Source organism: Myxine glutinosa, chromosome 8 (assembly GCF_964187855.1).
Source record: "Myxine glutinosa chromosome 8, kmMyxGlut1.1, whole genome shotgun sequence".
In the NCBI taxonomy this organism is placed as follows: domain Eukaryota; kingdom Metazoa; phylum Chordata; class Myxini; order Myxiniformes; family Myxinidae; genus Myxine; species Myxine glutinosa.
The window spans coordinates 140,582,886-140,653,019 of record NC_136268.1 but is presented as its reverse complement, the minus strand read 5'-3'; the positions used below and the strand labels follow the sequence as shown (position 1 = coordinate 140,653,019).

Sequence of the window (70,134 nt, the reverse complement as noted above, 5' to 3'; positions counted from 1 at the left end):
CGACATTTGAAGAGGATTTACATATCAGGTCACTGAATTCAACCACCAATTATTTTTTAGGTCAACATAGGACAAAATGTCAAGATAGGCCAAAGGTCAACAACTTAGGCATAATTTCTAAAATCCTCAATTTTCATCCGATTGACTTGAAATTTGAACAGGATTTACATATCAGGTCACTGAATTCAACCACCAATTATTTTTTAGGTCAACATAGGACAAAATGTCAAGATAGGCCAAAGGTCAACAACTTAGGCGTAATTGCTAAAATCCTCAATTTTCATCTGATTGACTTGAAATTTGAACAGGATTTACATATCAGGTCACTGAATTCAACCACCAATTATTTTTGAGGTCAACTTTGGCCAAAGGGTCAGTATAGGCCAAAAGGTCAGTATAGGCAAAAGGGTCAACATAGGCCATAGGTCCACAACTTAGGCGTAATTTCTAAAATCCTCAATTTTCATCTGATTGACTTGAAATTTGAACAGGATTTACATATCAGGTCACTGAATTCAACCACCAATTATTTTTGAGGTCAACTTTGGCCAAAGGCTCAGTATAGGCCAAAAGGTCAGTATAGGCAAAAGGGTCAACATAGGCCATAGGTCCACAACTTAGGCGTAATTTCTAAAATCCTTAATTTTCAGCCGATTGACTTGAAATTTGAACAGGATTTACATATCAGGTCACTGGATTCAACCACCAATTATTTTTGAGGTCAACTTAGGCCAAAGGGTCAGTATAGGCAAAAGGGTCAACATAGGCCATAGGTCAACAACTTAGGCGTAATTTCTAAAATCCTCAATTTTCATCCGATTGACTTGAAATTTGAACAGGATTTACATATCAGGTCACTGAATTCAACCACCAATTATTTTTGAGGTCAACTTAGGCCAAAGGGTCAGTATAGGCCAAAGGGTCAACATAGGCCATAGGTCAACAACTTAGGTGCAATTTCTAAAATCCTCAATTTTCATCTGATTGACTTGAAATTTAAAGAGGATTTGCATATTTGGTCTTTGAATTCAACTGCCAATTATTTTTAAGGTCAATTTTTGGGGGGGATTTCGCAAGTATGCTTTGCACAACATCCTTCATGTTTGACTTATTGATGAGGATCCTCCTTGCCAAAGCACATTTTCTTTTCCGATTGGACCAAACCACTTGATGTTGATTAACATGCGCATACAAGCATCTGCATTGGAAGCTGCATTCTTAGAGGGGCAGCTTAGCCCAAATATTCAAAAGAATTGTGCATTTTGTGATACAAGCACGAAATTTGGCACAAATGTACATTAATATGTTGCGAACATTTTCAGATATTGGGCCACTTGAAATTCCGTAATTTTTTTTTTCAAATTTTTTCAAATTTCGTAATTTCAAATTTTTCGGGTGACACCGTCACAATTTCGGTCTTCGAGGCCGGCCGATAGGCAAAGTGTGACCGGAAGGGACGAGGTTCTCCTGACCACGTGGCCCTCGATCTGGGAAGCGAGAGGCGTTCCATTAGTGGACGCGCCCCTCACGCCCGACTTTCGGGCGGCCCCGGCAGGCCGTTTGTTTTGACGTTCCGTGACAGGCCCCGCACCCCCACCTCCGGGCCGACCGGAAGCTTGTGCTGAGTACATCATACCTGAACAACTCAGTGAGGCAGAACACAGCAGTGCACACCAGGGTGACCCCTTCAGTGCATAAACCAATTAACCTGTCCACTGCAGGGCATATAGAAATGAAGTTATTTTCTGCATATAATAATAATATAAGTTCAGTTCGATATAACAATTTCTGTTATCACCACTACAACTACCACTACTACAAGCTTTGTCTGGAATTTTGTGGACTAACAGACAAACAGACATACAGACAAGCTGGGATCAAAACATTACCTCCTTCCACCATTGAGTGTAGAGGTAAACATCATGGAAATTATATCATGCCCTAGATTTAATTCATGCTTACCCGTGTATTTGCTTCACTGGTTCACAAGGTCTTTTGCATACATGTAATTCAGACTCTCGTCTTCATTGCTGACCACACAATGTTCGCAACATATTAATGTACATTTGTGCCAAATTTGGTGCTTGTATCACAAAATGCACAACAGGTTTGCTATGCTGCTACACTATCTGCTGGATAGCTTTGGTTGAAATCAGTCTACGATTCAGACAGTGGGACTCTTGAAGATTTCCTGTGTTTGTGCGTTTAAATGTTCCTTGATGGATTTTGATCACGATATTGGAGTTAATCTCTGGGGCTTTGTTCTCACCAAGATCAAATTCTATGATTGAACGGCTTTGTGCTATGATGCAAACAACATTCACAATTAAGGGATGATCATGTTGAAGTTTGCCCATCTTCATGAAATAAACTAAGCAGGGATACAGGTATTCAACACAGACTATATACAGTATTCATATTCTGGTGTCCTGCCAGATGCAGGTTCAGTAATGCCGAAGCAGTTTATTGGCGAGGGTTGCACTTGGTGGTTTGCCATTGCCTGCCCAGCAGGAGTGATGGAGGGAATTTGACATTTATTCAGGGTGCCGGCGATAGTTCACCAACACTTGATCACAGCACGCATTTGTAGCTGGGTCGGGATTCAAACCCAGGCGAGATGGCTCAGAGGTGAGTGTGCATACAGGATTACAAATTGACAATCTCCCATTAACAGATCATTGTAAATGCTGAAACATCTGCTGGAAATGGCATGTCATCTTTAGCAATCATTTTGCTCACTCAATACCTGTATATGTTCTTTGTCAAAATGTCGTTATACTGCGGCACGATATCTCAAAAGGTATGGACGGATTTGGACGAAACTTGGTGGACCGGTTGGGTGTGTGTGACATGGACGAATCGATTCAACTTTGGTGAAGATCCAAATCCGGATCCAGATATGAGAAGTTTTACATTTTTAAGTGATTCTTCACCGATGAGTAATGGAGCCAAAAATGTATGTAGCATGATATTTCAAAAAGTTGTGGATGGCATGACAAAACTTGGTGAATGAGTTGGTAAGGCGACAAGAACAAGCCGATTCGATTTGACATCAGGTCTGGATCCAGATCCGTCGGCTAGAAAACGTAAACTGTTCAGCCTGCCGGAGGTATCCTCTCTGACGAGTGCTGTCATCGTTTCTGATGCAGAAAACCACAACAAGGAAAATTTGGGACATTTAATTGTGTGAATTGTTTTCTTCATCAGATGATTTTCCAGAAGACATTGTCTGTGAAAATGTACCTCGATTCATTTCAGAGAAGTTTAGATACCAAGGTACCATCCTGCTTCTACGGGAGCAGCTGAGTGCGCATTACTAGGTGTCAAACGTACCTTCATCAAACAGATGTTGGATCCTAATCCCAAAAAATGACTCATCATTGTACCAAATTTCTTACAATGTCATCACAGCATGACTGGGAGAACACCAGGCCGGTTTTTTCTAAAAACACAGCCACAGACAGTTTATTTGTTGGAGCCTGTTACGTGGTCCCCTCGGTGAATACCTGGTCTCGGTGACCCCCGGACCGTGAGAGGAACTTCGCCAGAAAGCTGTATTAAATATGCGCTTTCGCCACGCAATCCATATGAATTTCACCCCAGAGACAACTGACGTTCAAGGATATATTTCCAATGGGAATGACCATACAATTGCAATGACACAACCACGGAGATTTTCCCCGAGCAATCAACCATATACAACCATCAACAATTCCCAATTCACCAGCACTTTCCTATGAGTAAGATGGCCATCTTATATACGTGTGTCCCGGTGAGTACTCACGACACCCTTTTTGGTCTCGGTCCCGCACAATGTCTCTGGGCCCCTCCTGACCAAGATGATGGTCGCCGTCACCGCACTCGGGCGGTAGAACGAACCCCGGGTGGACGTGTTTCCACCGGGCAGGTATCGTACCAGGCACCGTGGCTGCAGCCCCTCGTGGCCACGCGAGGCGGATACGGTAAAGCAAGCCAAACCCCACGCCGCTTGCAAGGCGGGTTAGGCCCCAACGTGCGACCCGCACGCGTCTGTTTGGACGGTGCCGCGAACGAGGCCAGGCGCGGGGTCGATGCACGGCCCCACGTCAACTTGCCGTCTCCACCGGGCAGGTACAAGTCCCGGTAATTCCTCTCGCCAGACAGGCTTCGGATCGGAACGCCGCTTTTCCACGCAGCGCAAGGTCGATCCCACCTTTTGTCGGAGCCGGGGCGAGGAAGAATAATACTCGTCCTTTTTTCCTCGTGTCTTTTCCTCTTCCGTTTCCGGTCACTTCCGTTTCCGGCCACTCCCTCAGAAGGGCTCCTGACCCTCCAACCACAACAACTACACAACAACTTAATATACTACACACGGATAAGCAAAGACCTGAATGGTAATTCACATACATTCACATAAATATGTAACACTCCCCCCCTTCAAGAAAGAAAGTTTGAACCCAGCGAAACTTTCTTTGCCGGCCAATTTGGGAGAAACAAACCAGATAACTCACCCCCCCCACATTATCCGTTCCCCCCGGGCACAGTTATCACTTAAAAATAAAGCAACCAAAATTTCACCACAACCCCTCCAGATTACTCCCTCTGGACTAAGTACCAACAACGACATTGTCCCTGCCAAATCAAACTCCATCTCATGACCCTCTGACTTTGACCGTCAGTTTCTTGGGAATGAAGGTTAAGGGGTTGATCAAAGATCCAAAGTTAAGCAACTCGATAGCACTTTTTCCGGGAGGCCAAGCCGAGTATTCACTACATGGATGCCTTTAGGAACGCGGAGTTCACGGTTAGTCCGTGCAGGAAAGTTCTCTACATGGGCGCCTTGAGGAACGTGGAGTTCACGGTTAGTCCGTGCATGAAAGTTCACTACATGGACGCCTTTAGGAACGGCGTTCACGGTTAATTCGTGTAGGAATCTTGGCTCGGCGGCTCCGCCGCCTTCAGTGCTTCAACTTCTCAGAACTTCCCTAATAATTAGGGTGGGACCACTGGTCCCTGTAGTCCCATGAATAGCGGTCTCCTTCTCGGCCACTACCAAAACTACCGCCCAGTTGTCCTCTCCTGTAGACCTCTCGACGCCTATGAAATGCCTTCCCTACTGTTATGGTCCGACCCTCCAAATCCTTGCCATTCCAATTCTTCTCTGCCTCTCTGGCGTCTTTTGTGCTGGCAAACGTGACAAAGCCGAACCCTCTTGACTGTTGCGTTTCCCAGTCTCTTACCAACCGCACTTCCACCAGCGGCCCATATCTGTTGAAGACAGCGGTCAGAACTTCTTCCTCTGTTTTGAAGTTCAGTCCCCCTACAAATAACTTGGCACTTTGGTCGCCATCCCGAGCTGGTGTGGTGTTATTTTCCCTGCTGGGCTCTTTACCAACCCTCAGGTTACCATAAACTTGACCCCCGGCCAAATCATTCCCGATAACCACAGATACACCCTCTACAGGAAGCGTGGCTTGTAAACCGACGGTGACCGGTCCTGACACCAAATCGGACTCCAACTGGATGACCTGAAGGGGAGCACTAACACCGCCCCCGATCCCCTGTAAACGAACACTATCCCCCGTTGCCGTCTCCTCGGACCATGGCAAAATGCCTTCAAGCATTAAAGATTGATGGGCCCCTGTGTCCCTCAATATCCTAACCGGTCTCCGGTTAGTCGAGGCTCCATCCAGTGACACAAACCCCTCTGAAATAAATGGTTGGTAACCCTTTTGATGGCGATTTCTTACGCTAGCCATCGCATTCGGAGTTGTAATAGTCGGACTCCGCTCTGGGTTGTCCCTTTTCATGAGGTAACAACTGGACATCAAGTGTCCAGGTTTCTTGCAAAACGCGCAAGTAGGCCCGGAGGAAAAACTCGGGGTCTGCCTCGGGCCCCCCGAACTATAAGTTTGTCTTGGGCCCGCATCCCTCTGATTTCGAACTGGTGGGGTATCATAGTTGTCCCCATAATCATCTCGAGGCCGTCGCCATGTATGGTCGTTCTCCGCACCTGCTGTTCCCCACCTCCCCTGCGGAGATCTAGGCGAGGAGTTAGGTTCGTGGACCCCTATTCGGTGGGTTAAGGCATAATCATCTGCCATGGTGGCTGCGTCCCACAACTTTAGTACCTTCTTTTCCTGCAGGTACACTTTGATGTCCTCGTGGACACACTGCTGGAATTCCTCCACCAGGATCAAGTCCCGCAATGTCTCGAAGTCTTTCCCGACTCCTTTTGACTCACACCACCGATCAAACATGTTTTCTTTCACTCTGGCAAACTCCACATGGGTCTCACTCTCCCTCTTCCTGGCATTCCTGAATTTTTGCCTGTAAGCTTCCGGAACCAACTCATAGGCCTTGAGGATGTGCTTCTTCAGTACCTCATAATCTGCACATTGGTCCATTGGTAGCGCCGAATAAATTTCCTGAGCTTTCCCCACCAGCACACTTTGCACGAGTATGGTCCAGGCCTCCTCCGGCCAGTTTAATTGTCGAGCCACTTTCTCAAAGTGTGGAAAAAATTTCGCGACTTCTTTTTCACTGAACGGTGGAACCAGCCTCACATGTCTGCCCACATCCCAGGTTTTCTGGTTAGGTGTCGACCCCGTCAGCAAGGGTGGTGCCTCTCCCCGTTCTCTCATTAACTCCAGCTCCTTGAATTTGATTTCTTGCTGAAGCTCCATGTCACGTTCCTTTAATTCCCTTTCCGCTTTTCTCTCCTCTGCTTCGAGGTCCCTTGCAGCTCTCCTCTCCTCTGCTTTTCTCCCTTCTAACCTTTCCTGGAGTTCTCGTTCCACTCTCCTTTCCTCTGCTTGTTTCTCTTCTCTCCTCGCTTCTGCTTTCCTTTCTTCTTCTGCTCTTTCCTTTTCTGCTTTCCTTTCTTCTTCTTTTAACCTTTCCTGGAGTTCTCGTTCCACTCTCCTTTCCTCTGCTCTTTCCTTTTCTGCTTTCCTTTCTTCTTCTGCTCTTTCCTTTTCTGCTTTCCTTTCTTCTTCTGCTCTTTCCTTTTCTGCTTTCCTTTCTTCTTCTGCTCTTTCCTTTTCTGCTTTCCTTTCTTCTTCTTTAATCCGTTCCTGGCTCCGTAATGGCAACTCCAGTTTCCGGAGCTCAACATCTTCTGGTTCTTCGGGTAGCCACTCCCAGGCTAACTCGTCCCATGTTCCTAATCCCACCATAGATTGTATCACCGTGGCCTGCAACTCTGCCTTCCTCAAATTAGTTCGGACCTCCAAGTTAAAATGTTTGGCCAATTTCAAGAGGTCCGACTTTAGCAACGCTCGGAACTGTGCCTCACTCAGGGTTACCCCAAAGTTCTGTGCCACAAACGCCATGGTGCCTATCGTTAACACCTGTTAACCTCCACCCAAGACTTTACCCCAATTTCTCAAAAAAAAAAATTTACCAATTAATAATTAATTAATAAATTTTAATTAATAAAAAAATTATTATTTTATTATTTTATACAATTTTAAATCCCGGACGTAGACCCAATTGCGAAACCGCAAATCGTAATTTGGACGAGCCCCCAATTCTGTTACGTGGTCCCCTCGGTGAATACCTGGTCTCGGTGACCCCCGGACCGTGAGAGGAACTTCGCCAGAAAGCTGTATTAAATATGCGCTTTCGCCACGCAATCCATATGAATTTCACCCCAGAGACAACTGACGTTCAAGGATATATTTCCAATGGAAATGACCATACAATTGCAATGACACAACCACGGAGATTTTCCCCGAGCAATCAACCATATACAACCATCAACAATTCCCAATTCACCAGCACTTTCCTATGAGTAAGATGGCCATCTTATATACGTGTGTCCCGGTGAGTACTCACGACACCCTTTTTGGTCTCGGTCCCGCACAATGTCTCTGGGCCCCTCCTGACCAAGATGATGGTCGCCGTCACCGCACTCGGGCGGTAGAACGAACCCCGGGTGGACGTGTTTCCACCGGGCAGGTATCGTACCAGGCACCGTGGCTGCAGCCCCTCGTGGCCACGCGAGGCGGATACGGTAAAGCAAGCCAAACCCCACGCCGCTTGCAAGGCGGGTTAGGCCCCAACGTGCGACCCGCACGCGTCTGTTTGGATGGTGCCGCGAACGAGGCCAGGCGCGGGGTCGATGCACGGCCCCACGTCAACTTGCCGTCTCCACCGGGCAGGTACAAGTCCCGGTAATTCCTCTCGCCAGACAGGCTTCGGATCGGAACGCCGCTTTTCCACGCAGCGCAAGGTCGATCCCACCTTTTGTCGGAGCCGGGGCGAGGAAGAATAATACTCGTCCTTTTTTCCTCGTGTCTTTTCCTCTTCCGTTTCCGGTCACTTCCGTTTCCGGCCACTCCCTCAGAAGGGCTCCTGACCCTCCAACCACAACAACTACACAACAACTTAATATACTACACACGGATAAGCAAAGACCTGAATGGTAATTCACATACATTCACATAAATATGTAACAGAGCCTAATTTGGCACAGTTGGTAGCAGGCTTGTCAATTCGTTAAGGTTACAAAAAAAAAATTGTCACTTGGTGGTGCCATGCCACATACACGGCATCTAGCGTATGGACCACTGATCTCTATACTAACTGGATTGGGGGTCATGCAACAGTAAACGAAGTCAATGAGCCGCCATCTTGGGACCATCAACAAAACATCACTTTGTAGTGTGTGCTGTGTTATAATCAGAGTATTGATATATTGAGACTGCAACATACTACTACAACAACATACTACGACTACTACCACTACAACATACTACGACTACTATCACTACAACTACAACTACAACATACTACAACTACTACAACTACCACTACAACATACTACTACTACAACAACATACTACCACTACAACATACTACCATTACCACTACAACATACTACGACGACTACAACATACAACAACTACAACATACTAATACTACCACAACATACTATTACTACAACAAACTACTACTACAACATACTACATACTACTACAACTAGCTACTACCGCAACATACTACTACTACAACATGCTACTACTACTACAACTACAACATAATACTACTACTACTACATACTACGATGACAACTTGGCACTACAACTACTACTACTACTACCACTACATACTACTACTACCACTTCATACTACCACAACATACTACTACTACCGACATACATACTACCTACATACTTGCTACCTAAAAACACACTACCTACAAACATACTACCTACAAACATAGTACCTACACACATACCACCTACATACACAATACCTACATACATACCACGAATACTAATACCACTACATAATACTACTTACATACTTGCTACATAATACTTACTACATACATACTTACTACCTACATACATACTACCTACATACATAAATACTACCGACATACATACTTCTTACATTCTTACTACCTACATACTTACTACCTACATACTTATTGCCTACATAATACCGACATACATACTACCTACATATTACTACTACCACTACATGCATACTACCTACATACATACTACCTCCATACTACTACTACTACTACATACATACCTCCATACTACTACTACCATGACATACATACTACCTACAGACGTACTACCTACATACATATTAGCTGCATACAACTACTCTAACTACATACTTACACCTAAAATACTACCACGACATACTTACTATCTACATACTTACTATCTACATACTTACTACCTTCATACTACATACTACCTTCATACTTACTACCTTAATACTTACTATCTACATACTTACTACTTTCATACTACATGTTGTAAGAATCAGTTACAACATTGGCTCAGATCATGAGTTTAATATCATTCGATCCCTAACAATACCTGTAAAGAGAACCAGCAAACATCATATCAATATTGAGCATACATCTGAACTGGTAATGAGTTTACATATGAGCACAAGCAAGCCGTAACAAAGTGGCGGTATGTACCATCTAGTTATGCACCAGCATAGCATACAGTTAATGTCTCAGGTATGATCATAGCGCTGAATGACCGAGTTCTTATAAGCGGCCGCATAGCGGGCAAAAGACGTATGACACCTGGGTTCAGATGTTAGACAGAATTTCATGACACTACATACTGCATACTACCTTCATACTACATACTACCTTCATACTACATACTAATTTAATGACCTCAATTATTTCCACATTGTGTGTCAGTCTGCGATTATTTCAGGCCACAGTCTTTCACGAACTGGTTGGCTACGCCTGATGTTCCACTGACCGTGATTTGGGAAGGAATCTGTAATTTGTTCAGGGTCCCTGTTTTAACTCACTTGCTCTTCGAGAAAGATGACGTGGGGTTTTTACGGTCGACTGGCTGCCAGAGCTTGCAGACAAGACACCTGACGGAACGTGCAACTGAGGGACGGTGAACACATTGAGGTCTAGGAATGCATGCGAAATGCGTTTTATTAGCTTTTTTATGGTCCCAAGATGGCCGCCGCTTCGCATCGGCAGCTTCACACTAGATTGTACAAATAGTGCACAGCACCCAATCCAATAAGTATAGAGATCAGTGGTATGGACGCAAGCCGAGCCTCAACGGGTGCGGTGCTAGATGTTGAGGGTTTTAGGTATTCTCAGTGCATTATCAGCTGTTTTAAGGCACTGTTTACAATACAAGTCCAGTCTGTTTTTTTTTTTTCAATAAAATGTTTCTGTTCTTTAAAATTGTAAATATTATTGATATTCCATGTATAAAAGAATATGCCAAATATCATGGTGTTTTTTCACATTTGTTTAACCAGAAAATGATCCATCAGGCTGAATAAAGAACCAAGGAAATGCAGTACGGTGTTATGGAACCAGGTGCAAGTCCACCTATGATAGCATCCAATGTAACAAACTTACGAAGCAGGATTTTTTTTTTTTAAGAATAAGACTCAAAAAACATGTTATGTACATCTTGCACTTCCCATGTTACTCTTAATTAAGGAATGGAGCAAAGTATAACAAATGGATGATAGGTAGATGACTTGCAGGTAACACTCGACGTGTCTGGCCAAGTGTCGTAAAGATACCACAGAAGCAAGGAAAAATCAGTTCAAACTATTAACTCAGTTTATTAACACATTCTTTCAAAATATTAATCATATTTAACAAGTCGATACATACAGTTTTGGTTGCATTCATTTTTTCAATAAATCAAAAAATATGTAATGTGCCCACACCACAGTTAAAAGCCCTTCATATAACCCATATGCTTACAAACACGTCCAAAAAAAAGATGGTTCGGCCGCCATATTTGTTTTAACACAAAAGCCTTAAAAACCACTGAAAATAAATCCTGGTGAGGGTTTGCAATCTCCGATTGCTCTTTTTCTTGTTTCTGCTTTGTAATAAACGACATTTTGCTTCTCTACAAAGCAGAAGGCACCAACATTAACATGTAAAAATATCTGGGGAGTCACACGGAATCAAAATATCTGGGGAATCACACCGAATCAAAATATCTGGGGAATCAGATGGAATCAAAATATTTGGGGAAATCACACGGAATCAAAATATCTGGGGAATCACATGGAATTAAAATATCAGGGAAATCAGAAGGAATCAAAATATCTCGGGAAATCACACGGAATCAGAATATCAGGGGAATTACATGGAATCAGATAGAATCAAAATATCTGGGGAGTCAAAAGGAATAAAAAAATATCTGGGGAATCACACCGAATCAAAATATCTGGGGAATCAGATGGAATCAAAATATTTGGGGAAATCACACGGAATCAAAATATCTGGGGAATCACATGGAATCAGATAGAATCAAAATATCTGGGGAAATCACACAGAATCAAAATATTTGGGGAATCACATGGAATCAGATAGAATCAAAATATCTGGGGAAATCACACGGAATCAAAATATTTGGGGAATCACATGGAATCAGATAGAATCAAAATATCTGGGGAGTCAAAAGGAATAAAATATATATCTGGGGAATCACACCGAATCAAAATATCTGGGGAATCAGATGGAATCAAATATCTGGGGAATCAGATGGAATCAAAATATCTGGGAAATTGCCCAGAATCAAAATATTTGGGGAATCAAATGGAATAAAAATATCTGGAGAGTCAAACGGAATCAAAATATTTGGGGAATCACATGGATTCAAAATATCTGGGGAAATCACATGGAATCAAAATATTTGGGGGAATCACATGAAATCAGATAGAATCAAAATATCTGGGGAGTCAAATGGAATCAGATGGAATAAAAATATCTGGGGAGTCAAACGGAATCAAAATATTTGGGGAATCACATGGAATCAAAATATCTGGGGAAATCACATGGAATCAAAATATTTGGGGAATCACATGGAATCAGATAGAATCAAAATATCTGGGGAGTCAAAAGGAATAAAAATATCTGGGGAATCACACCGAATTAAAATATCTGGGGAATCAGATGGAATCAAATATCTGGGGAATCAGATGGAATCAAAATATCTGGGAAATTGCACAGAATCAAAATATTTGGGGAATCACATGGAATCAGATGGAATAAAAATATCTGGGGAATCACACTGAATCAAAATATCTGGGGAGTCAGATGGAATCAAATATCTGGGGAATCAGATGGAATCAAAATATCTGGGGAATTGAACAGAATCAAAATATTTGGGGAATCACATGGAATCAGATGGAATCAAAATATCTGGGGAGTCAAACAGAATCAAAATATCTGGGGAGTCAAAAGGAATCAAAACATCTCGGGAATCACACGGAATCAAAATATCTGGGGAGTCAAATGGAATCAAAATATTTGGGGAATCGCATGTAATCAAAATATCTGGGGAATCAGATGGAATCAAAATATCTGGGGAAATCGCTCAGAATCAAAATATTTGGGGAATCACACAGAATCAAAGTATCTGGAGAATCACAGAATCAAAATATCTGGGGAATCACACAGAATCAAAATATCTGGGGAATCACACAGAATCAAAATATCTGGGGAATTGCACAGAATCAAAATATCTGCGGAATCACACAGAATCAAAATATCTGTGGAAATCACATGGAATAAAAATATCTGAGGTTATGAAAATAATTACCCTCGCCAGAGGAGAGGGTATTGCATTTGAGTCCGTTTGTTTGTCTGTTTGTCTGTCTATCTGTCTTTGTCCGCACAGAATAAATATGATTTTCTCTGCAACCATTAGTCAGATTGACAGGAAATTTTCACCATAGGTGCATCTCCACCTGTAGAATTTTTTAATGATAATTATGTCGTCATAGGTCACGTGGTTCGGCCGCCATCTTGGAAAAATCGAAAAAAATTGCACCTCTATATCTCGGAAAGCGCTGAATAGAAAAAATTGAGACATGGATCATTGTAAAGAACTCTCCATGGGGAATAAAATATTTTAATGATGACGTCATAGGTGCCTCCATTATGACGTCATAATTCGACAAGTACAAAACTTCATCCGATGAAGATGAAACTTTTTGAGCATAATCTAGGAATAAATTAGTTTAGAAAAAAATAATGATGACGTCATCGGTCACGTGGTTTGGCCGCCATATTTGTTTTAACACAAAAGCCTTAAAAACCACTGAAAATACATCCTGGCGAGGGTTTGCAATCTCTGATTGCTGTTTTTCTTGTTGTAACTTGCAACTGAGTTTGTTCACTAGCTATATCTATAAAATATAAACTCGCTGAAACAGATACTTTTACCTTTCCAAAGGGGTGGAAAAAAAAATCAGACAAATGACAAAGAAATTTAACTGAGACAGGTCGACAAAAAGTTCAGTGTTATAAGTACAACAAAACCATTATCTCATAAATAATGTGCCTCATAAATACATTATGACAAACAATAAAGAGCAATCAAATTGCAGACCCTCGCCAGGACGTGTTTGTGTGGATTATTGATGACGTAGATTTATGTTCAATCTAATATAGCTGCCAAACCAAACCACCGATGACGTCATCAGTACAATTCTCCCATACAACTTTTGCTTTTTAGTTAAAAACAAAACAAAATTCATGCTCAAGAAATTTCAAACTGATCGGATGGAGCGTTCTACTTGTCCAATTATGATGTCATAATGAAGGCACCGATGACATCATAAAGAATATATGTTGTTCCCCATGGGAAGTACTTGACATTGAGCCATGTTTCAATTTTTTTACTTGGAGTGGTTTTGGAGATATAGAGGTGGAAAGTTTTTCCTAGATGGTGCCTGTACTTGGTGACCTATGACGTCATAATTAACATGAAAAAAATTCTGCAGGAGGAGGACCTCCTATGGTAAAAATTTCTTGCCAGTCGAACCAACGGTTGCAGAGAAAAGCATACTCACGTTCTGTGTGGACAAACAAACAAACAGACAGACAGACAAATGAAAAATCACTCAGAGCAACACTTGGCAAAATAAAACAAAGTAGAATTGCACTCAGTAGATCATCCTTTTGACCTCAAAAATAATTGGTGGTTCAATTCAGTGACCTGATATGCAAATCGTCTTTAAATTTTTAATTAATCGGATGAAAATTGAGGATTTTAGAAATTTGAAAAAAGTGGTTGATCTTTGGCCCATGTTGACCTTTTGGCTGATGTTGACCTCAGAAATAGTTGATGGTTGATTTCAGCTGATGATATGCAAATACTATTCAAATTTCATGTCAATCGGATGAAAACTGAGGATTTTAGAAATTTAAAAAGGTTGTTGACCTTTTGGCCAATGTTGATCTCAAAAATAGTTGGTGGTTGAATTCAGTTAGCCGATATGTAAATCCTATCCAAATTTCAAGTCAATCGAATGAAAATTGAGGGTTTTAGAATTTTGAAGAAAAGTGGCTGACCTTTGGCCTATGTTGACCTTTTGACCTCAAAAATAAATAGGATTCTGTCGGACGACCAACTCTACCATTTGGTGTGAAGTTTCGTGAAGATCGGTTTAAAATTGTGACCTGTCGGCAAATACAAGTGAGCGGACAGACAAACACACACACACACACACACACACACACACACACACCAAAAATAAAAACAATAAAAACAGTTTGCCAAGTAAGAAACTGCAAACGGGCCCAAATGCAATATCCTCTCCTCTGGTGAGGGTAATAATGAACATTCCTATTCTAAGTTTCCTTAACCCTAGGCCCAGTTACAGTAGTGGTTAACGTCGTCAAACACCAGAGTTGCTGGACAGGACATGATGTAGCCGACACCGTGAGCGCACGAGATGAACTTGTGTTTGTTATAAGGATGAGCGACCAGGTAGAATGGAGGGTTGACACACACGCTGTTGGGATTGAAAACAGTGACTTTTGTCATTGCAGGAGTAGTTGTTGGAATAGCCCCCCAGGTGCAAACGCTCAGTTTGTCGTCGAAAATCAGAAAGCCGGGACAGGTGAATTCAAACGCGATGCCATGCGCACATTTGTAGAACTTGTGCGGATCGTCGGGATGTGGAACGTGCATCCGCCCATCACACAAGCTGCTGTTGCCAAAGGGAACGCACAAATGTGCGTTAATGTCGAAGCTGTGCTGCTTGGGACAATGTTGGCGAGTGCCCGATCCCGACAGGCATCGCCAGAACATGTATAGTGTCTTTGTGTACTCGTAATCACCATCAGACTTCCCCTGGCATGCAATCACTAGGGGACACAGGTAGGAGGAGGATGACGTGAATCAAAGACAAACAAGGGAGCATTTGTAATGTGAACTAGAACATAAGACTCGTCGCTTCGCTGACGAACATACCAATCTTTGCTGCGATGGCGAAACTATGGAGCAAGAACAAAAAAGGATGTCATAATCATCATAATTCATTGGGAATGTAATGTACCCAATGTTTTCACGTACCCATTTTTTCATTGACTAACATTTTTGTGCGATATAGTCACTTTCTCCCTCCAACCCCCCCCCCCCCCCCACCCCCCCTTGTCCTCGCGCCACCCTCTTTCCCTTCTCTATCCCCTCCCTGCTCCTCTCCCTCCCTCCTTTCTCCCCCTTACCCCCTCCTCTCCCTTATTCTCTCCTCCCTCATTTCTATCTCTCCCCTCCACCCTACCTCCTCTCTCTCCCCATCCCACTCCACTCCCTTTTCTTCCCCCTCTCCTCCCTCCCCCTTCCCTCTCCTCCTCCTCCCTTCTCTACCCCTCACCCTCCCTCCTCTCCCCATCACCCCCCTCCTCTAATTTGGTCTAATTTGGTCTCATCTGCCCACAGGACATTCTCCCAGAAGGATTTTGCCTTGTTCAGGTGTTTTGGCAAACTCCAGTCGGGCTTTCTTATGTCTGTCTCTCAGCAGTAGGGTCCTCCTGGGTCTCTTACCATAGAACCCCCTTTCATCGAGTTGGCGATGGATGGTGCGAGTTGAAACTGTCGTACCTTGTGTCTGAAGGTCAGCTTGAATCTGTTTGGCAGTTGTTCGAGGTGCTTTCTCCACCATTCGGACAATCCTACGCTGCAATCTTTGATCAAGTTTTCTCTTGCGGCCAGGTCCAGCGAGGTTGGCTACAGTTGCATGGGCCTTAAACTTCCTGATAACATTGCGTACAGGAACGCATGGTGGACACAGGAACATCAAAGTCTCTGGAGATGGACTTGTAGCCATGAGATTGTCCATGCTTGGCTACAATCTTGTGTCTGACCTCCTCAGACAATTCTGTGGTTTTCTTTCTTTTCTACATGCTCATTTCTACACACAGTGATACAAAACAGCAGAATGACTCCTTTTCTCCATTCAAACTGTTTGAATGAGTGAATTTTATATTGTAGGCACCTATAACTCACCACAGGTGAGTTCAATTCCAAAGTAAAGGAGAATCACCTGCTTGAAATCTAATTATTTCGAACTTCTAAAAGGTGCCAATAATATTGTCCGGGCCATTTTAGGATTTCTGTGTGGAATAAGCTAAGATTTAGTGATTGTTTCAGGTTTTTTTTGTTTTGTTCCACTGCAAACCAAAGAAATACAAATGTGGATACCAAATTATTATTTTTTTAAAACAATTTTCTGGAAGAAATGGTGCATTATTTGAAAAAAAGTGCAAGGGTGCCAATATTTTGGCCACGACAGTATTATTCAATACATTGTGTGTGTATGTATATATATATATATAATTATATATATACATACATATATAAAATTATATATATACATACATATAAAAAATTATATATATACATACATATATAAAATTATATATATACATACATATATAAAATTATATATATATACATATATATAAAATTATATATATATGTCAAGTTGTAGATTTGTTATTGCCTAAAGTTCAGTTATAGACGTTGGTTGCTAATGTGTTATGATTTAAATGTTGTTTAAAAATGCTATTTTCATAAAGTTAATAAAGGGTTTTTGCTTCGTTTTAGTTTTGGATGAGGAAAGGCTCGCTTCGGTCGTGTTGGGCAAATGGTTTTTCGTATACGTGTGCCCTTTTCACCTAGATGGTCTTATCTGGCTGGCCAAGCATGGTCTTATCTGGCCAAGCATGCACTCTTCTCTCTGTGAGTTACATCTTTCGTCACCTCGGAGCTTTGAAACTATATCTGGTCCGAATGATAAGGAAGGGCTGACTCCCCCGAATGACAGAGCGGATAACGGTGGGGGCTAGGGATAACGGTGGGAGGGACTCTCGCCAGTCGCTTTGTTCTCTCGGAGATTTTCTGATAATCGTATTCATATATAAGTGAATGAGAATCAACGCGTTTCCAGGAAGGCTGGACGTGGCATGAAGCTGGTTCTTGCTGTAGATGTCTGGCTTCTTCCGGATCTGTATAAGTTGGTTTTTAATAAAGCTGCGTCATTTCAGGCTATTTGTGGACTTCTTTTGCAAACGAAGAGCCGCTTCTTCACAGATGGTACCAGGAGTGGGGTCAGCACCGGACGACGGGAAACGGAGCCCGAGGGACAGGAGGAAGGCTGCCTGAGGCCGGCGCCGGCACGCGGATTTGATTAAAGGTGGGAGTTGTTTTATATCAGAGGGCTATTATTCCAAATTCGTACCTTCCTCCCTCGAGCGGTTTCAGTCTCCCTGTCTCCGCGCTGCCTGCACTCGAACAGAAATTGTAAGTAAAGGCTCATTTTAGGCCTCAGAATGACGTGGCTTTGTTAAAGCCAGGATAAACAAGTAAGGATACCAGTAAGGACTTAACAGTAAGCTTAAAGTTACAGTTAGCACCAGGAGGGGAAAATGAGGTCGGACAGCCATATAGGTTGAAACCAGGTGGCCAAGATTTTTCCAGGAAGGAACAGCCCAGAGACAAGATGGGGTATGCCATTGCATGCCAGGGAACGAAGGGCTGTGGCTAACTTAGAAGGGCCATAAAAACATGGCCAGTAAAAGGATTTGCGCAGGATATCGGTAAAGATAACGTTCGGTAAGGGTAACGTTATAACTTAACAAGGGAAAGGGGAAAAGTGAGGTCGGACAGCCGTAAAGGTTGAGCCAGGCCGAGAACTTTCCAGGAAGGATCAGCCCAGAGCAATAAGATGGGAAGCAAGCTAAGGAAAGAAGGGGAACCCCTTAAGGGAACCCCGGCATCTTTCATGTTTAAGAGGCATCATTTTGCCGCGGTAAGACCAGTAAAGGACTGGGCTGTGTTAACTAAAGATTTAAATAATCCCTGGCCAGAGGACAAGTAAGTAAGCAGTTAAACAAGTAAATCAGCGAGTGATGCCGCTGGACCAGATGCCAGACCAAGACCCCCCACCCCCCCAAGCCCTGAGCCCTGTCCCAGGGCCACAGGCGCCACCTCTCCCACCCCCGCCCCTGTTCCCCCAGGGGTTAGACCCCCAGAAAACTAGACCAGCCGCCCCCCAGGTTCACCTTAGCCCGGGCAACCCTTTTAGAGGACAAGAAATTAGTGGGGCGGACAGCGGGTTCGCGGCCCCAGAAGGGCTAGGAGTATTGTATTGTACCCCTCAGTGGAAGGGCTCACGGAATCGGAGAACTCACAGCCTACAATCGAGATGTGTCCCTTTAAAAAACCATTTGAAAGAACCAGATTTGGCGGCTATGCAGGAGCGGGTGAGAACCTTGCTGGCTGAACAGCCCGGTCACGTACCGGAACTTATGCGTTTGTGGATACAAAATACAGGCGCAGATTGGCGGGACGTCTGCCACATGGGAGAGGCTGTATTGCCAGCGCGGGTGTGGGACCAGGCCAAAGTACACGCACGCTGGCCGAATGTAGCACCAACCCCGGCCCAGACCCTCGACGATTGGGGGGCCCTGGTCGACCTGTTGTTGGCCGGGGTACACATCGCACTAAGGCTAACCGACCAATTAGATGAAGCGGCCGAGCAGTGGGACATGGGCGACGATAAGAAGGCCGATGTAAAGGACGACATGTTGCAAATGCTTGCCCAGGAATCCATAAGGGCCCCCTCCCCAAAATTTGGAACCCACAAGGGCCCCCTCCCCAAAACTGGAACATACAAGGGCCCCCTCCACAGCCGCAGAATTGGGCCGTGCAAAAGGACCCCCCACCCCCCCCAAGACCTGAGCTCAGTCCCGGGGCTCTAGGCAACACCCCAACACCCCGCCCTGCCTTCCCTCTTTCACCTCAACCCACCCCGTCCAACCCGTCCCAAAAATCCTTTTCCTTGAATGAGAGACGTAACATGAATGAGCAAAGATTGTTTGGGAGTGGCTGGAGAAAGGCATGATTTGAGTCGATCTGAGTTTCGCGCGAAGAATGGGAGACTCACTCGTATATGAATGAGGAATGAATGTATATTGGGATGTTAATTGACGTGTGTATCTAGTCAATGTATTTGTCTGTATGACATATGCAAAGCAGAGGGTTTCGGTGTGAAGCTTTGTAAGTGGTCTACTTGACATTCCCTAGCGACTATCCGAGGGAACAGGCGAGGTCCTGAACTGAGTCCGGATTTTCATCTGTTTGGGAGTTGTTTGGGAAGCGAATTGATATAAATCGGGTCAGGAAAGCACTCGGAGTGCCCTTGTCGACCTACTGTTGATATGAAGCGGTTTCTTGGAGATGGTTGCAGGATGGGCTGTTTTTTTCTTTCGAGCGGCAGTCGGACGGAGATTTGGAACTTGTTGAACTAAATTCAGAATTCGAATCAATATGTGTGTTTTACTTGAATTGAAGAGTTCATTCAATGGCAGATATTGTGGATTGTATGTGTGGGATGTATCGCTGAGGCAGCTCACCTTTGGAATTGGTGTCGTGTGGTGCATTTGGGGTCGGGGAGGTGGAGCGTCGGAGATCCTGTTTTTTGCGATGTTTACGAGCTAGGGATGAGTTCTGACAGCTCACTGTTATGACGGCCCTCATTCGAGAGCGGCGCGCAGTTTTGGTTGCCACGGCTACGAGCCTCGCAGGAAACCGCGAGGCGGGAGCGTTGGGATTCGTGTGGAGGCACGAGGGTGCGCGCCAGGACGGAGGGCGGCGTGGCGTCGTCGCGTTGAGATGGTTGTGCCAGGTCGATCGGCGATCTCTGAATTTAAATCGGATTTTTGTCATGTGTGTTGTGAAATTAACGTCTATCCGAGAATCCTGGCGATGTTCGTTTAATTAAAGTGTGGTACAAACCTGTGTTTCCGCCGTGCGGCTCCGTGGAAGTTTGGGTAGAGGGATATTGTGCGTTCGGGCAGGAGCCGAGCGAACCGCGAGTCACGTGTGCGCTGAATGGGGGCTCTCGGTTTTGGGCAGTTGTCGTTGTAATTGTTGTTGTCAGGATGGGAAATAAGAGCAGTTGTTGTTGAGTTTGTTGAATTGGGTTCAGAGGATGAGATTTGCTCAGAGTGCCGGCGATAACTCGCCCACTCTCAGAGGAGGATGTGTGCCCAAATGCATTGTGGGTCATTTCGACTTTGCTGGATGTCGGACGTTCATGTCAGTATCTTGTCAGAATCTTCTTCTTCATGTCATGTCCTTCATCCTTCATCTTCTTGTCCTTCATCTTCATGTCAGAATTAGACATGAGTCATGAGCCATGTCGGAATAGTGAGCCTGCGACATACATGCCATGCAATGTCACAGAAGGAATACGTTATTTAAGATGGATTTATATAAGGGGAAGAAACGATTTCTAAACTAAAATTCGATTTCTAAAAATGATTTTCTAAACGCTAAAATAAACGATTTCAAGACAGAGTAATTAATTTCCGGTGACAAGTTCCAACAGGAAGTCTTGTTCATACAGTAAGTGAGGTACAGTGCGGAGTGGCGGCTGGAAGATGCCTCGATGCATTTGTGTTGATCGATGCGCCGGACAAAGGGTTTGCTGGCGAGCGATGCTGGTAAGGTTGTTATTAAAACGCATATGGGTCTGGGGGCAGATAATGTGGGACAAGCTGCCTCACGGGCGCTGCAGGGAGAGTATTTGGAAATTCAATAATTTGAGCAGAAATGTCACGTTTTCAACAGAACGCTTATCCGAGGAAAGAGGAATATCGAGGTTTCAACTGTCGGTATGTGGTGTGGCTTGTGCCAAGGTGTGGGCGCGAGGAGGTGTGTTGATGAAGCGTTGTGCGAACGAGGAGGGATGTGCGAAAGGTGTGCACCAGGTAGAGAGGTGCTGCATTGTAGAGCACGCCTGGAAGTTCCTGGGCGGATTGTGACGGTTGTTGGATTCGTAGAAGCTAGCATTTTGCGATGTGGAGCTGTGAGTCACAAAATGTAAATGTAACACAGAGAGATGGACAGGACAACAATGGAGTTTATATGGACGGGTTTGGGGCAGGTTCAATCTGACGATTACAGAGGGCTTTGTTCTGTTCACGAAACATGTAAAATTCATGGAGTTGAAGTGGTTTGCAAGAAGGCAGCAGAGTCAGTACTGGGATGCAACCTCGTCCAGGGGTTTTGGTCCAGCCTGCAAGGAGTCCAGGGGCTTGTTTCAGGGCTGGGTCGCCAAAAATGGGATGCTGTGCCCATCTGGATGTAAAATTATCCATCAAGGACGGGGAATGATGTGCAGTGTGATTGATTGGAGGTAATAAGGATTTGTGTTGATTTCCTGATTTGAGTTCATCTGGAAACAAAGACAGATGGGATTAATGTGTATATCAGGAACATTTTGGAAAAGAAATATGGATATATGACATTACTAAAATATAACCAAGCAATTGAGAGTTCTTGGGTTAATGGGATATAAATAAATGCATCTACAAGTTGATGGTTTATAAAAAAAATTTAGTTCTGGATGATACTTAAACGATGAACAATGTTGGCAATATACAAAGAATGTGACTTGTTTTTTGGGGGGAAAACATGTGGTTTAAAAATGGTTGGCTAAGTTTTAAAGATGGAGATGTTTTGCAGAACTCTTATGATTATTTATATGAGTGGTGGACTATTCCATGGCGAAGCATTTTTCAGTTTATTGAAAGTTGGATTTTGTAAAATAATGGTTTAATATAACCACAGTAGAAAATAATATACAGATTTGGGACATTTTGTAAACTTTCGAATAATGAGAAGATTCATAAAATTCATAAAAGGTGGATACTGGGAAACCATCGATGTTGGGGGCAAAGTTATGGGTGGATTTGGTGAGTGGTTTTAGGCAAACGAAAATTAATTTAGATTTATCATAGTTAAGTTCGAGGAAGTTGATTTGAAGCCAGAATTTTATTTGGATGCCAGAAAGGAGAAAGGAGATGCTGAAAGCCAGAAAGGAGATGCTGTTGTCTACTCTGAATGACAGGTGGTGGTATCCAGGGCGCTGAGGAGTTTGTTCACGTTGTAAAGTTTGTTTATTTATTTGTTTATTTAGTTTGTTTATTGTAGAGAAGAGTGCTTTTGGGATTCCGGAGCCAGAGTGGATAATTTGAGGGTAGTAGGTGGAGTAGAGGACATCTTTGCAGTGCTGTAGGTGGTCCTTGTAGGCTTGGGAGTGAACTGATTTGGGTTTAATAGGCACAAGCTGGTCTAAACAGGGTGAGGAGGATGGTGTGATTGATGATGTCAAAGGAGGCGTTGAGGTGAGGAGGATGAAAATGTTGAGGTTGCCGGCATCAGAGGAGAGAAAAGGTCGCTGGTGATTTTGAGGAGAGCAGTTTCAGTACTGTGGCTGGAGCAGAATCCGGATTGGGATGTTTCATACAGGTTATTGGCAGAGTGGTGATGTTTGAGTTGAGTGGCCACAGCACGTTCCAAAACTTTTGACAGAAAGGGTAGGTTGGAGATGGGTCTGAAGTTATTTAGGGTGTCAGGGTTTAGTCCAGGGTTTTTCCAGAATGGGGGTGAAGTTTCACGAGTTTTTGGGGAAATCGGTATGTGAAGCTGGATTAAGTTGGAACTGCTTGATGAGCCATGGAGATGGATTGGGTTTTGTTGTTGGTTGTCTGGGAGTTCGGTTGTTGCATTGCCAAAGGTTTCTGTGTGGTGGACACACTCGTTGGCTGTTGTCTTGTGTGACGTGGAGGGAGATGTATGTGGCTGCGTGTGGCTGCCTGGAATCGGGAAGGCGGCTACAGTGGTTGATATTGGTTGTGGATTGTCCGGGGTGCTTCGATTTGCATAGGGGGTGAAGATTGGGATATTACATTATTTTAAGTAAGTATCGGCATGAGTAATTACATAAGTAATTATGAATTATTATGAGTATTAGTTATGAGTAAGTGATTATTACCTTCGCAAAAGCGGAAGGTTATGTTTGATCGCTGTGTATTTATTTGTATGTCTGTGTGTGTATGTGTATGTTATTCGCATAACTCAAAAAGTATTCAACCGATTCGCATGAAATTTGGTGGGATGATAGGTTATTATCCGGGAACCATTTGATTAGATTTTGGAATCGATCAGGTCAAAGGTCAAGGTCAAGGTCATGAAAAGGTCATGGATGTGATTACAATATCAAACTTTTGGCGGGATAGAATGGTCTAATTTGAAACAAATCTTCCCGCATGACAACGTAGGTGTGGCTTTGCTACACAGATCTTGTAGTCTTTTATTTTGGCAACAAAAGTAGCTGCGGCGAAGGTATGCGCTCTACCGAGTGCCCGTTCTAGTTTTAGTAAAGTTACATGTTTCGCTGTGTTGTGGATCTGGGGACAAGCTAGTTTGATGGGTACCCTGGGGTCTTCGGCGTGTCTATGTGTTTGGCTGTCTGTTACACCGGACTCTTGAATGGGTTTTCATGAGACGAATTTCAGACATAACAGTGAGAATCTATTTTGAGCGAATCACAGTGGGTGAGGAAAACATTGTGTGTGACCAGACACCAGAACTGACCAGAATTGAAATTGGAAGTTGACCAGGTTATTTCTATTATTTGTTTATTCGTGAAAATAAATAAATAATAGGGGGAGGTTAATGGAGGTTAATGGTGGTTTGTTTGTGTTAATGGAGGTTAATGGTGGTTTGTTTGTGTTAATGGAGGTTAATGGTGGTTTGTTTGTGTTAATTCTAGTTGAAACTCTCGCTGAAGTAATTTTCGTTTATTTTTATTATTTTATTGATTTTTTTATGATTTTGATTGATTTTTTGATTTGATTTGAGAGTTGAGATGATTGATTTTTATTAATTTTATAATTTTATTTTTATTGATGTTGGAAACAGGTAATGGGATGCTGAGAGAAGGATTGAATTTATTTTGAATTGGACTGGATTAAATGGGATTGAATTTAAAAATTGAATATTGGATAAAATTGGATCCACTTGAAAAAAGTGGATTAGGAAATTGGAGAAAAGGTGTTCTATGAAACTATGAATTGAATGAATTGAATCTATGAATTAGAGACCTGTAGACCAGGCGTTCCCAGGAGACTTGTGGACCAGGTGTTCCACCAGAGGAAAAAGACCAGGTGTTCGTGGAGCACTTCACCTGCAAGAACGCCTTGGAACCAAGGTGGAAGGGACCAGTCCAGGTGTTGCTGACTACACCAACGGCAGTCTTTTGCGAGGGCAAGACCTCGTGGATCCACGCCACGCACTGTAAGTTGGCCATACAAGCACCAGACACTACACCACAGCAACCACAGAAAGGGAGGGTCTGCCTCCAGGGTTCCGGCCACTTGCGTATGGGAGAATCAGAATGCGCCTACACTCTCCCCGGGAAGCTGGGACAAGGGAGCTCGGGGATTACATTACGAATAGTACTGCAAGATAAACACAACCACAACATAACGGCTATAACATTCTCTAGGGGGGTTAGTAGGATTAATGGGGTGGTAAAGGGACTCCAGTGCTTATCCACCCACCTGGTCCCACCCCATGGGACAATGTTTATATGCGGCGACAAGGCTTACCCCTATTTACCAAATAATTGGGGGGGCACATGTTATCTGGGTTCAGTTCTTCCTGACGTTGAGATACTGGATGAGCTAGACCCAAAGTCCTTGGACAGGCGTTATAAGAGGTCAGTCATGAACGAAGATGGAACCACTAAACTACACGGGAGCCTATGGGAAAAGGTGTTTGGTTTCTTCTTCCCAGGAGCGGGCACAGTCATGGATAGTTTCCGGATAGACAAATTGGCTTTGGCCCTAGAAAAGGTGGCAAACGACACCGCTACGGCTCATGACATACTATTGGACACGGTAATTCACATGCGTACAATGGTGATGCAGAAGTGAGACTAAGGGAAACTAGCCACGCCCTGACGATCGATCGGATCGCGCGCGAGAACTCTTATAAATTTAGCTGGCTCACTGACTGGTTCCAGGGATGGACGGGCACCATAGTGAAGTGGTTATTGACCGCACTGGCCGTGATAATCGGGGTAGTAATTTGGGGGGCACTAATGAAATCTCTAGTCCTCCTCTGTATGAGAAAGTATTTTACAGGATGGAAAGTGAAGAAGCCGCCGACAACAACAATGGCTCTGACCACAGAGGCCGTCGACCTGAACGGGTCCTTCAACAAGGCAGTTGCGACCAGCGCTCCAGAAAATTGTATTGAATTTTGTGACGACTGTGATACTTGTGCGGATCCCATGTGGGAACTGGCTGCTGCCTGTAACGGTGTCTGTGATGACTGTGATACTTGTGCTATAAACCCCTTGCGTGTACTGGCTAACGCTGCTTATGTATTACAAGCTGACAGCTGCACGCCCCCTTCCGACCCAACTATGGATCTGATTGCGACGCTGGGTCTGGCGATCGAGGGACCCGACGTGGATATCCTAGACCCGCAAGCCGACCAGGCGCCCAAGGGAGACTTTGACATAAAGGAAGTTCCTCTCTTTGCTCCATATGTATTAAGTTCAAATGCTTCAAGTGAATCGGATTTTTACGCTCTGTACCCTGACCAGGAAATTGAGACACAAGATACTGACAATATTATGTATTCCCCAGAACAGCAGCACGTGAGGGACCTCATGGGCATGATCGTTGATTAACTTCGAAGATCTGCAAGGACTGAGTCTGCAAAGGGTGGGGGGAGCAAGTTCCGCAGGGGAGGTGGTGGCCCTCTGGCGGAGCAGAACCTCATCTGGACCAGACACCTTCGTTGTGGATCCGAAACGTTAATGGACTTTCATGTTCTGAGCCCTCAGGCTCCGAGCACGCACCACACGACACGTTCGCCAAATGCACGGGCGAGGCGCTTTGGGCGCACGATATGCCCTTGGGAGATACCCGCATTACACAATTATTTTTCAATAAAGCCCGATGTGGCACGTTGTCTCTTAAGATACTTTGTCTCGACGAGACAAGAGGAAGGAATGTCAAGTTGTAGATTTGTTATTGCCTAAAGTTCAGTTATAGACGTTGGTTGCTAATGTGTTATGATTTAAATGTTGTTTAAAAATGCTATTTTCATAAAGTTAATAAAGGGTTTTTGCTTCGTTTTAGTTTTGGATGAGGAAAGGCTCGCTTCGGTCGTGTTGGGCAAATGGTTTTTCGTATACGTGTGCCCTTTTCACCTAGATGGTCTTATCTGGCTGGCCAAGCATGGTCTTATCTGGCCAAGCATGCACTCTTCTCTCTGTGAGTTACATCTTTCGTCACCTCGGAGCTTTGAAACTATATCTGGTCCGAATGATAAGGAAGGGCTGACTCCCCCGAATGACAGAGCGGATAACGGTGGGGGCTAGGGATAACGGTGGGAGGGACTCTCGCCAGTCGCTTTGTTCTCTCGGAGATTTTCTGATAATCGTATTCATATATAAGTGAATGAGAATCAACGCGTTTCCAGGAAGGCTGGACGTGGCATGAAGCTGGTTCTTGCTGTAGATGTCTGGCTTCTTCCGGATCTGTATAAGTTGGTTTTTAATAAAGCTGCGTCATTTCAGGCTATTTGTGGACTTCTTTTGCAAACGAAGAGCCGCTTCTTCACAGATGGTACCAGGAGTGGGGTCAGCACCGGACGACGGGAAACGGAGCCCGAGGGACAGGAGGAAGGCTGCCTGAGGCCGGCGCCGGCACGCGGATTTGATTAAAGGTGGGAGTTGTTTTATATCAGAGGGCTATTATTCCAAATTCGTACCTTCCTCCCTCGAGCGGTTTCAGTCTCCCTGTCTCCGCGCTGCCTGCACTCGAACAGAAATTGTAAGTAAAGGCTCATTTTAGGCCTCAGAATGACGTGGCTTTGTTAAAGCCAGGATAAACAAGTAAGGATACCAGTAAGGACTTAACAGTAAGCTTAAAGTTACAGTTAGCACCAGGAGGGGAAAATGAGGTCGGACAGCCATATAGGTTGAAACCAGGTGGCCAAGATTTTTCCAGGAAGGAACAGCCCAGAGACAAGATGGGGTATGCCATTGCATGCCAGGGAACGAAGGGCTGTGGCTAACTTAGAAGGGCCATAAAAACATGGCCAGTAAAAGGATTTGCGCAGGATATCGGTAAAGATAACGTTCGGTAAGGGTAACGTTATAACTTAACAAGGGAAAGGGGAAAAGTGAGGTCGGACAGCCGTAAAGGTTGAGCCAGGCCGAGAACTTTCCAGGAAGGATCAGCCCAGAGCAATAAGATGGGAAGCAAGCTAAGGAAAGAAGGGGAACCCCTTAAGGGAACCCCGGCATCTTTCATGTTTAAGAGGCATCATTTTGCCGCGGTAAGACCAGTAAAGGACTGGGCTGTGTTAACTAAAGATTTAAATAATCCCTGGCCAGAGGACAAGTAAGTAAGCAGTTAAACAAGTAAATCAGCGAGTGATGCCGCTGGACCAGATGCCAGACCAAGACCCCCCACCCCCCCAAGCCCTGAGCCCTGTCCCAGGGCCACAGGCGCCACCTCTCCCACCCCCGCCCCTGTTCCCCCAGGGGTTAGACCCCCAGAAAACTAGACCAGCCGCCCCCCAGGTTCACCTTAGCCCGGGCAACCCTTTTAGAGGACAAGAAATTAGTGGGGCGGACAGCGGGTTCGCGGCCCCAGAAGGGCTAGGAGTATTGTATTGTACCCCTCAGTGGAAGGGCTCACGGAATCGGAGAACTCACAGCCTACAATCGAGATGTGTCCCTTTAAAAAACCATTTGAAAGAACCAGATTTGGCGGCTATGCAGGAGCGGGTGAGAACCTTGCTGGCTGAACAGCCCGGTCACGTACCGGAACTTATGCGTTTGTGGATACAAAATACAGGCGCAGATTGGCGGGACGTCTGCCACATGGGAGAGGCTGTATTGCCAGCGCGGGTGTGGGACCAGGCCAAAGTACACGCACGCTGGCCGAATGTAGCACCAACCCCGGCCCAGACCCTCGACGATTGGGGGGCCCTGGTCGACCTGTTGTTGGCCGGGGTACACATCGCACTAAGGCTAACCGACCAATTAGATGAAGCGGCCGAGCAGTGGGACATGGGCGACGATAAGAAGGCCGATGTAAAGGACGACATGTTGCAAATGCTTGCCCAGGAATCCATAAGGGCCCCCTCCCCAAAATTTGGAACCCACAAGGGCCCCCTCCCCAAAACTGGAACATACAAGGGCCCCCTCCACAGCCGCAGAATTGGGCCGTGCAAAAGGACCCCCCACCCCCCCCCCAAGACCTGAGCTCAGTCCCGGGGCTCTAGGCAACACCCCAACACCCCGCCCTGCCTTCCCTCTTTCACCTCAACCCACCCCGTCCAACCCGTCCCAAAAATCCTTTTCCTTGAATGAGAGACGTAACATGAATGAGCAAAGATTGTTTGGGAGTGGCTGGAGAAAGGCATGATTTGAGTCGATCTGAGTTTCGCGCGAAGAATGGGAGACTCACTCGTATATGAATGAGGAATGAATGTATATTGGGATGTTAATTGACGTGTGTATCTAGTCAATGTATTTGTCTGTATGACATATGCAAAGCAGAGGGTTTCGGTGTGAAGCTTTGTAAGTGGTCTACTTGACATTCCCTAGCGACTATCCGAGGGAACAGGCGAGGTCCTGAACTGAGTCCGGATTTTCATCTGTTTGGGAGTTGTTTGGGAAGCGAATTGATATAAATCGGGTCAGGAAAGCACTCGGAGTGCCCTTGTCGACCTACTGTTGATATGAAGCGGTTTCTTGGAGATGGTTGCAGGATGGGCTGTTTTTTTCTTTCGAGCGGCAGTCGGACGGAGATTTGGAATTTGTTGAACTAAATTCAGAATTCGAATCAATATGTGTGTTTTACTTGAATTGAAGAGTTCATTCAATGGCAGATATTGTGGATTGTATGTGTGGGATGTATCGCTGAGGCAGCTCACCTTTGGAATTGGTGTCGTGTGGTGCATTTGGGGTCGGGGAGGTGGAGCGTCGGAGATCCTGTTTTTTGCGATGTTTACGAGCTAGGGATGAGTTCTGACAGCTCACTGTTATGACGGCCCTCATTCGAGAGCGGCGCGCAGTTTTGGTTGCCACGGCTACGAGCCTCGCAGGAAACCGCGAGGCGGGAGCGTTGGGATTCGTGTGGAGGCACGAGGGTGCGCGCCAGGACGGAGGGCGGCGTGGCGTCGTCGCGTTGAGATGGTTGTGCCAGGTCGATCGGCGATCTCTGAATTTAAATCGGATTTTTGTCATGTGTGTTGTGAAATTAACGTCTATCCGAGAATCCTGGCGATGTTCGTTTAATTAAAGTGTGGTACAAACCTGTGTTTCCGCCGTGCGGCTCCGTGGAAGTTTGGGTAGAGGGATATTGTGCGTTCGGGCAGGAGCCGAGCGAACCGCGAGTCACGTGTGCGCTGAATGGGGGCTCTCGGTTTTGGGCAGTTGTCGTTGTAATTGTTGTTGTCAGGATGGGAAATAAGAGCAGTTGTTGTTGAGTTTGTTGAATTGGGTTCAGAGGATGAGATTTGCTCAGAGTGCCGGCGATAACTCGCCCACTCTCAGAGGAGGATGTGTGCCCAAATGCATTGTGGGTCATTTCGACTTTGCTGGATGTCGGACGTTCATGTCAGTATCTTGTCAGAATCTTCTTCTTCATGTCATGTCCTTCATCCTTCATCTTCTTGTCCTTCATCTTCATGTCAGAATTAGACATGAGTCATGAGCCATGTCGGAATAGTGAGCCTGCGACATACATGCCATGCAATGTCACAGAAGGAATACGTTATTTAAGATGGATTTATATAAGGGGAAGAAACGATTTCTAAACTAAAATTCGATTTCTAAAAATGATTTTCTAAACGCTAAAATAAACGATTTCAAGACAGAGTAATTAATTTCCGGTGACAAGTTCCAACAGGAAGTCTTGTTCATACAGTAAGTGAGGTACAGTGCGGAGTGGCGGCTGGAAGATGCCTCGATGCATTTGTGTTGATCGATGCGCCGGACAAAGGGTTTGCTGGCGAGCGATGCTGGTAAGGTTGTTATTAAAACGCATATGGGTCTGGGGGCAGATAATGTGGGACAAGCTGCCTCACGGGCGCTGCAGGGAGAGTATTTGGAAATTCAATAATTTGAGCAGAAATGTCACGTTTTCAACAGAACGCTTATCCGAGGAAAGAGGAATATCGAGGTTTCAACTGTCGGTATGTGGTGTGGCTTGTGCCAAGGTGTGGGCGCGAGGAGGTGTGTTGATGAAGCGTTGTGCGAACGAGGAGGGATGTGCGAAAGGTGTGCACCAGGTAGAGAGGTGCTGCATTGTAGAGCACGCCTGGAAGTTCCTGGGCGGATTGTGACGGTTGTTGGATTCGTAGAAGCTAGCATTTTGCGATGTGGAGCTGTGAGTCACAAAATGTAAATGTAACACAGAGAGATGGACAGGACAACAATGGAGTTTATATGGACGGGTTTGGGGCAGGTTCAATCTGACGATTACAGAGGGCTTTGTTCTGTTCACGAAACATGTAAAATTCATGGAGTTGAAGTGGTTTGCAAGAAGGCAGCAGAGTCAGTACTGGGATGCAACCTCGTCCAGGGGTTTTGGTCCAGCCTGCAAGGAGTCCAGGGGCTTGTTTCAGGGCTGGGTCGCCAAAAATGGGATGCTGTGCCCATCTGGATGTAAAATTATCCATCAAGGACGGGGAATGATGTGCAGTGTGATTGATTGGAGGTAATAAGGATTTGTGTTGATTTCCTGATTTGAGTTCATCTGGAAACAAAGACAGATGGGATTAATGTGTATATCAGGAACATTTTGGAAAAGAAATATGGATATATGACATTACTAAAATATAACCAAGCAATTGAGAGTTCTTGGGTTAATGGGATATAAATAAATGCATCTACAAGTTGATGGTTTATAAAAAAAATTTAGTTCTGGATGATACTTAAACGATGAACAATGTTGGCAATATACAAAGAATGTGACTTGTTTTTTGGGGGGAAAACATGTGGTTTAAAAATGGTTGGCTAAGTTTTAAAGATGGAGATGTTTTGCAGAACTCTTATGATTATTTATATGAGTGGTGGACTATTCCATGGCGAAGCATTTTTCAGTTTATTGAAAGTTGGATTTTGTAAAATAATGGTTTAATATAACCACAGTAGAAAATAATATACAGATTTGGGACATTTTGTAAACTTTCGAATAATGAGAAGATTCATAAAATTCATAAAAGGTGGATACTGGGAAACCATCGATGTTGGGGGCAAAGTTATGGGTGGATTTGGTGAGTGGTTTTAGGCAAACGAAAATTAATTTAGATTTATCATAGTTAAGTTCGAGGAAGTTGATTTGAAGCCAGAATTTTATTTGGATGCCAGAAAGGAGAAAGGAGATGCTGAAAGCCAGAAAGGAGATGCTGTTGTCTACTCTGAATGACAGGTGGTGGTATCCAGGGCGCTGAGGAGTTTGTTCACGTTGTAAAGTTTGTTTATTTATTTGTTTATTTAGTTTGTTTATTGTAGAGAAGAGTGCTTTTGGGATTCCGGAGCCAGAGTGGATAATTTGAGGGTAGTAGGTGGAGTAGAGGACATCTTTGCAGTGCTGTAGGTGGTCCTTGTAGGCTTGGGAGTGAACTGATTTGGGTTTAATAGGCACAAGCTGGTCTAAACAGGGTGAGGAGGATGGTGTGATTGATGATGTCAAAGGAGGCGTTGAGGTGAGGAGGATGAAAATGTTGAGGTTGCCGGCATCAGAGGAGAGAAAAGGTCGCTGGTGATTTTGAGGAGAGCAGTTTCAGTACTGTGGCTGGAGCAGAATCCGGATTGGGATGTTTCATACAGGTTATTGGCAGAGTGGTGATGTTTGAGTTGAGTGGCCACAGCACGTTCCAAAACTTTTGACAGAAAGGGTAGGTTGGAGATGGGTCTGAAGTTATTTAGGGTGTCAGGGTTTAGTCCAGGGTTTTTCCAGAATGGGGGTGAAGTTTCACGAGTTTTTGGGGAAATCGGTATGTGAAGCTGGATTAAGTTGGAACTGCTTGATGAGCCATGGAGATGGATTGGGTTTTGTTGTTGGTTGTCTGGGAGTTCGGTTGTTGCATTGCCAAAGGTTTCTGTGTGGTGGACACACTCGTTGGCTGTTGTCTTGTGTGACGTGGAGGGAGATGTATGTGGCTGCGTGTGGCTGCCTGGAATCGGGAAGGCGGCTACAGTGGTTGATATTGGTTGTGGATTGTCCGGGGTGCTTCGATTTGCATAGGGGGTGAAGATTGGGATATTACATTATTTTAAGTAAGTATCGGCATGAGTAATTACATAAGTAATTATGAATTATTATGAGTATTAGTTATGAGTAAGTGATTATTACCTTCGCAAAAGCGGAAGGTTATGTTTGATCGCTGTGTATTTATTTGTATGTCTGTGTGTGTATGTGTATGTTATTCGCATAACTCAAAAAGTATTCAACCGATTCGCATGAAATTTGGTGGGATGATAGGTTATTATCCGGGAACCATTTGATTAGATTTTGGAATCGATCAGGTCAAAGGTCAAGGTCAAGGTCATGAAAAGGTCATGGATGTGATTACAATATCAAACTTTTGGCGGGATAGAATGGTCTAATTTGAAACAAATCTTCCCGCATGACAACGTAGGTGTGGCTTTGCTACACAGATCTTGTAGTCTTTTATTTTGGCAACAAAAGTAGCTGCGGCGAAGGTATGCGCTCTACCGAGTGCCCGTTCTAGTTTTAGTAAAGTTACATGTTTCGCTGTGTTGTGGATCTGGGGACAAGCTAGTTTGATGGGTACCCTGGGGTCTTCGGCGTGTCTATGTGTTTGGCTGTCTGTTACACCGGACTCTTGAATGGGTTTTCATGAGACGAATTTCAGACATAACAGTGAGAATCTATTTTGAGCGAATCACAGTGGGTGAGGAAAACATTGTGTGTGACCAGACACCAGAACTGACCAGAATTGAAATTGGAAGTAGACCAGGTTATTTCTATTATTTGTTTATTCGTGAAAATAAATAAATAATAGGGGGAGGTTAATGGAGGTTAATGGTGGTTTGTTTGTGTTAATGGAGGTTAATGGTGGTTTGTTTGTGTTAATGGAGGTTAATGGTGGTTTGTTTGTGTTAATTCTAGTTGAAACTCTCGCTGAAGTAATTTTCGTTTATTTTTATTATTTTATTGATTTTTTTATGATTTTGATTGATTTTTTGATTTGATTTGAGAGTTGAGATGATTGATTTTTATTAATTTTATAATTTTATTTTTATTGATGTTGGAAACAGGTAATGGGATGCTGAGAGAAGGATTGAATTTATTTTGAATTGGACTGGATTAAATGGGATTGAATTTAAAAATTGAATATTGGATAAAATTGGATCCACTTGAAAAAAGTGGATTAGGAAATTGGAGAAAAGGTGTTCTATGAAACTATGAATTGAATGAATTGAATCTATGAATTAGAGACCTGTAGACCAGGCGTTCCCAGGAGACTTGTGGACCAGGTGTTCCACCAGAGGAAAAAGACCAGGTGTTCGTGGAGCACTTCACCTGCAAGAACGCCTTGGAACCAAGGTGGAAGGGACCAGTCCAGGTGTTGCTGACTACACCAACGGCAGTCTTTTGCGAGGGCAAGACCTCGTGGATCCACGCCACGCACTGTAAGTTGGCCATACAAGCACCAGACACTACACCACAGCAACCACAGAAAGGGAGGGTCTGCCTCCAGGGTTCCGGCCACTTGCGTATGGGAGAATCAGAATGCGCCTACACTCTCCCCGGGAAGCTGGGACAAGGGAGTTCGGGGATTACATTACGAATAGTACTGCAAGATAAACACAACCACAACATAACGGCTATAACATTCTCTAGGGGGGTTAGTAGGATTAATGGGGTGGTAAAGGGACTCCAGTGCTTATCCACCCACCTGGTCCCACCCCATGGGACAATGTTTATATGCGGCGACAAGGCTTACCCCTATTTACCAAATAATTGGGGGGGCACATGTTATCTGGGTTCAGTTCTTCCTGACGTTGAGATACTGGATGAGCTAGACCCAAAGTCCTTGGACAGGCGTTATAAGAGGTCAGTCATGAACGAAGATGGAACCACTAAACTACACGGGAGCCTATGGGAAAAGGTGTTTGGTTTCTTCTTCCCAGGAGCGGGCACAGTCATGGATAGTTTCCGGATAGACAAATTGGCTTTGGCCCTAGAAAAGGTGGCAAACGACACCGCTACGGCTCATGACATACTATTGGACACGGTAATTCACATGCGTACAATGGTGATGCAGAAGTGAGACTAAGGGAAACTAGCCACGCCCTGACGATCGATCGGATCGCGCGCGAGAACTCTTATAAATTTAGCTGGCTCACTGACTGGTTCCAGGGATGGACGGGCACCATAGTGAAGTGGTTATTGACCGCACTGGCCGTGATAATCGGGGTAGTAATTTGGGGGGCACTAATGAAATCTCTAGTCCTCCTCTGTATGAGAAAGTATTTTACAGGATGGAAAGTGAAGAAGCCGCCGACAACAACAATGGCTCTGACCACAGAGGCCGTCGACCTGAACGGGTCCTTCAACAAGGCAGTTGCGACCAGCGCTCCAGAAAATTGTATTGAATTTTGTGACGACTGTGATACTTGTGCGGATCCCATGTGGGAACTGGCTGCTGCCTGTAACGGTGTCTGTGATGACTGTGATACTTGTGCTATAAACCCCTTGCGTGTACTGGCTAACGCTGCTTATGTATTACAAGCTGACAGCTGCACGCCCCCTTCCGACCCAACTATGGATCTGATTGCGACGCTGGGTCTGGCGATCGAGGGACCCGACGTGGATATCCTAGACCCGCAAGCCGACCAGGCGCCCAAGGGAGACTTTGACATAAAGGAAGTTCCTCTCTTTGCTCCATATGTATTAAGTTCAAATGCTTCAAGTGAATCGGATTTTTACGCTCTGTACCCTGACCAGGAAATTGAGACACAAGATACTGACAATATTATGTATTCCCCAGAACAGCAGCACGTGAGGGACCTCATGGGCATGATCGTTGATTAACTTCGAAGATCTGCAAGGACTGAGTCTGCAAAGGGTGGGGGGAGCAAGTTCCGCAGGGGAGGTGGTGGCCCTCTGGCGGAGCAGAACCTCATCTGGACCAGACACCTTCGTTGTGGATCCGAAACGTTAATGGACTTTCATGTTCTGAGCCCTCAGGCTCCGAGCACGCACCACACGACACGTTCGCCAAATGCACGGGCGAGGCGCTTTGGGCGCACGATATGCCCTTGGGAGATACCCGCATTACACAATTATTTTTCAATAAAGCCCGATGTGGCACGTTGTCTCTTAAGATACTTTGTCTCGACGAGACAAGAGGAAGGAATGTCAAGTTGTAGATTTGTTATTGCCTAAAGTTCAGTTATAGACGTTGGTTGCTAATGTGTTATGATTTAAATGTTGTTTAAAAATGCTATTTTCATAAAGTTAATAAAGGGTTTTTGCTTCGTTTTAGTTTTGGATGAGGAAAGGCTCGCTTCGGTCGTGTTGGGCAAATGGTTTTTCGTATACGTGTGCCCTTTTCACCTAGATGGTCTTATCTGGCTGGCCAAGCATGGTCTTATCTGGCCAAGCATGCACTCTTCTCTCTGTGAGTTACATCTTTCGTCACCTCGGAGCTTTGAAACTATATCTGGTCCGAATGATAAGGAAGGGCTGACTCCCCCGAATGACAGAGCGGATAACGGTGGGGGCTAGGGATAACGGTGGGAGGGACTCTCGCCAGTCGCTTTGTTCTCTCGGAGATTTTCTGATAATCGTATTCATATATAAGTGAATGAGAATCAACGCGTTTCCAGGAAGGCTGGACGTGGCATGAAGCTGGTTCTTGCTGTAGATGTCTGGCTTCTTCCGGATCTGTATAAGTTGGTTTTTAATAAAGCTGCGTCATTTCAGGCTATTTGTGGACTTCTTTTGCAAACGAAGAGCCGCTTCTTCACATATATACATACATATATAAAATTATATATATACATACATATATAAAATTATATATATACATACATATATAAAATTATATATATAAAATTATATATATACATACATATATATATAAAATTATATATATACATACATATAGATATATATATATATATATATATATATATATATATCTATATCTATATATATATATATATATATATATATATATATATATATATATATATATATATATATTGTTACGGTTTTTAGAACCTTCACTTGTAAATAATAATAAGCCTTGTAAATATCCCCCTTTGTAAAGGTTGCACCCTAGTTAGGCCATGTACAACACATAGGACACCGTAGAAACCTCTCTAGTTATTTCATTAGTCTATGTTTCAGTTAAGGATCTGTTTCCAATAGTTGAATCTGTGTTGTATTAATTAAATAAGAGTAGGCCCCAAAGTTCCTTTCAAAAGCAGAGCGAGTGGTTTTCAATCCCGCAAGCCACCATAAGCCACGTGGCCGAGTTGGAGAAGAAGGGGGAGGAGCGCCAGGAACGAAGGCATGGCCCATCAACGCACCATCAATGGGCGGAGTCCGGGAGCCCTCGCGACCAATCAGGGCCGAGGCGAGCTCACCGGTGGGTGTGTCCTAAAAAGCGGCGGCTTGATACGTAAAAGCCCGATATAAGCGCCGCCGCGGACTACTTCGAGAGATGAGCCAGGGAGAGAGAAGGAGTCGAACATCAAAAGATGTGCCCGGGAGAATGAGAGAGCCAGATGAGCCCAGTGGATGGTAAGAGCAGATGAGCAAGAGCAAAGAGAGAGAGAGAGGATCGGTCCGCTACCACGACGATAATAATCGCGCTGCTTGCCGGGTTTCACCGCAAACCCAAGACGTGGACTGGAGTGGAGCGTGCGCCTGGAGCGGGACCCCGACGCCTGTGCCATCTGCCGGACCTTCCTTCCCCGCCATCTGCATGAACGTTCTCTTCCTTCCCACCACTACCCTTTCGTGTAAGTCTGTTCGTATTGTCTTGGGAGCGTTATATAAGAGTGTCTAAGCTTGCCCTGTGTCCTTTTATTTCCTCTACTTGTATATTCTTGCCCCTTTCGTTTCCTCTTTAATCATTACTGTATAAATAAACCATATTTGTTCTTTCTTTACCCCTTTTGGTTTCTTCTCATCCGATCGCTTTCGTCCTGTCCCCAATTGATATACGTGGCATGATTTGGCAGAACCGCTCAGGATCGGGTTTAGTCTAATTGTTAACGGCCCGAGTCGCAGCTTGCTTCGCTCGGCGCATCCATTAACGCTGCGGCTCGGGTGGAAATTATCTCCTCGCTTACGGTCGGTCCTAGTAAGCAGGTATTTGGGACTTCATTGACTAATGACCTTGGCTACTACCGACCGGAAGTGATGTCATAGTTTCCAGGATCGGAGACGGCCAGTGTAAAAGACAAGGGGATTAACCCCCCCTTGGTAAGGGGAGCGCCGTACTCCGGAGCCGCAACAATACCAATCATTACCAAACTACCAATCATTACCAAACCACCAATCATTACCAAACCACCAATCATTACCAAACCAACCACCAATCATTACCAAACTACCAATCATTACCAAACAACCAATCATTACCAAACCACCAATCATTACCAAACCACCAATCATTACCAAACCACCAATCATTACCAAACCACCAATCATTACCAAACCACCAATCATTAATCAAACCACCAATCATTACCAAACCACCAATCATTACCAAACTACCAATCATTACCAAACAACCAATCATTACCAAACCACCAATAATTACCAAACCACCAATCATTACCAAACCAATCATTACCAAACCACCAATCATTACCAAACCAATCATTACCAAACTACCAATCATTACCAAACCAATCATTACCAAACCACCAATCATTACCAAACCAATCATTACCAAACCACCAATCATTACCAAACCAATCATTACCAAACTACCAATCATTACCAAACCAATCATTACCAAACCAATCATTACCAAACCAATCATTACCGAACCAATCATTACCAAACCACCGATTACCAAACCACCAATCATTACCAAACCACCAATCATTACCAAACCGCAGTGATCCGATTCAGATAACCAAGGCTGTGTGGTGGGAGGTTGGATCAATTACCGCTTTTCTTGTGGACGTTCTTCTTCATTTTGCCAACTTTTGTCTTCATTGGATCACTATTTTTTTCCGTTTCGACTCTTTCCAACTACAAAAAGAAGAACAAAATGTTCTCATCCATTAATCATTGAAGTTCATCATAACTCATTCTGTTGTTTCAGCAATCACTCTCCATCGATCTCACAGTTATTAATATATGAAGTGCAGCGTCATCATCATCTCTATCATCCCAATAAGCAATTGGAAGAAGAGACTTGATCAGAACCGGTCGATCTACCTGTAGAGACACCGTGAATGCCAGCACAATGACGGTGGTGGACAGCAACACCAAGCTCTTCATCTTCTTTTTCTTTTTCTGCTTTTTTTCTTCTTCTTCTGCCTCTTCTTCTTCTTCTTCTTCTTCTTCTTCCTGGAGTTTCGTCTCAAGATAACACACAAGTCCCAGCTAGCTGGTCCTTAAGTTAACAATGATCTACCACTCAAGGAAAAGTCCACCTTTTATTAACAGCACCTGTCATACACGACTCCGCCCAGTCTTGATGACGTTCCAGGTACGTGCAGGTATTGACGTAAATTAGCTCAATTCGACGCATTCTATGCGCTGTAAGAGTCAGGTAACCAATGGGGCCCCGACATACCAAGAAATGAGGCGTCGCTGATCGTGGTTCATAATCTTTTGAGATGACAATGAAGGTGGGTTTCACTTTGCCGACAAAACATATGATCACCTTGTGAGTGGTGATAAACACAGCGTGCAGGTAATGCTCCAGATCGAGGAAAGAAGGAATTGTCACGTGATTAATCGATTTTTTTTTTTTTAACCGTTTCCTCTGATATTTAACTAAATGGGACTTATTACAAAATTAGGAGGTTAGTATTAGTAGAGAAAGCAAGTGCAATGATAACTTGAAAGCATCTGAAAATGCAAAGCCCGTCCTCATCCGTTTGTATTCCGACGTCTTCTTCCGTTTACTCAAATAACAAAAACTGTTTTAAACTAGCACGACTCAGTAGAGAGCATACCTCCACCTGGTTGTCCATATCACTCAACGGTGAAGAATCACTGAAAAAATTAAATAATTGTTATATCCGAATCCATATTCAGATATTCACCAAAATTGAATCGAATCGTCCTTGTCACACACAATCTGTCCACCAAGTTTCGTCCAAATCCATCCATACATTTTTGAGATATCCCGCAATGTATAGATTTTGGCCATATCTCTCAATGGTGAAGAATCACTTAAAAAAATAATAATAATTGTCATATCCAAATCCATATTCAGATATTCACCAAAATCGAATCGATTCTTCCTTGTCACACACACAACCTGTCCACCAAGTTTCGTCCAAATCCATCCATACATTTTTGAAATATCCCACGATGTATCGTTTTTGGCCCTATCTCCCAATGGTGAAGAATTACTTCATCGAAACGATTCTTCATTGTCACACATCCAACATGTCTGCCAAGTTTCGTCCAAATCCATCCACAACTTTTTGAGATATCCTGCGATGTATCGTTTTTGGCCCTATCTCCCAATGGTGAAGAATCACTTAAAACATTCTAGTAGCCGGATTAGAATCCGGATCTTCACCAAAATCTAATCATTTCGTTATTGTCATATGCACTACCTCTGCCAAATTTCGTCCGAATCTGTCCACAACTTCGTCACAAACCGACAAACAAACAAGAAGACGTCATGCGGAGCACGATACTTGCAAAATCACCCCCCCCCCCCCCCAATTTTTCCATTGATACAGCAAGTTGTCCATTTCATCAAGATTAAAATTTACGATCTTGATCAAAGATGAAAAGTCAACAGGATGAAAAGTGACGATTTTTCAGATGAAAAATGACTTTAGAAATTTGACCTAGAGTTGACCTTTGTCCTTTTGACCTCAAAAATAGTTGGTTTCCCTATTTAGTGACTCAATGTGCAAATGCTGTTCAATTGTCAATTATTCAATCGGATGAAAATTGATGGTTTTTCAGATGGAAATTTATGATTTTGGAAGTTTGACCTAGAGTTGACCTTTGACCTCAAAAATAGTTACTTTCCCAATTTAGTGACCCAATATACAAATGCTGTTCAATTTTCAAGTCAATCGTATGAAAAATGGCGATTTTAGAAATTTGACCTCCAGATGACCTTTGACCTCAAAATCACTAGGCTTCTCAATTGGGACGACCTATACAACCTGATGAAGTTTCCTGATGATCGGTTAAGAATTGTGACCTGTCGGCCGGTGACAAAGAAACAAACAAGAAGACGTCATGCGGAGCACAATACTTGCAAAATCCGCCCCCCACCCCCAAGAAAAAAAATTCCATTGATACAGCAAATTGTCCATTTCATCAAGATTAAAATTGACAATCTTGATCAAAGCTCGGGTCAATAGGAAGAAAAGTGACGATGTTTCAGATGAAAAATGATGATTTTGGAAGGTTGACCTTAAGTTGACCTTTGATTTTTGCCCTCAAAAATAGCTGGTTTTCCTATATAGTGATTCAATGTGCAAATGCTGTTCAATTTTCAAGTCAATCGGATGAAAATTGAGGATTTTAAAAACTTGGCCGATGTTGACCTTTTGGCCTATGTTGACCTCAAAAATAGTTGGTGGTTGAAATCAGTGACCATATAAGTAAATCCTCATAGAATTTCAAGTCAATCAAATGAAAATTGGTGATTTTAGAAATTCGGCCTATGTTGGCGTTTTGGCCTATGTTTACCGAAAATATAATTTGTGGTTGAATTCAGTGACCAGATATGCAAATCCTCTTGAAATTTCAAGTCAATCGGATGAAAATTGAGGATTTTAGAAATATGGCCTATGTTGACCTTTTGGCCGATGTTGACCTCAAAAATACTTGGTGGTTGAATTCAGTGACAAGATATGCAAGTCCTCTTCAAATTTCAAGTCAATCGGATGAAAATTGAGGATTTTAGAAAGCTGGCAAAGTTAGTGACCTTTGGCCTATGTTGACCTTTTGACCCCAAAAACAATAGGCTTCTCAATTGGGACGACCGATACAACTTGGTGAAGTTTCGTGACGATCGGTTGAAAATTGTGACCTGTAGGCCGGTGACAATCAAACAGACAAACAAACAGACAGACAGACAGACAGACAGAACCACAAACACAACCGACCAATATACTTGAAAAATCTTCGATTTTGCAAGTAACAAACAGACAGGGGTGAAAACATAACCTCCATCCACCTTCGGTGGCAGAGGTAAAAATACAACATGGAAATTAATGATTTTATGCAGCCTTGGCCTTTGAGCTTTAGATCTAAAAAATAATCAGTTTCTAACTTTTGATTGGTGAACAGATTCTGTGACCCAATATACAAATTCTTAAAATTTCAGGTCATTTGGATGAATTGATGATCTTATGCAACCTTGACCTATGACCTTTTGATCTAAAAAAAAAAAAACCACAATCCACTCCTACCTTTTGATTGGTGAACCAAATCAGTGACCCAATATGCAGATTCTTAAAATTATAGGTCAAATGGATGAAAATTGATGATTTTATATGACACTCACCTTTGACCTTTTGACAAAATTATTAATTTGTCTTTTTCGTATTCTCATAATAAAGCTTTGCTGAACATTTGATGACAAAACTGAAATGGTACATTTTGATTTTAGGTCAATTGGATGAAAATTTATGATTTTAGGTGATGCTGACCTTTAACCTTTTGACCTATTGACCAAATTATTAATTTGCCTTCTCCGTATTATCATAATAAGGCTTTGGTGAAAATTTGATCACAAAACTCGAATGGTAAAAACGTTATGGCCCGGACAGACAGACAGACAGACACACACACACACACACACACACACACACACACACACACACACACACACACACACACACACACACACACACACACAATGACAATACCTCGACTCCTGCTGTGCAGGTTCAGCAGGTACCGAAAAAAAAACTATTCCAAACACCATGAAATCCACAGTAATTGGTATTATAGTCCAGTAATAATGTGACTTGACCTCACACTAATTGCAACAGAAGCAAACTCAACTGATTTGTGTATCCTCAATATGTCCTGAATGAGGAAAAAAAAGTGTTAAGGAATTGCATGGGTGGAAAGTTTTGAAAAATGCATAAATATGATCCTACCCTAAAACCGATTTTTTAGCCCTTTCTGCTAGATTTGACTATGCTGTATTTTTTTTCCTTGAAGCAAAAAAAACACATACAGAGTATCAGTGATGAGAATTTATTGTGATCACATCATCACATAACTGATCAACTGTTGATCAAACGATTGAACCAATTAAATATGTGTACAGAATACATATAACACTACACAATGTCATCATCGTCGTCACAGGGCATCTGCATTGAGTTAGTGCAGCTGGATCCCCTGCAGTTTCCACATGCCGGAGTGCACTCGATATTGTTCTTTTTGCATGTGCATCTCAGGGTGCTGCAGTCAGCCTGGCAGTTGCACTTGATGACCCGCAGAAGCTTTTCAGGAGCAGGGGGGGTAGGGTTGTCTGAACTGGCACAAACCCCTCGACACACTTCTGCCATCCCCACTCTGTAGGACGAGGTCCATCTGTAAGATAAGACAGGGAATTTCGTTTTGTCACAGCAGCAATGATACAGAAGGTAGTGAAAATAATACACAAGATACACAGAACATCACAGTAATTGAACGTAATATATTAACTGAAATTAATATACTAAAATACAAGAATAAACATAGCAGCAATCAGGGCACACAGTAAAATGTAAATGTACCAGATGTAGATCCCTTCCATTCTTGTACTTGCAAGTAGACACGCAGGCTGTGAAACTTTGCTGCTCCTGATGTTGGTGGTAAGACCTGTGGCTGAACGTAAGTAGAGCTAGATGCCACCTTCTCACAGAACCGATGATATCGGAGGGAGTCCAGGGTGTCAGTTGATGTTCCATTGTAGAGAATCACCATCGCTTTCTCTCCTGCTTCTGCCACATCATCTGTAGAGGCTGAATGTGCATAGAACACCTCGGCTTGCTCTCGGAATATGTCGCTTTCTTTGAATTTCTTGAGGGAAGCTCCCTTCCCGATCCCGTGGAGGCGAGATGTAGTGTCACATCCAAGAACTGCATGTAAGAACAAGATGTGCTTACATATGTCTGGGCCAAGTAGTTGTTTTGTAGCCTTGATGTTCCAAATGCGAGGCTTCTTTGTTGTCTTCCTTGACTCAGAACAAAAGAACAGGTCATGGGAGTCCAGGCTTGCATGGTAGCAGAGAAGGACTAAGAGGTCTGTATCATCCCCCATTAGCACAGTATTGTTGGTGGTAGCACACTGCACAGCTTTCTGCACAATCAGCAGGTCAGCATCTCCTGAGGCATGGTATGTCTCACAGTTTGCCTTCTGCAGTTCTTCACTTAACATGGAAAGAAATTGCTGCTTGTTCTGCCTGTTGGCCAGGAACTGTTCCTTCTGCATTGTGACAATCATGTCGGCTGTAAATGTCACAGTGGCACCAATCTTCCCTTTTGACCGTCTGTGGTGTGTCATGTCCTTTGTGTTGTTACTTTCATACCCATCAAACACCACTACAGCCTTGCCATACTTCTTCGTTACATACTCCGTATACTGGTGGCATATGTCTTTATAAGTAGATCCATGGGACCATGGGATGCGTTGAAGTGCTCCACCATCCAAGACATACTGGCAGCCATCAACTACATTATCTGCTGGAACATGAGGCCCGATAAGACCCCAGATGGCGTCGGCGAGGGCTGGCTTCTTTGCTTCTCGAAGCAGTAGAGAGGAATCAAATAGGGCTGGGGGATAGCTACATAGCTCATATTTGAGGGCTGACTCGAGTTCATCACTGTTCTGTGTCACTATGACCAGTCTCTGGAAGAGAAGCTGTGGATCAACTTGAATTTGATCTCCATCGATCCTTACAGAAGACTGCATGCCGAGAGTGACAGCTTGATCCTTCCTCTTGAAGGTGAACTCAGCAGGTGTTAGTCCATCCATGGACTTCAGTATCGCAGTGCCAACGGACTGTGCTGTATCAACGTTGACGGTGGAAAGGGCATTTTCCCCAGTGGCAATATTCTGGAAACTAGGGTCATTGCTGAATGGATTGTGCTCCTGTAGATAACTGAGAACTGTCAGTGTGTCCTTCCAGTCACGGGATTGCCTTGCTTTGGTCATGTCTTTGTTCTGCTCTCCAGTGTTGTAGTTGACCCCCGTGAGTCCCTCCATTGCCTGGTTTACTTCTGCACAGGCGGGCATCGATAGCAGCCACAACAGACGCTGTTGCTCCGTCATCCCTCACCCTCGTGTGAGCCCACCACTGGTTTTTAAACTCATCAGAACCTGCTCAATGACCAGGTCAGGTGAGAGACCTGCCCATAGGCGATCGCTTCGCCGAATCACGTGGAACCCTTCCTCGAAACGTTGTTGGACTTCTGGGTGTTCAGTCTTGAGGTTGTGTATCTGCTGAAGGTACACCCTGGCAGATTTGGTGTAAAGATTGTGTCCTGATGCTGCCAGATAGGGATGCTGCCAGATAGGGTAACCACGTTTGGTTTCCCATTGATCTCGGTGTATATTATCTTCTCACCGAAGTGTTTTTGCCGACTCCTCTTCATATGGGTGTAACCGTATGGTTCATGTTCACTGTGTGCAAGCTTCTGCTGCATGAGGTCAATTAGATCATTTATGGTGATCTGCTCGTCATCATTTTCTTCTATATACTTCACAACCTCCAAGAATGCTGCTGTCCTCTCATCAACGACAGGCCGACCAGCCTTCCTCCTCTTGGAGTCTTCTGTGTTTGTCTGATACGCTACTGGTATCTGCTTGTATGTGCGAAAATTCACACTGCAAGTCTGGTGGTAGACTGCATATGCTGCATGTAGGTCATGCACATGCAGAATCCGTGCCTTCACAGTCTCTGACCAGCCATCACCTCGTGCACGACATGTTGCCAAAAGCGTGTCCTTGAATTCAATTGTCCTGACTTGGAAAACACTGACTTCACTTGGCTTCTTTCTCTTTTTTCCAAACGGAGCTGGTGTGCCACAAAACAGGCAATCAGTACTGTAAGAGAACCTCCCTGTAGTCGATCTTAGTGTAGGACTCTCACTGCTTGTACTTGTTTCTGACTCTTGTTGCCTGGTGTCCTTGGCTATCTGTTGTGGATTAATGTATGTCCAGCGACAGTCTTTGTGTATCTTATCACCAGGTACAGCATGAATATTGTCTCCCCTTTTTTTACTGGCCTGGTTGATAGATGAACTTCCCTTCTCTCCAAGTGTTGATACTGACGACCCTCCTCCGTCCACAGACTGCTTGCAAATGACACACTGTTCATATGCCTCCATTTCCTGAAAGTGGAAAAAAAATATGCACGTTGAAAAATATGCACGCACGGTTGAAAACGTGCATGCTTGGAACTGGATCCTAGTCGGGGATGTGCAGAGGATGTTAGAAGGTTCATAACTCAGAAAAGAGCACTGTAGTTGTGGCGTGCGCGGCGTGTTTAAACTAGTTAGCAGAATATGTACAATGTAACATAATGTAATAAATAGCTAGCTAACTATTATAGCTGGAGGAAATTATGGAAAACCCACCTGATGAGGTTAGTATAGCGTACACCGCGATCGATGACACCGGCACAAATGCATGCTCAGGATTGTCCACTCAGTGGACGGCTTGCTGTCGCCTTCGAATGTCCAATCAGCGGACGGCTTGCTGTCACCTTCGACTGTCCAATCAGCGGACGCTATTATTATATAGATGTTTTTTTGCTTCAAGGAAAAAAATACAGCATAGTCAAATCCAGCAGAAAGGGCTAAAAATCGGTTTTTGGGTAGAATCATATTTATGCATTTTTCAAAACTTTCCACCCATGCAATTCCATAACACTTTTTTTTCCTCATTCAGGACATATTGAGGATACAAAATCAGTTGAGTTTGCTTCTGTTGCAATTAGTGTGAGGTTGACCCTTTTTTTGCATAAAATGCCTGCACTATTAGTCACCTACCGGTTTCACATGACGGGACAATATAGTGTTACGGACACGACTTTGATGTTATGGTGGGCCGAGCGGAATGGCCGCCGTGTTCGCACAAGTTACCCGATTACACTCGAACGTTGGCCGAATCGCGCTACGCTAGATCAATGAAGGAAAGGACACAACGGCTGGGTTAAATGACACGACACCAGGGGTACAGTTCTCAAGACCTCCGGAGGAGGTTATAATATGGGTTTGCAGAATGTTTAGATTACACGGACAAGAGGTACAGCACAGAAAGGTGGGCACTTAGACACGGTCTTATCTTATTCCCGACAGACCACAGACAAACGGGACAAGACTGACTCACACAGGGATTGATGGCAAGGAGGGGCAGGTAGTCGATGGCTCAAGGTGCACCTTGGCTCAGGGGCAGAATCGACCCGGTCCGGTCCAAAGAGGCGGGAGGTATCCAGCGCTTGGAGGTGGCGACTTCTCTCTCCAAGCTGGGGGCGCATCTGACGTCACCTCCGGTAAGTGGCTGCGTATATCCAGCGGGGAGTGACACGCCCTCGGCTCGTTAGCTCCGCCCCAGATGGAATCGGTCCGCCGCTTCTTATTGGGTGCGGGGGGGTTACCGGGCTCCGCCCTTGACGAGGAGCTGACAGTCAGCCCCTGTGTGGTAACCCCGTCGGAGCACATGGTCAATGGCGGCTAACCAAGCCGGAGTGAGGACGCGCACTCCCCGCGCCGCTGTTGTTGTTGTTGGTGTTTCATGAGATGATGGGAGGATGCGGAGATGAGATTGTGGGGAGGTATTGGGAGGTCCTAAACTCACTAACGATGCCATACAATCACATTCTGGTGCAACGAAGAGTCAGAATTAATGGAAACGAGTCCTTAACTGACATAGACTAAGAATAACTAGCAAGATGTCCTATAGTTGTCTACGTGAGATGCGGTGAACCTGGGCACGACATTTAATGGGGGAAAAAGGGGAAGGTCGGGGCTACAGAGTGTTGTTTACAGACAATGGGACTAGGGAATGGGGGATTGGGGATAGTTGGGGAGTATTGGGGAAATAGGGGAATATTTACAAGCGGATATGGATGGAGGCCAAATCCCATATCCGCAACATTGCACCCTTCTCTACCTCGGGGCGTCCCGACCCGATAAATTTTTACCTGCTTTAGTGTGGCACTCAGATGTAGTTCCCTCTACTATTAACTCTACCCTGAGTGCGACAGTTTTACAGATGTTCACAAATGAGTAAATATGTCCCCCTGCGACGTTGCACCCTTCTCCTCACAGAAACACACCCACAGGATAACCGAATCGCGGAAAGAATTCTCAAACTAAACATACAGCCGGTAGGGAGCATCATTTATACAAGACTACACTGATATTTACACTACGATCCAGGACCTGTTTTTGGAGGAACACATGCAGATGTTATGCATAGAGAGAGCACGCATGCCAGCATCGATACACCAACCCACGAGTGCTCTGTGGCCTTACGGCCTTTAATAATGTGCAGAGCACCCCATCCAAGCACCAAAAGCACCACCCCATAACACAGTCAGCACCATCCGGTGCACCAATAAAGTGTTCAATAATCACCGGTGGTGTCGCAGCCGGCCGATGTTCTGCCACTGGTCTTGCCTTCGTGTGGTGCACTTGGCCTTCTGGCTTCTTTCAAAAATAAAGAAAGGCGCCATCCGCGTCCATTTCTGTATTATGGCCGTCAGGGGGCCAACTATAAGTGGATCACCTGTATGGCATAGGTGCCACGTTGACCCATAGGTCCATCCACGGGTGGTGCTTGCCCGCAAGAGAACTGCGGTCCATGGTGGGCGGCCACAAAAATTGCGGTCCATATGGTGTATCGATCCCGGCAGCAAGCAGCGAAAGTGCAGGCCCACAACTGCGGAGCCACACCTCTCTCTCCTCTCTCTCTGCCCCAAAGCCAGATCCTCGGAGGTGGGAGACAAAAGAAAAGACAAGTGAGTAAGGTGGTAAGGGCGCAAAAGTGCACGCAATACAAGATGATGCACACTGGGGGCACATGGGAACCAGGTGAGACAGGTACGTTCCTACCGTACGCCCCCCCCCCCACCAGGTAACCTACATTGCCCCTCCCTTACCCCTTACTGTATCCACAAAACACAACACTACCCATAAACATCTACTTTACAAATCAACAAACGTCCCTACTGTCTTCCCCGTTCCTCCCATAAACCAAATTCGTCTTCTCTCCCTCCTAACCAATCAAATTTGCCATTTTCAACTCTCATCAAAATTTGCCATCTCCAACTCAACATCATAATTTGCCATCACTAATTCATCATCAATCCCTCCTAAGGAGGGAGAGATGGAATCACCCCAATGTCTCATCCACGTCGTGATGCGTCTCACAAATCCAACAGCAATTCTCACTTCCTGCAACACAGAACAAAGAAAACACAGGTGTGGAGTCATCATCATCACCACAGGTAAGTGGCTGCGTATGGTGCGACAGGTTCATCAATCCTAACTATTTCCAAAATGACTTTAACAACTTTACATTACCCGGGGTCTTTCCCTGCCAATCCATTGGCCAACTTACACTATGGGTTCTAAAAACCAATTCCCATTGACCAAAATGTGGTGCCCCTCAATTTGGGGTCTCACTCCCCCGATTCATCTCCCGGTGCCTCGCACAATTTCTGGGCTGCGACGTGTAGCTCTCCCAGCAGGTCTACCCACCTGCACACCTCCACCACTGCAGTTGCCTCCGAGCTTACCTGCTCCTTACCCTAACCTAACTACCTGGGGAAGGCCCTCTGGCGCTCTCCCCACTCGGTGCCCTCTCTGGCACTGGGCTACCCGGGTCCGTCCTCCGGATCCTCGGGCCCCACTGACACTAACGGCTCCCAGAGCCCACCTGCGGCCTCACCTGGCCGACATCCTCACAGTGGTGGAGTGCCCAACCAACTACACACACTAACAGGCTACACGCCCAGCCATTTCCACAACACTAATGCACCCATCCGCAATACCATTCTGCAACCGCACCACCAATGCCAATATCCAACCACAATTTACCTATACCCTCTACCTAACACTTACACTACCCGCCCCGGGTATCCGTGATGGGGGTCCACTCTTCCCCCATTCACACCTTCGCACCATGCACACCACTCCGTACCACTTACTCCAACTCTCTCCACACACCTGTACTTGCACACCTGTGCTCTCACTCTTGGTGCCGCCTGCACCCTTCTCTCCCCAAGCGCATTCGCGCTGATCCACAACACTCACTACTCACACACTGCTCCACACACCTGTCCAGTTGCACACCTGTGCAATCACACCTGTTCAATTCTCACACACACGGCATCATCTCAGCTAACTACTCCCTTCTGAAACTTGCGCTTCCCAGTCGTCCCTTTAAACTATTGCGCTCCCACGTCATTATCATCCACACTAATCTACCTGCGTCCCCACTACAGGTATCAGTCACTAACTAAACTTAACGTTACCTAATGTCATCTTCGCGAGATCCCTAACAATATCCTAACCCACCCGGGCTAGTTTTCACTGCCATACACCCCATAAACTATAGCTCCTTTGCCCCCCCCCCCCCCTTGTGAGGGATGACAGAGTTGCCATCCCACCACATCGGGCATCTCTCACTACCAATTTTGCACATCAAATTTCAACAAATCAAAAATTTGCCAATCACTACTCATCATCTGCCAATCATTACTGCCAATCCTTTGCCAATCATCAAATTTTGTTTTTTTTCTAATTTTGGGTCCAAAACACTAACCTCATCACACAGTCTACTCACTAATGCCTCTCGGTGCGCCAATTTACTTCTAAAGCTCGGCTGCGTACAGCCAAGCCATGAATGCGGGTTGTTCTGTGCCAGCGGCTGGATGCGTCCCGCATTCGGGGCAGGGACGGGGGCTTACCCGGCCCGAGACCCCACGCACCATCTCGGCACGGAGCCATCCCATGGCCCGATCTCGACCTGCCGGTATGCCTCAACAAAAAGTGGTCGCCATGACGATCCTTCCTATCGGGCTGCCCGCTCCGCCTAGTGGAGCACAGACGTGGCCGTTCAAAGCGAGGCCCAGCGTGGATCGCGCACGGCGGTCCTTTCGAACCCGCCGTGGCTCGGATCCCCGCTGGTCCTCGCGGCACGCGAAGCTGCCCGACGCGCACCGAGGGCCCGATTCGGCTATAGGTCGTTCTAACCTCTAACCCGGTTACCTTTGATGCCTCACCTGCATGCTTACACCCCGCAACCCATTCCTTGCTCACACATCCAGCCGTTTCCATGCTCCTCGTACCTTTCCTTACACACCTCGGTACACTCATTCCACTCACAGCCTTGGTCACACACCTGACCACTGAGCACCTTGGCACACATTCGTCGCTCGCACACCTCACCAACACACCTCTTCGCGCCCCCTCCTCGGTCACCTCCTCTGTGACAATCACAGGTGTGCTCTCACTCGCACACCCAACCACGTGCCTCACTACCAATTCCAGCGTGCATTCCCACTCACGCTCTACCATTCCAGGTGTGCATCCTTCCATTCCAGGTGTACATCCTCGCTCACCTGTCACAACCAACTCACGCTCCTTGTCACTCTCACTACTCTCACCACCACTCTTGACAACGCACTCACCCTTACTCCCGACAGCGCACTCTTTCCTCAGGCACCTGTCCGTTACACACCTTTCTCGTGCACACTCTTGCGCACACTCTCCCGTCACACCCTCTGTAACACTCACCACCGGCGTGCATTCTTCCTTGCCTTTGACAGCGCACTCTTTCCCCATGCACCTGTCCGTCACACACCTTTCTCGCGCACACTCTTGCGCACACTCTCCCGTCACACCCTCTGTAACACTTACCACACCGCGCTTCCATGTGCTCCCTCGGACACGCGCTACGACCGACTCACTCTCGCCAGCACCCTCACTCCTTGGCACGCACTTTTTCCTCACACACCCCAGTCGGACTTTCTCGCACACCTCTTTTTTCGCACCCCAGACCTGTCGCACACTTCACCAACGGCCTCTCACGAACACCCGGGTCCATCTCGACCCCCAAGCTTCTTAAATCCCCTGGCGCATCATACGCACGACCATATTGGTCACCACTTACACCGGGTCCTCTTCCTCTTCGCTTCTCCTCCATCACCTGCGAATCCCTCATCCGGTTAATGAGCACATCATCACGATCCGAACACAGACTTTGGACCAATTCTTTTATCTCCTCTTTTATCTCTTTCTTATCCCCTCTCCGTCGCTTCTTAATTTCGCTCACCCCTTCTTCCACTTCTTCTAATTTCTGTTTCACCTCCTTCATCTCCTCGTGCGCCCCTTTAAGTTCTTCCTCTAACTCCACTTTATTTTTTTCTATGTGCTCCCGCACCTCCCGCTCTTTAACCTCCATCACCTCTACCACTTTGTTCATTTTCCTCGTCAGGTCCTCATGTACCGTCTGACACTCTTTTTTAATTACCCCTACGTCCTTTTTCATCTCCTTCTGTGTCGATTTTAAACCCTCTATTACCGCTGTGTTCTTCTTTACCTGGTCCCCCAACTCCTTTTGTCCCACTGTCAGTTGTTCTACTCCCAGCGTCAACTCCTCTATACCCCCTTGCAATTTTACAGTCCCCTTTCTCACCTCCTTCTCCATGCGCTCCTTACAGTGCCTCACCTCCTCACTCACACCTCTTCTGATCTCTTCTCCCATCACTTGCATCTCCTGCCCAGATGCCACCCTCATCTGCTCCATTTCCTCCCTGTGAGCATCCAGTTTAGTTTCTACCCCCATTCTGACCCCCTCTATCTGCTGCCCCATTTGTTTAACTTCCCTTTCCGCTTGGTCCCTCAATTTGCCTTCCATCCTGTTTTCTAACCCCTCTAACCCCTTTTGCATCCCTTCCATTTGATTCTCTTGAGCGGCCATTCTGTTTTCTACCCCCATTAACCCATTCTTTACCTCTTTTATCCCATTGTCTAACCCCTCACCGGTACCCCTCGCTTCATCCCTCATTACCCCCATTTGGTTTCCCATTACCCCCAATTGCTCACTCTGAGCCCTCGCTTCGTCCCTCATTGCCCCCATTTGGTTTCCCAAGTCATTCCTCAGGTCTTCACTTGTCTGGACCATGAGCGCCTTTATTTGTTCCATAAATAGGCCCCAATCCATCGGCGGCGATCCTACGGTCACGGGCGCGGCTAAATTTGGCGCCACAATAACCATGTGTGCGAGGCCGCCATTTTGTGCGTCTGCTACCCTCACTGCTTCGCTCTCCTCCTGTCCCTCAATTTGGTCCTGGATCGACCCTGCCTCACTCTCCTCTACCGGAACCCAGCCGTCTTGATCTGCCATAGCGCGACTTCCAAAATTCGGGTTTTTTTTTTTTTTTTTTGTAAAACACAATCAAATTTCGCTGTTAAAATTTCGAGCGCGTGAAACGCGCTCCCGGACCGATCCCACTTCCCGACACCAATTGTTACCGACACGACTTTGATGTTATGGTGGGCCGAGCGGAATTGCCGCCGTGTTCGCACAAGTTACCCGATTACACTCGAACGTTGGCCGAATCGCGCTACGCTAGATCAATCTTGTCTTGTCCTAGAAAGGACACAATGGCTGGGTTAAATGACACGACACCAGGGGTACAGTTCTCAAGACCTCCGGAGGAGGTTATAATATGGGTTTGCAGAATGTTTAGATTACACGGACAAGAGGTACAGCACAGAAAGGTGGGCACTTAGACACGGTCTTATCTTAATCCCGACAGACCACAGACAAACGGGACAAGACTGACTCACACAGGGATTGATGGCAAGGAGGGGCAGGTAGTCGATGGCTCAAGGTGCACCTTGGCTCAGGGGCAGAATCGACCCGGTCCGGTCCAAAGAGGCGGGAGGTATCCAGCGCTTGGAGGTGGCGACTTCTCTCTCCAAGCTGGGGGCGCATCTGACGTCACCTCCGGTAAGTGGCTGCGTATATCCAGCGGGGAGTGACACGCCCTCGGCTCGTTAGCCCCGCCCCAGATGGAATCGGTCCGCCGCTTCTTATTGGGTGCGGGGGGGTTACCGGGCTCCGCCCTTGACGAGGAGCTGACAGTCAGTCCCTGTGTGGTAACCCCGTCGGAGCACATGGTCAATGGCGGCTAACCAAGCCGGAGTGAGGACGCACACTCCCCGCGCCGCTGTTGTTGTTGTTGGTGTTTCATGAGATGATGGGAGGATGCGGAGATGAGATTGTGGGGAGGTATTGGGAGGTCCTAAACTCACTAACGATGCCATACAATCACATTCTGGTGCAACGAAGAGTCAGAATTAATGGAAACGAGTCCTTAACTGACATAGACTAAGAATAACTAGCAAGATGTCCTATAGTTGTCTACGTGAGATGCGGTGAACCTGGGCACGACATTTAATGGGGGAAAAAGGGGAAGGTCGGGGCTACAGAGTGTTGTTTACAGACAATGGGACTAGGGAATGGGGGATTGGGGATAGTTGGGGAGTATTGGGGAAATAGGGGAATATTTACAAGCGGATATGGATGGAGGCCAAATCCCATATCCGCAACAATAGGTTTGCTATCCATCTGTCTTTCCTGTGGTCTGTCCGTCCCACCTGTGGTTTTTCAGACTTACCTTTGACTTATTCAACTGAAACTTTCTGCATGGCTTTATTATGATAACGTACAGAAGAAGTTTGAGTTTCAGGGCGTTTCGTCGACTTTTCACGGAGTTTTGCCTTTTTTGGACTTCGAAAATATCACACCTGGAGGGGACAAAGCAATTCTCCCCGTTGTTATCTTTGGCATTCCCACCTTTTTGTGGAATGAAAAAAACTCCAAAAAATGTTGCTGATGCAGTGTTTGTGCTGCTGATGCAGTTTGTGTTGTTGATGCAGTGTTTGGGTTGTTGATGCAGTGTTTGTGTTGTTGATGCAGTGTTTGTGTTGTTGATGCAGTGTTTGTGTTGTTGATGCAGTGTTTGTACTGCTAATGCAGTTTGTGTTGTTGATGCAGTGTTTGTGCTGCTAATGCAGTTTGTGTTGTTGATGCAGTGTTTGTGCTGCTAATGCAGTTTGTGTTGCTGATGCAGTGTTTGTGCTGCTAATGCAGTTTGTGTTGCTGATGCAGTGTTTGTGCTGCTAATGCAGTTTGTGTTGTTGATGCAGTGTTTGTGCTGCTAATGCAGTTTGTGTTGTTGATGCAGTGTTTGTGCTGCTAATGCAGTTTGTGTTGTTGATGCAGTGTTCGTGCTGCTAATGCAGTTTGTGTTGTTGATGCAGTGTTTGTGCTGCTAATGCAGTTTGTGTTGTTGATGCAGTGTTTGTGCTGCTAATGCAGTTTGTGTTGTTGATGCAGTGTTTGTACTGCTAATGCAGTTTGTGTTGCTGATGCAGTGTTTGTGCTGCTAATGCAGTTTGTGTTGCTGATGCAGTGTTTGTGCTGCTAATGCAGTTTGTGTTGTTGATGCAGTGTTTGTGCTGCTAATGCAGTTTGTGTTGTTGATGCAGTGTTTGTGCTGCTAATGCAGTTTGTGTTGTTGATGCAGTGTTTGTGCTGCTAATGCAGTTTGTGTTGTTGATGCAGTGTTTGTACTGCTAATGCAGTTTGTGTTGTTGATGCAGTGTTTGTGTTGTTGATGCAGTGTTTGTGTTGTTGATGCAGTGTTTGTACTGCTAATGCAGTTTGTATTGTTGATGCAGTGTTTGTGCTGCTAATGCAGTTTGTGTTGTTGATGCAGTGTTTGTGTTGCTGATGCAGTGTTTGTGTTGTTGATGCAGTGTTTGTACTGCTAATGCAGTTTGTGTTGTTGATGCAGTGTTTGTGTTGTTGATGCAGTGTTTGTGTTGTTGATGCAGTGTTTGTGTTGCTGATGCAGTGTTTGTGTTGTTGATGCAGTGTTTGTGTTGTTGATGCAGTGTTTGTACTGCTAATGCAGTTTGTGTTGCTGATGCAGTGTTTGTGCTGCTGATGCAGTTTGTGTTGTTGATGCAGTGTTTGTACTGCTAATGCAGTTTGTGTTGTTGATGCAGTGTTTGTGCTGCTAATGCAGTTTGTGTTGTTGATGCAGTGTTTGTGCTGCTAATGCAGTTTGTGTTGTTGATGCAGTGTTTGTGCTGCTAATGCAGTTTGTGTTGTTGATGCAGTGTTTGTGCTGCTAATGCAGTTTGTGTTGTTGATGCAGTGTTTGTGCTGCTAATGCAGTTTGTGTTGTTGATGCAGTGTTTGTACTGCTAATGCAGTTTGTGTTGCTGATGCAGTGTTTGTGCTGCTAATGCAGTTTGTGTTGCTGATGCAGTGTTTGTGCTGCTAATGCAGTTTGTGTTGTTGATGCAGTGTTTGTGCTGCTAATGCAGTTTGTGTTGTTGATGCAGTGTTTGTGCTGCTAATGCAGTTTGTGTTGTTGATGCAGTGTTTGTGCTGCTAATGCAGTTTGTGTTGTTGATGCAGTGTTTGTACTGCTAATGCAGTTTGTGTTGTTGATGCAGTGTTTGTGTTGTTGATGCAGTGTTTGTGTTGTTGATGCAGTGTTTGTACTGCTAATGCAGTTTGTATTGTTGATGCAGTGTTTGTGCTGCTAATGCAGTTTGTGTTGTTGATGCAGTGTTTGTGTTGCTGATGCAGTGTTTGTGTTGTTGATGCAGTGTTTGTACTGCTAATGCAGTTTGTGTTGTTGATGCAGTGTTTGTGTTGTTGATGCAGTGTTTGTGTTGTTGATGCAGTGTTTGTGTTGCTGATGCAGTGTTTGTGTTGTTGATGCAGTGTTTGTGTTGTTGATGCAGTGTTTGTACTGCTAATGCAGTTTGTGTTGCTGATGCAGTGTTTGTGCTGCTGATGCAGTTTGTGTTGTTGATGCAGTGTTTGTACTGCTAATGCAGTTTGTGTTGTTGATGCAGTGTTTGTGTTGTTGATGCAGTGTTTGTGTTGTTGATGCAGTGTTTGTGTTGTTGATGCAGTGTTTGTGTTGCTGATGCAGTGTTTGTGCTGCTAATGCAGTTTGTGTTGTTGATGCAGTGTTTGTGTTGTTGATGCAGTGTTTGTGTTGTTGATGCAGTGTTTGTGTTGTTGATGCAGTGTTTGTGTTGTTGATGCAGTGTTTGTGCTGCTGATGCAGTGTTTGTGTTGCTGATGCAGTGTTTGTGCTGCTGATGCAGTGTTTGTGTTGCTGATGCAGTTTGTGTTGTTGATGCAGTGTTTGTGTTGTTGATGCAGTGTTTGTGTTGTTGATGCAGTGTTTGTGTTGTTGATGCAGTGTTTGTGTTGTTGATGCAGTGTTTGTGTTGTTGATGCAGTGTTTGTGTTGTTGATGCAGTGTTTGTGTTGTTGATGCAGTGTTTGTGTTGCTGATGCAGTGTTTGTGTTGCTGATGCAGTGTTTGTGCTGCTGATGCAGTGTTTGTGCTGCTGATGCAGTTTGTGTTGTTGATGCAGTGTTTGTGTTGCTGATGCAGTTTGTGTTGTTGATGCAGTGTTTGTGTTGTTGATGCAGTGTTTGTGTTGTTGATGCAGTGTTTGTGTTGTTGATGCAGTGTTTGTGTTGTTGATGCAGTGTTTGTGTTGTTGATGCAGTGTTTGTGTTGCTGATGCAGTGTTTGTGTTGCTGATGCAGTGTTTGTGTTGCTGATGCAGTGTTTGTGTTGCTGATGCAGTGTTTGTGCTGCTAATGCAGTTTGTGTTGTTGATGCAGTTTGTGTTGTTGATGCAGTGTTTGTGTTGTTGATGCAGTGTTTGTGTTGTTGATGCAGTGTTTGTGTTGTTGATGCAGTGTTTGTGTTGTTGATGCAGTGTTTGTGCTGCTGATGCAGTGTTTGTGTTGTTGATGCAGTGTTTGTGCTGCTGATGCAGTTTGTGTTGCTGATGCAGTGTTTGTGCTGCTAATGCAGTTTGTGTTGTTGATGCAGTGTTTGTGTTGCTGATGCAGTGTTTGTGTTGTTGATGCAGTGTTTGTGTTGCTGATGCAGTGTTTGTGTTGCTGATGCAGTGTTTGTGTTGCTGATGCAGTGTTTGTGTTGTTGATGCAGTGTTTGTGTTGTTGATGCAGTGTTTGTACTGCTAATGCAGTTTGTGTTGCTGATGCAGTGTTTGTGCTGCTGATGCAGTTTGTGTTGTTGATGCAGTGTTTGTACTGCTAATGCAGTTTGTGTTGTTGATGCAGTGTTTGTGTTGTTGATGCAGTGTTTGTGTTGTTGATGCAGTGTTTGTACTGCTAATGCAGTTTGTGTTGTTGATGCAGTGTTTGTGCTGCTAATGCAGTTTGTGTTGTTGATGCAGTGTTTGTGTTGCTGATGCAGTGTTTGTGTTGTTGATGCAGTGTTTGTGTTGTTGATGCAGTGTTTGTACTGCTAATGCAGTTTGTGTTGTTGATGCAGTGTTTGTGTTGTTGATGCAGTGTTTGTGTTGTTGATGCAGTGTTTGTGTTGTTGATGCAGTGTTTGTGTTGCTGATGCAGTGTTTGTGTTGTTGATGCAGTGTTTGTGTTGTTGATGCAGTGTTTGTACTGCTAATGCAGTTTGTGTTGCTGATGCAGTGTTTGTGCTGCTGATGCAGTTTGTGTTGTTGATGCAGTGTTTGTACTGCTAATGCAGTTTGTGTTGTTGATGCAGTGTTTGTGTTGTTGATGCAGTGTTTGTGTTGTTGATGCAGTGTTTGTGTTGCTGATGCAGTGTTTGTGCTGCTAATGCAGTTTGTGTTGTTGATGCAGTGTTTGTGTTGTTGATGCAGTGTTTGTGTTGTTGATGCAGTGTTTGTGCTGCTGATGCAGTGTTTGTGTTGCTGATGCAGTGTTTGTGCTGCTGATGCAGTGTTTGTGTTGCTGATGCAGTTTGTGTTGTTGATGCAGTGTTTGTGTTGTTGATGCAGTGTTTGTGTTGTTGATGCAGTGTTTGTGTTGTTGATGCAGTGTTTGTGTTGTTGATGCAGTGTTTGTGTTGTTGATGCAGTGTTTGTGTTGTTGATGCAGTGTTTGTGTTGTTGATGCCGTGTTTGTGTTGTTGATGCAGTGTTTGTGTTGCTGATGCAGTGTTTGTGCTGCTGATGCAGTGTTTGTGCTGCTGATGCAGTGTTTGTGCTGCTGATGCAGTTTGTGTTGATGCAGTGTTTGTGTTGCTGATGCAGTTTGTGTTGTTGATGCAGTGTTTGTGTTGTTGATGCAGTGTTTGTGTTGTTGATGCAGTGTTTGTGTTGTTGATGCACTGTTTGTGTTGCTGTTGCAGTGTTTGTGTTGCTGATGCAGTGTTTGTGCTGCTAATGCAGTTTGTGTTGTTGATGCAGTGTTTGTGTTGCTGATGCAGTTTGTGTTGTTGATGCAGTGTTTGTGTTGTTGATGCAGTGTTTGTGTTGTTGATGCAGTGTTTGTGTTGTTGATGCAGTGTTTGTGCTGCTGATGCAGTGTTTGTGTTGTTGATGCAGTGTTTGTGCTGCTGATGCAGTTTGTGTTGCTGATGCAGTGTTTGTGCTGCTAATGCAGTTTGTGTTGTTGATGCAGTGTTTGTGTTGCTGATGCAGTGTTTGTGTTGTTGATGCAGTGTTTGTGCTGCTGATGCAGTGTTTGTGCTGCTGATGCAGTGTTTATGCTGCTGATGCAGTGTTTGTGCTGCTGATGCAGTGTTTGTGCTACTGATGCAGTGTTTGTGCTGCTGATGCAGTTTTTATGCTGCTGATGCAGTGTTTATGCTGCTGATGCAGTGTTTGTGCTGCTGATGCAGTGTTTGTGCTGCTGATGCAGTGTTTATGCTGCTGATGCAGTGTTTGTGCTGCTGATGTAGTGTTTGTGCTGCTGATGCAGTGTTTGTGCTGCTGATGCAGTTTGTGTTGTTGATGCAGTGTTTGTGCTGCTGATGCAGTGTTTGTGCTGCTGATGCAGTGTTTGTGCTGCTGATGCAGTGTTTGTGCTGCTGATGCAGTGTTTGTGTTGCTGATGCAGTGTTTGTGTTGCTGATGCAGTGTTTGTGCTGCTGATGCAGTGATTGTGTTGTTGATGCAGTGTTTATGCTGCTGATGCAGTGTTTGTGCTGTTGATGCAGTGTTTGTGTTGCTGATGCAATGTTTGTGCTGCTGATGCAGTGTTTGTGTTGTTGATGCAGTGATTGTGCTGCTGATGCAGTGTTTGTGCTGCTGATGCAGTGTTTGTGTTGCTGATGCAGTGTTTGTCCTGCTGATGCAGTGTTTGTCCTGCTGATGCAGTGTTTGTGCTGCTGATGCAGTTTGTGTTGTTGATGCAGTGTTTGTGCTGCTGATGCAGTGTTTGTGCTGCTGATGCAGTGTTTGTGCTGCTGATGCAGTGTTTGTGCTGCTAATGCAGTTTGTGTTGTTGATGCAGTGTTTGTGTTGCTGATGCAGTGTTTGTGCTGCTAATGCAGTTTGTGTTGTTGATGCAGTGTTTGTGCTGCTAATGCAGTTTGTGTTGTTGATGCAGTGTTTGTACTGCTAATGCAGTTTGTGTTGTTGATGCAGTGTTTGTGTTGTTGATGCAGTGTTTGTGTTGTTGATGCAGTGTTTGTACTGCTAATGCAGTTTGTGTTGTTGATGCAGTGTTTGTGCTGCTAATGCAGTTTGTGTTGCTGATGCAGTGTTTGTGCTGCTAATGCAGTTTGTGTTGCTGATGCAGTGTTTGTGCTGCTAATGCAGTTTGTGTTGTTGATGCAGTGTTTGTGTTGCTGATGCAGTGTTTGTGTTGTTGATGCAGTGTTTGTACTGCTAATGCAGTTTGTGTTGTTGATGCAGTGTTTGTGTTGTTGATGCAGTGTTTGTGTTGTTGATGCAGTGTTTGTGTTGCTGATGCAGTGTTTGTGTTGTTGATGCAGTGTTTGTGTTGTTGATGCAGTGTTTGTACTGCTAATGCAGTTTGTGTTGCTGATGCAGTGTTTGTGCTGCTGATGCAGTTTGTGTTGTTGATGCAGTGTTTGTACTGCTAATGCAGTTTGTGTTGTTGATGCAGTGTTTGTGTTGTTGATGCAGTGTTTGTGTTGTTGATGCAGTGTTTGTGTTGTTGATGCAGTGTTTGTGTTGCTGATGCAGTGTTTGTGCTGGTAATGCAGTTTGTGTTGTTGATGCAGTGTTTGTGCTGCTGATGCAGTGTTTGTGTTGCTGATGCAGTGTTTGTGCTGCTGATGCAGTGTTTGTGTTGCTGATGCAGTTTGTGTTGTTGATGCAGTGTTTGTGTTGTTGATGCAGTGTTTGTGTTGTTGATGCAGTGTTTGTGTTGTTGATGCAGTGTTTGTGTTGTTGATGCAGTGTTTGTGTTGTTGATGCAGTGTTTGTGTTGTTGATGCAGTGTTTGTGTTGTTGATGCAGTGTTTGTGTTGTTGATGCAGTGTTTGTGTTGCTGATGCAGTGTTTGTGTTGCTGATGCAGTGTTTGTGTTGTTGATGCAGTGTTTGTGTTGTTGATGCAGTGTTTGTGTTGTTGATGCAGTGTTTGTGTTGCTGATGCAGTGTTTGTGTTGCTGATGCAGTGTTTGTGTTGCTGATGCAGTGTTTGTGCTGCTAATGCAGTTTGTGTTGTTGATGCAGTTTGTGTTGTTGATGCAGTGTTTGTGTTGTTGATGCAGTGTTTGTGTTGTTGATGCAGTGTTTGTGTTGTTGATGCAGTGTTTGTGCTGCTGATGCAGTGTTTGTGTTGTTGATGCAGTGTTTGTGCTGCTGATGCAGTTTGTGTTGCTGATGCAGTGTTTGTGCTGCTAATGCAGTTTGTGTTGTTGATGCAGTGTTTGTGTTGCTGATGCAGTGTTTGTGTTGTTGATGCAGTGTTTGTGTTGCTGATGCAGTGTTTGTGTTGCTGATGCAGTGTTTGTGTTGCTGATGCAGTGTTTGTGTTGTTGATGCAGTGTTTGTGTTGTTGTTGCAGTGTTTGTGTTGTTGATGCAGTGTTTGTACTGCTAATGCAGTTTGTGTTGCTGATGCAGTGTTTGTGCTGCTGATGCAGTTTGTGTTGTTGATGCAGTGTTTGTACTGCTAATGCAGTTTGTGTTGTTGATGCAGTGTTTGTGTTGTTGATGCAGTGTTTGTGTTGTTGATGCAGTGTTTGTGTTGTTGATGCAGTGTTTGTACTGCTAATGCAGTTTGTGTTGTTGATGCAGTGTTTGTGTTGTTGATGCAGTGTTTGTGTTGCTGATGCAGTGTTTGTGTTGTTGATGCAGTGTTTGTGTTGTTGATGCAGTGTTTGTACTGCTAATGCAGTTTGTGTTGCTGATGCAGTGTTTGTGCTGCTGATGCAGTTTGTGTTGTTGATGCAGTGTTTGTACTGCTAATGCAGTTTGTGTTGTTGATGCAGTGTTTGTGTGTTGATGCAGTGTTTGTGTTGTTGATGCAGTTTGTGTTGCTGATGCAGTGTTTGTGCTGCTAATGCAGTTTGTGTTGTTGATGCAGTGTTTGTGTTGTTGATGCAGTGTTTGTGTTGTTGATGCAGTGTTTGTGTTGTTGATGCAGTGTTTGTGTTGTTGATGCAGTGTTTGTGTTGTTGATGCAGTGTTTGTGTTGCTGATGCAGTGTTTGTGTTGCTGATGCAGTGTTTGTGTTGCTGATGCAGTGTTTGTGTTGTTGATGCAGTGTTTGTGTTGTTGTTGCAGTGTTTGTGTTGTTGATGCAGTGTTTGTACTGCTAATGCAGTTTGTGTTGCTGATGCAGTGTTTGTGCTGCTGATGCAGTTTGTGTTGTTGATGCAGTGTTTGTACTGCTAATGCAGTTTGTGTTGTTGATGCAGTGTTTGTGTTGTTGATGCAGTGTTTGTGTTGTTGATGCAGTGTTTGTGTTGTTGATGCAGTGTTTGTACTGCTAATGCAGTTTGTGTTGTTGATGCAGTGTTTGTGTTGTTGATGCAGTGTTTGTGTTGCTGATGCAGTGTTTGTGTTGTTGATGCAGTGTTTGTGTTGTTGATGCAGTGTTTGTACTGCTAATGCAGTTTGTGTTGCTGATGCAGTGTTTGTGCTGCTGATGCAGTTTGTGTTGTTGATGCAGTGTTTGTACTGCTAATGCAGTTTGTGTTGTTGATGCAGTGTTTGTGTGTTGATGCAGTGTTTGTGTTGTTGATGCAGTGTTTGTGTTGCTGATGCAGTGTTTGTGCTGCTAATGCAGTTTGTGTTGTTGATGCAGTGTTTGTGTTGTTGATGCAGTGTTTGTGTTGTTGATGCAGTGTTTGTGTTGTTGATGCAGTGTTTGTGCTGCTGATGCAGTGTTTGTGTTGCTGATGCAGTGTTTGTGCTGCTGATGCAGTGTTTGTGTTGCTGATGCAGTTTGTGTTGTTGATGCAGTGTTTGTGTTGTTGATGCAGTGTTTGTGTTGTTGATGCAGTGTTTGTGTTGTTGATGCAGTGTTTGTGTTGTTGATGCAGTGTTTGTGTTGTTGATGCAGTGTTTGTGTTGTTGATGCAGTGTTTGTGTTGTTGATGCAGTGTTTGTGTTGTTGATGCCGTGTTTGTGTTGTTGATGCAGTGTTTGTGCTGCTGATGCAGTGTTTGTGCTGCTGATGCAGTGTTTGTGCTGCTGATGCAGTTTGTGTTGTTGATGCAGTGTTTGTGTTGCTGATGCAGTTTGTGTTGTTGATGCAGTGTTTGTGTTGTTGATGCAGTGTTTGTGTTGTTGATGCAGTGTTTGTGTTGTTGATGCACTGTTTGTGTTGCTGTTGCAGTGTTTGTGTTGCTGATGCAGTGTTTGTGCTGCTAATGCAGTTTGTGTTGTTGATGCAGTGTTTGTGTTGCTGATGCAGTTTGTGTTGTTGATGCAGTGTTTGTGTTGTTGATGCAGTGTTTGTGTTGTTGATGCAGTGTTTGTGTTGTTGATGCAGTGTTTGTGTTGTTGATGCAGTGTTTGTGCTGCTGATGCAGTGTTTGTGTTGTTGATGCAGTGTTTGTGCTGCTGATGCAGTTTGTGTTGCTGATGCAGTGTTTGTGCTGCTAATGCAGTTTGTGTTGTTGATGCAGTGTTTGTGTTGCTGATGCAGTGTTTGTGTTGTTGATGCAGTGTTTGTGCTGCTGATGCAGTGTTTGTGCTGCTGATGCAGTGTTTATGCTGCTGATGCAGTGTTTGTGCTGCTGATGCAGTGTTTGTGCTACTGATGCAGTGTTTGTGCTGCTGATGCAGTTTTTATGCTGCTGATGCAGTGTTTATGCTGCTGATGCAGTGTTTGTGCTGCTGATGCAGTGTTTGTGCTGCTGATGCAGTGTTTATGCTGCTGATGCAGTGTTTGTGCTGCTGATGTAGTGTTTGTGCTGCTGATGCAGTGTTTGTGCTGCTGATGCAGTTTGTGTTGTTGATGCAGTGTTTGTGCTGCTGATGCAGTGTTTGTGCTGCTGATGCAGTGTTTGTGCTGCTGATGCAGTGTTTGTGCTGCTGAGGCAGTGTTTGTGTTGCTGATGCAGTGTTTGTGTTGCTGATGCAGTGTTTGTGCTGCTGATGCAGTGTTTATGCTGCTGATGCAGTGTTTGTGCTGTTGATGCAGTGTTTGTGTTGCTGATGCAATGTTTGTGCTGCTGATGCAGTGTTTGTGTTGTTGATGCAGTGTTTGTGCTGCTGATGCAGTGTTTGTGCTGCTGATGCAGTGTTTGTGTTGCTGATGCAGTGTTTGTCCTGCTGATGCAGTGTTTGTCCTGCTGATGCAGTGTTTGTGCTGCTGATGCAGTTTGTGTTGTTGATGCAGTGTTTGTGCTGCTGATGCAGTGTTTGTGCTGCTGATGCAGTGTTTGTGCTGCTGATGCAGTGTTTGTGCTGCTAATGCAGTTTGTGTTGTTGATGCAGTGTTTGTGTTGCTGATGCAGTGTTTGTGCTGCTAATGCAGTTTGTGTTGTTGATGCAGTGTTTGTGCTGCTAATGCAGTTTGTGTTGTTGATGCAGTGTTTGTGTTGCTGATGCAGTGTTTGTGTTGTTGATGCAGTGTTTGTGTTGCTGATGCAATGTGTTTGTGCTGCTAATGCAGTTTGTGTTGTTGATGCAGTGTTTGTGTTGCTGATGCAGTGTTTGTGTTGTTGATGCAGTGTTTGTGTTGTTGATGCAGTGTTTGTGTTGCTGATGCAGTGTTTGTGCTGCTAATGCAGTTTGTGTTGTTGATGCAGTGTTTGTGTTGCTGATGCAGTGTTTGTGTTGTTGATGCAGTGTTTGTGCTGCTGATGCAGTGTTTGTGCTACTGATGCAGTGTTTATGCTGCTGATGCAGTGTTTATGCTGCTGATGCAGTGTTTGTGCTGCTGATGCAGTGTTTGTGCTGCTGATGCAGTGTTTATGCTGCTGATGCAGTGTTTGTGCTGCTGATGCAGTGTTTGTGTTGTTGATGCAGTGTTTGTGCTGCTGATGCAGTGTTTGTGCTGCTGATGCAGTGTTTGTGCTGCTGATGCAGTGTTTGTGTTGTTGATGCAGTGTTTGTGCTGCCGATGCAGTGTTTGTGCTGCCGATGCAGTGTTTGTGCTGTTGATGCAGTGTTTGTGCTGCTGATGCAGTGTTTGTGCTGCTGATGCAGTGTTTGTGCTGTTGATGCAGTGTTTGTGCTGCTGATGCAGTGTTTGTGCTGCTGATGCAGTGTTTGTGCTGCTGATGCAGTGTTTGTGCTGCTGATGCAGTGTTTGTGCTGCTGTTGCAGTGTTTGTGTTGTTGATGCAGTGTTTATGCTGCTGATGCAGTGTTTGTGCTGTTGATGCAGTGTTTGTGTTGCTGATGCAGTGTTTGTGCTGCTGATGCAGTGTTTGTGTTGTTGATGCAGTGTTTGTGCTGCTGATGCAGTGTTTGTGCTGTTGATGCAGTGTTTGTGTTGCTGATGCAGTGTTTGTGCTGCTGATGCAGTGTTTGTGCTGCTGATGCAGTGTTTGTGCTGCTGATGCAGTGTTTGTGCTGCTGATGCAGTGTTTGTGTTGTTGATGCAGTGTTTGTGCTGCTGATGCAGTGTTTGTGCTGCTGATGCAGTGTTTGTGCTGCTGATGCAGTGTTTGTGCTGCTGATGCAGTGTTTGTGTTGCTGATGCAGTGTTTGTGCTGCCGATGCAGTGTTTGTGCTGCCGATGCAGTGTTTGTGCTGTTGATGCAGTGTTTGTGCTGCTAATGCAGTTTGTGTTGTTGATGCAGTGTTTGTGTTGCTGATGCAGTGTTTGTGTTGTTGATGCAGTGTTTGTGCTGCTGATGCAGTGTTTGTGTTGCTGATGCAGTGTTTGTGCTGCTAATGCAGTTTGTGTTGTTGATGCAGTGTTTGTGCTGCTGATGCAGTGTTAGGGTTAGGGTTGTTAGGGTTAGGGTTGTTAGGGTTAGGGTTAGGGTTGTTAGGGTTGTTGTTGTTAGGGTTAGGGTTGTTAGGGTTAGGGTTAGGGTTGTTAGGGTTGTTGTTGTTAGGGTTAGGGTTGTTAGGGTTAGGGTTAGGGTGCTGATGCAGTTGTCTATAAGAGACTTGATGCAGTGTTTGTGCTGCTGATGCAGTGTTGTGGGTGCTGTTACAATCCATCACCAGGCTCATCCATACTTGTGAGGGCACAGGTTAAGAGCTCACGGTTTCATATACTGCATTTGATGTTGACATTACTGGCTTTATTGACTTTAACGACACGTTAAACCGCAGGCGACATTGCTTCTCTGCTACATTTTATGTGAACGTGCCTGACATACCTTCTGTCATCATCATCATCATCATAATTATAATCATCGATATCTACCCCCAAGGAGGGGCGGGCATCCCACATCAGCTAAAGCATCTTGAAAGTCCAGTTGTGCAGCAGAGACGTTTCCAAGAACACGAGCCATGCGTATCTACCGGCTCCCAATCGCTTCACTGATGGGTTTAATCAAAGACTCCATGTTGCACTTCACAACCACATGGTGTATCGATCTGCAAATCTCAAAGTGGATGAAAAATACAGTGAAACACACGAAAAGTGGACCTTTCGTGGCAGAGTTGTTGTTGTTGGTGTTGTTGTGCTCCTTCTGTGTCCGTCACGCTTTATTCTAAAAGCTTAAATGGTTCCTGTTACCACATTGAACATCTTCATCCAATTCAGAAAGTTAGACGGACTTTTAAAATAGAAACCTGTATCTTTATCTTTCAACAGACATTGATTTTTTCCCAAGTATAATCGATCATTAGGGCCTTGGTCTCCTTTTGTCTATAAGAGACTTGGCCTCCTTTTGTCTATAAGAGACTTGGTCTCCTTTTGTCTATAAGAGACTTGGTCTCCTTTTGTCTATAAGAGACTTGGTCTCCTGTTGTCTATAAGAGACTTGGTCTCCTTTTGTCTATAAGAGACTTGGTCTCCTTTTGTCTATAAGAGACTTGGTCTCCTGTTGTCTATAAGAGACTTGGTCTCCTTTTGTCTAGAAGAGACTTGGTCTCCTTTTGTCGATAAGAGACTTGGTCTCCTGTTGTCTATAAGAGACTTGGTCTCCTTTTGTCTATAAGAGACTTGGTCTCCTTTTGTCTAGAAGAGACCTGGTCTCCTTTTGTCTATAAGAGACTTGGTCTCCTGTTGTCTATAAGAGACTTGGTCTCCTTTTGTCTATAAGAGACTTGGTCTCCTGTTGTCTATAAGAGACTTGGTCTCCTGTTGTCTATAAGAGACTTGGTCTCCTGTTGTCTATAAGAGACTTTGTCTCCTTTTGTCTGTAAGAGACTTGGTCTCCTGTTGTCTATGAGACTTGGTCTCCTTTTGTCGATAAGAGACTTGGTCTCCTGTTGTCTATAAGAGACTTGGTCTCCTTTTGTCGATAAGAGACTTGGTCTCCTTTTGTCTATGAGACTTGGTCTCCTTTTGTCTATAAGAGACTTGGTCTCCTTTTGTCTATAAGAGACTTGGTCTCCTTTTGTCTATAAGAGACTTGGTCTCCTGTTGTCTATAAGAGACTTGGTCTCCTTTTGTCGATAAGAGACTTGGTCTCCTGTTGTCTATGAGACTTGGTCTCCTTTTGTCTATAAGAGACTTGGTCTCCTTTTGTCGATAAGAGACTTGGTCTCCTTTTGTCTATAAGAGACTTGGTCTCCTTTTGTCGATAAGAGACTTGGTCTCCTTTTGTCTATGAGACTTGGTCTCCTGTTGTCTATAAGAGACTTGGTCTCCTTTTGTCTACAAGAGACTTGGTCTCCTTTTGTCTATAAGAGACTTGGTCTCCTGTTGTCTATAAGAGACTTGGTCTCCTTTTGTCGATAAGAGACTTGGTCTCCTGTTGTCTATAAGAGACTTGGTCTCCTTTTGTCTATAAGAGACTTGGTCTCCTTTTGTAAATAAGAGACTTGGTCTCCTTTTGTCTATAAGAGACTTGGTCTCCTGTTGTCTATAAGAGACTTGGTCTCCTTTTGTCTGTAAGAGACTTGGTCTCCTTTTGTTTATAAGAGACTTGGTCTCCTTTTGTCTATAAGAGACTTGGTCTCCTTTTGTCTATGAGTGACTTGGTCTCCTTTTGTCTATAAGAGACTTGGTCTCCTTTTGTCGATGAGAGACTTGGTCTCCTGTTGTCTTTTAGAGACTTGGTCTCCTTTTGTCGATGAGAGACTTGGTCTCCTTTTGTCTATAAGAGACTTGGACTCCTTTTGTCTATAAGAGACTTGGACTCCTTTTGTCTATAAGAGACTTGGTCTCCTTTTTTCGATAAGAGACTTGGTCTCCTTTTGTCTACAAGAGACTTGGTCTCCTTTTGTCTATAAGAGACTTGGTCTCCTTTTGTCTAGAAGAGACTTGATCTCTTGTTGTCTATAAGAGACTTGGTCTCCTTTTGTCTATAAGAGACTTGGTCTCCTTTTGTCTATAAGAGACTTGGTCTCCTTTTGTCTATAAGAGACTTGGTCTCCTGTTGTCTATAAGAGACTTGGTCTCCTTTTGTCTATAAGAGACTTGGTCTCCTTTTGTCTATAAGAGACTTGGTCTCCTTTTGTCTATAAGAGACTTGGTCTCCTTTTGTCTATAAGAGACTTGGTCTCCTTTTGTCTATAAGAGACTTGGTCTCCTTTTGTCTATAAGAGACTTGGTCTCCTTTTGTCTATAAGAGACTTGGTCTCCTTTTGTCTATGAGTGACTTGGTCTCCTTTTGTCTATAAGAGACTTGGTCTCCTTTTGTCGATGAGAGACTTGGTCTCCTGTTGTCTTTTAGAGACTTGGTCTCCTTTTGTCGATGAGAGACTTGGTCTCCTTTTGTCTATAAGAGACTTGGACTCCTTTTGTCTATAAGAGACTTGGACTCCTTTTGTCTATAAGAGACTTGGTCTCCTTTTTTCGATAAGAGACTTGGTCTCCTTTTGTCTACAAGAGACTTGGTCTCCTTTTGTCTATAAGAGACTTGGTCTCCTTTTGTCTAGAAGAGACTTGATCTCTTGTTGTCTATAAGAGACTTGGTCTCCTTTTGTCTATAAGAGACTTGGTCTCCTTTTGTCTATAAGAGACTTGGTCTCCTTTTGTCTATAAGAGACTTGGTCTCCTTTTGTCTATAAGAGACTTGGTCTCCTGTTGTCTATAAGAGACTTGGTCTCCTTTTGTCTATAAGAGACTTGGTCTCCTTTTGTCTATAAGAGACTTGGTCTCCTTTTGTCTATAAGAGACTTGGTCTCCTTTTGTCTATAAGAGACTTGGTCTCCTTTTGTCTATAAGAGACTTGGTCTCCTTTTGTCTATAAGAGACTTGGTCTCCTTTTGTCTATGAGACTTGGTCTCCTTTTGTCTATAAGAGACTTGGTTTCCTGTTGTCTATAAGAGACTTGGTCTCCTTTTGTCTATAAGAGACTTGGTCTCCTTTTGTCTATAAGAGACTTGGTCACAGAGTATGTGAGTTATTTGAGTAAGTTAGAGAAGAGTAAGTAAGATTCGTGGAATCTAGAAAATAGAATTTGACATGAGTGCGTCAATAAATACGCCTCTGAACGTGTTCAATGTCAGCCCACGGTTGACAAGATGTCAAGAGAGAGATCGTCACACATAATTACGTCGTAATTACAGGGTTAGTCACAAAATTGTACGCCATTGTAACTGTCAATTAAATCTGCTAATTTTACTGCAAGACCTTATAATTTGAACATTCCTCGGATGTCCAGATACCATGAAAGTAAACATGATATTCATCGATGAAAATTATTTTGGCTGTGCTGATTCTTCCTGTATGATTAATAATCCTCCCAAACCTGGTGTTGGCTTAATATACCGGGAGCCCAGGGGGGTCAGCCTAGCTGGAAAGTTGACCAATTTTCATGTATATAGCAATGGTCCATGTGCACGTCCATATAAGGAAATGGACGTCTGCCGGGCACATTATGGTGGGTGTGGTCAAAAGGGCCATTAGAAAGGACCCCAAAATTGAGCTAGATCAGCTCTGTGAGTTAACCTGGTGAAACC

At 44.6% G+C, this 70,134-nt stretch overlaps 1 protein-coding gene and 1 long non-coding RNA gene across 2 annotated transcripts; one reads left to right on the top strand and one right to left on the bottom strand.

The window, feature by feature from the left end:
- Positions 1-11,049: 11,049 nt before the first annotated feature.
- Positions 11,050-39,314, bottom strand: LOC137432958 (uncharacterized). The gene is made up of 3 exons (XM_068125302.2): positions 39,092-39,314; positions 38,818-38,902; positions 11,050-15,625 (listed from the first exon to the last, which is right to left on the bottom strand). The coding sequence occupies exons 1-3, from the start codon at positions 39,152-39,154 to the stop codon at positions 15,123-15,125; spliced, it is 651 nt and encodes a 216-aa protein (XP_067981403.1). The 5' UTR covers positions 39,155-39,314; the 3' UTR covers positions 11,050-15,122.
- LOC144893338 (uncharacterized) lies at positions 17,822-26,766 on the top strand. The gene is made up of 2 exons (XR_013624405.1): positions 17,822-17,955; positions 24,722-26,766. It is a non-coding gene; the product is annotated as an uncharacterized LOC144893338 (long non-coding RNA).
- Positions 39,315-70,134: the final 30,820 nt, after the last annotated feature.

What these genes read in the sequence shown, in the direction of transcription:
- LOC137432958 (XM_068125302.2), bottom strand. Translation starts at nt 39,154, where the DNA reads ATGAAGAGCTTGGTGTTGCTGTCCACCACCGTCATTGTGCTGGCATTC. An exon ending in CATTCACGGTGTCTCTACAG is followed by an intron (nt 38,903 to 39,091) that starts GTAGATCGACCG and finishes TTCTTTTTGTAG; the next exon opens with TTGGAAAGAGTCGAAACGGA. An exon ending in GAACGTCCACAAGAAAAGCG is followed by an intron (nt 15,626 to 38,817) that starts GTAATTGATCCA and finishes TGTGTCCCCTAG; the next exon opens with TGATTGCATGCCAGGGGAAG.